The 72,089-nt window shown below is 34.2% G+C and overlaps 4 protein-coding genes and 2 non-coding genes across 7 annotated transcripts; 2 read left to right on the forward strand and 4 right to left on the reverse strand.

The window, feature by feature from the left end:
* Window positions 1–26,309: 26,309 nt before the first annotated feature.
* Window positions 26,310–30,949, forward strand: LOC114402904 (isoflavone reductase-like). 2 transcript variants are annotated; one of them, XM_028365591.1, is made up of 5 exons: window positions 26,310–26,567; window positions 28,370–28,430; window positions 28,549–28,752; window positions 29,955–30,038; window positions 30,529–30,949. In XM_028365591.1, exons 1-4 carry the CDS (start codon window positions 26,403–26,405, stop codon window positions 29,975–29,977), a joined length of 453 nt encoding a protein of 150 aa, XP_028221392.1. In that variant the 5' UTR covers window positions 26,310–26,402; the 3' UTR covers window positions 29,978–30,038; window positions 30,529–30,949. The 2 variants fall into 2 exon arrangements, with proteins under 2 accessions (XP_028221392.1, XP_028221393.1); XM_028365592.1 differs by having other exon boundaries at window positions 30,532–30,949.
* A 1,962-nt stretch (window positions 30,950–32,911) lies between these two features.
* On the reverse strand, window positions 32,912–37,716 carry LOC114402795. The gene is made up of 5 exons (XM_028365471.1): window positions 37,300–37,716; window positions 36,425–36,502; window positions 36,224–36,323; window positions 35,536–35,672; window positions 32,912–33,325 (listed from the first exon to the last, which is right to left on the reverse strand). Exons 1-5 carry the CDS (start codon window positions 37,660–37,662, stop codon window positions 33,122–33,124), a joined length of 882 nt encoding a protein of 293 aa, XP_028221272.1. The 5' UTR covers window positions 37,663–37,716; the 3' UTR covers window positions 32,912–33,121.
* A 9,461-nt stretch (window positions 37,717–47,177) lies between these two features.
* Window positions 47,178–47,249, reverse strand: TRNAW-CCA. Its single transcript has one exon. It is a non-coding gene; the product is annotated as a tRNA-Trp (tRNA).
* A 2,740-nt stretch (window positions 47,250–49,989) lies between these two features.
* On the reverse strand, window positions 49,990–50,061 carry TRNAW-CCA. The gene has a single exon. It is a non-coding gene; the product is annotated as a tRNA-Trp (tRNA).
* A 4,287-nt stretch (window positions 50,062–54,348) lies between these two features.
* Window positions 54,349–59,024, forward strand: LOC114401215 (probable WRKY transcription factor 3). Its single transcript, XM_028363677.1, has 4 exons — window positions 54,349–54,826; window positions 56,094–56,680; window positions 56,868–57,026; window positions 58,551–59,024. Exons 1-4 carry the CDS (start codon window positions 54,539–54,541, stop codon window positions 58,834–58,836), a joined length of 1,320 nt encoding a protein of 439 aa, XP_028219478.1. The 5' UTR covers window positions 54,349–54,538; the 3' UTR covers window positions 58,837–59,024.
* A 1,767-nt stretch (window positions 59,025–60,791) lies between these two features.
* Window positions 60,792–66,430, reverse strand: LOC114403198 (transcriptional repressor ILP1-like). Its single transcript, XM_028365995.1, has 6 exons — window positions 65,159–66,430; window positions 64,340–64,507; window positions 62,744–63,411; window positions 62,285–62,573; window positions 61,829–62,118; window positions 60,792–61,425 (listed from the first exon to the last, which is right to left on the reverse strand). The coding sequence occupies exons 1-6, from the start codon at window positions 66,308–66,310 to the stop codon at window positions 61,242–61,244; spliced, it is 2,751 nt and encodes a 916-aa protein (XP_028221796.1). The 5' UTR covers window positions 66,311–66,430; the 3' UTR covers window positions 60,792–61,241.
* Between the last annotated feature and the right edge of the window lie 5,659 nt (window positions 66,431–72,089).

The raw sequence follows: 72,089 nt of genomic DNA on the forward strand, positions 1-72,089 counted from the left end.
AACAATTTCAATTGTAAATCAAATATGCACTAAGATAAAAGCTTAATTGTAAATTTTATCATTAAATTTTCATTATTTTATGAATTTTATCATTTAAATTTTATTTTTGTAAATTTTATCACTCAATTTTTTTCATGAATTTCATCATCTAACTTTCAATATTTTGCAAAAATTGTCATCCAAAATTTTCATTTTATACATTTCATTATGTAAAAGTCATTTTTTTAGATTTTTCTACATCGATTATGACTAATATAGAAAAATTTTCTACGTGATTATAATTGATTTAAAAGTTATTTTAAATTTTTTTTTACATCAATTATAATTACAATTAATGTAAAAAGTTAAAATCATTTATATTTAATAAATAATCTTCTAAATCACTTAATTTAATAAAAAAAAGTTCATCAATGGTGATAAAATGTAAAAAAAATGAAAATTTGAGTTGTAAAATTCTAAAAATAAAATTTGGAAGTGATAAAATTTATAATTAGACCTACCCCAAATAAGTAAAACTACTTAGGGGAAAGCATGAAATAGGTAGAAAGCATGTGAAACGATGCGAAATGCATATGAAATCATGCAAATGGCAGAATACATGTGATTTTCACATTTAAATAACATTAGGTAGGTGAAAGCATTTAAGTGAAAGCGAGTGATTGAAAACAAGTAATATATATATATATATATATATATATATATATATATATATATATATATATATATATATATATATATATACTGCAAATTTTTAAGGCAAGAGAATCACCGATTTGAATTAGTTAAAGAAATCAACATCGCATTTAAGTGAAAGCAAGTAAGGAAGGTGATTTAAGTGAATATAGGTAAGTGAAAACAAATAAAATTAATTTTAGAATTAACGTCAAATATTCTCAAATTTACTGGGATAAGATAAAGAACAAGATAATGTTATTATATTTTATTTGCATAATAGACAAAATATTAAAATGAATAATTATCATATATCCTTTTTTATCATATCCTTCAACCAACAAATCTTACGTAAGTCAAACTTAAATTTAAATGAAAGGAAGTAAGAGTATCTTTGACGTTAATTGTTTAATGAGTTATTTACTTTTTTATATCATTTATTATCATTGGAGGTGATCCACATATTGAGTAGTTTAAAATTAATTTTTGATTGCTAATATAAGCAACAAATGATTATTAGAAAAAAAATATTTATCATTTAAAATTATTTAAGAGAGTAATTTAAGAGTTGTTTAAAATTATATCATTAAAATAAAATATATATGAGTTATTTAATTATAATATGATATTATAAAAATCAATTAACATAAATTAAACAACTTAAAATGGATTACTTGAATTCATAAAAGATGCTCTATATAAGTAAAATAATTTTAAGCGGAAGCCAGTAATGATTTTGAGTCTTGAGTGTCACATACTCAACTTGACCCAATATTTTCAAGCTCAAGTTTAGGTGAATGCAGTAAATGAATATGACTTGGTAAGTAAAAAACAAATAAGATCATTTTGAGACATAAGTAAAAAAAATGAAACAAATTCATCTATCGGTTAATTTACCTTTAATAAAAAATATTACATGACAGATTCAAAGATGAATTTTTATCATGACTCTACACATGCATCTAATTTTTTATTTGAAAGATTCACGGCTAAAAAAAGGGGTTTTTATGACCGTAAAAAAAGACAAACAACGATGATTTTTAACTGTCTTTGAAACTAAAGTTGTTGAAAGTTAACACTTTCAACAACGGTTCTAGGAACACCGTCTTAGAAAAGCTCAACCTTCAAAGACGGTGGTAACACCATGACCGTCTTAGAAAACTTGCTTTCAAAGACGGTGGTGATGTCAGCACCATCTTCGAAAGCAAACTTTCTAAGACAGTTGTGACGTTAACACCGTCTTTGAAAGTAAGTTTTCTAAGACGATCATGGCGTCAGCACCGTCTTAGAATGTTATTTAATTATCCATCTATCATCATTGATTATATTTAAATTACAGTCGGCCATTAGAATATATTTAAATTAACTAACTATTAATCCAACACTAATGCATGAAATTAATGAACGACTAACAATTAAAGTAAGTAGATTACTATATATATATTGCCTTGTCCAACCAATCTACAATAGCTAAATATATGTGTTGGTAAGCAATTAAATTTTAGCACCAATCACATACAAACTAACACAAACCGCAAATCAATTACAATCTTTAATTAAAGAAAAAACGGGCAACAAGAAAAGAATATATATATCTTTAATTAGCACAAGTATATTTGTTGGTGATAGTGGCAAAAATTGTTTGTAGAACAATTAAAGTTTTCAAATTACAATGCATTCAAATGGACAATGACAAGTGACAAGTGTAGAACAAATTCATTACCTTTGAATTTGTTTTCAGAAAAGATAAAGCATGATGTCATATTACCATGTCTTCTATACCCAACCCATAAAAGGTGTCCCCACCACAAGATACTCAAAGAAGTTTGGCATTTGACAATCACCTGTCAAATTCTATCCATAATATACACACCATTTTAATATTAGAGTAAGTAGTAGTTTATGTATTGAGGGAAGGGGGGGGGGGGGGGGGGGAAGAGAGATTGGAAGTGGAGAATTCAAGTCCCTTGAATGACTGACTTTTGTTCTTTCACTCATTCGTTCAATCAATAAATAATTCCTTTTTGTTTCTTCTTTCTAAATTATAAATACAATTATTATTATAAATACAATTCCAACTTCTTTGACAGACAAACTCCAATTATGTTACAACAAATGCTGATGCTGATTAGACCCTTACATTAAACAATTATCAGTATCACTTAACACTAACCATCGAGAAGCATGTAAGTATTTAAAAAAGAAATAGAAATAGGCACCAATTTTACTCGGGTACAAAAACAAAAGGGACACATGCATCAGGACGGTAAAAGGTAGAAGGGAAGAAAATGAGAGAGGAATATGTCATAACTATAGGTGACAAGGGCAAATATAAACAGAAGCCCAACATCAAATGTAAAGTTGCATATGAACCAACTGAAAAACATAAAACAATCATCTTCAGCTTGCTATGTAAATGCAAAATCCTATGTTTGACAAAGAATGGTATGAAAAACAGGCAAAGTTGCAATTCAAACATGAACAAAGCATTTCTATGTCTACACTAATGCCATCTCTAAGTAAATTATTAATCTTGTATCTATATCTCCAGAAGTTATTAGTCTTATACTATAAAAAACAGGTTAAGTTGCAATTCAAACATGAACAAAGCATTTATATTTCTATATCTGTAGAAACATGTAAGCATTAATAAAAGAAAAAAAAACGTTAGTTTTAATTTGGAAAAACAAATATCACATATAATATGCTTGTGGGGATCCCAAACAAACATTTTACACTACATGTTCCAAATACATCCCACTCTTATCAGAATGGATCAATTGGAAATCTTCAGTTCATTTTATGAAACCAAGCTAGAAAGATACATGAGAAAAGTATCATTGAAAGGCAGTCCCATGTAAGGGCATCAAATCAACACCATAATAGTTTTGCTGCCACCAAAATAGGGCCTGAACAAAGAATAGAAACAATACTAATCAAAGAATTTAAGAAAAATAGAAAAAAGAATATTATATCAAGAATGGAGACTAAACAATAGTAAAAAAAACAAGGATAATTTTACCTTATTAGTAATATCAACAAACAAATATTCATCACTCAAAGGAGCCATGTGAATCCTACCGCAGTAATAAATTCAATTCTTAGATAATTATAAGCAGTTTTGGGAGGGGGGAAGATGCAAATAAAAAATGTAGTATTTTTAACACGAAAAGGCACAAAAATGTTGCATAAGAACAAGAATCTGCATCCTGAAAAATATATTGGGCTAAGAATAACTGTTTTAAATGGAAGATAATTATCCTAGTAACTTGCCTATATAGAATCATATAGTCATAACTATGCTTAATAGTATCACACAAAAAAAGAAAAAAGGGGAAAAGTAGAGAAAGTGTTTGATGTACCTTCCCAATGTAGGAAACATTTTCCCATTAGGGGTGAGAAACCTATCTCTTGCAATGAAATAAGACTCTAGCATTCTTTCGTTAACTAACAAGGTGCCTGCACAACAACAGAGAAATGTCATTGAATTATAAATTGCCAACAAAATCGCTAAAAAACTAATTCCCATAAAACACTTGCATTCCCATTTTTTTTGACACAACTTATCTCAACACCACAAAGAAGTAGCAGAAAAATCCATTGACAAAAATATAACTTGTCTATGGACTATCAACATTCTCTAATCTCTAGATTGACTAAAGCAAATATAACAGAAGCTTACCCATGGGCTTGGAGATTAGAATATCAGCTTTCTCTGGAAATTCAACATCCTCAACTTTGCCTTTAATAACCTATATATGTGTGTGAGTGTGTGTGTGTGTAAATATTACATGGCATGGTCACCTGAAAGATCAAATAATGAACAATGACCACTGAAGAAAACTAAGAAAAAATCCTTACTGTAATTCGTTGACCCAGTATTGGGTTCCCAGCTACAAATTTTCGTGCATATTTTGCCATTTCAGATGCTTCCACAACATAAACATGTTTTGCACCAACCTGGAAAATGAATGACAAAATGATAATGAAACAAACACTTCTTACCAAAAAGTAAAAGAAAAAAAAAGAGACCAAGCAAAGATCCCCAGTCACACCCTCGCAGATCATCAGTAAACTGAATTTCAGGCTACTGAGTTACTGTCCTTCGCAGTAAATTATCCCTACCAAGACCTCCATTGTTTTTCAGCAGCCCTTTTGCTTTATAGTGTATTTTGGACATTTTGCTGCTTTTGAAGGTTACTATTGTTATTTTTAGGTCATTAAATATCTTAATATCAAGATCTCAATTTCTATGCATTGTCACTGTAAAACAAAATACATTGCTAAATAATAAAAAATCATCATTAGTATGACTTTTAAGATAATTATGGTAAAAACTAAAAGTCAACCAACTTATCATACATTGTACATTGTGATCGGATGATAATGTATAAATCCTTTACATTCTCAATACATAGAATACTTACTCTAATATTAAAATGGTGTGTATATTGTGGATAGAATTTGACAGGTGATTGTTATTTCAGAAATTTGACACCTTACATGTAGAGTCAAAAGGTCCTACATCCAGACAACAGGCAATGAGTGAAAAAAATATTTTACTACAGAAAAGTTATTCATTTCACCATATTACATGTGGCACCCATGTACCTAACCTATTGGTTAATGTGTAATAATGTAAGTTTTCATAGCATTAAAGTCATTGACATATATTTAGGTATATTGCCAGTACTCTTTGTTCATGTTCCACAGCTTTTCTACCCCTCTATATTTTGACACGACCTGTCAATGGTTTAAACTTTGAAGCACTAAATTGGAAATAGATGCAATAAATCTTGATAGATATAAAATCATTCATATGTTGTTTCATGTAACAGGTTGGGATAATTCATTCATGACATAGGATGACCATAACGCGCAGAGTTTGATCACTACCAGTCTGCCACCCTCATTCTTCTAAATAGAAGTTAAACTTGAGGACAAGGTTGGATGAACCTGAGCAATGTTTGAAATACCAGTTTGAAACTCCAAAAGAAAATTCAGTAACACAAGATATGAAAAGGCAAACCTCTGGAGGAATGTTGCTCATTTCAAAATATCCACCTCGCTGTCCACATTCACCATAATAACCTTTTGACACAGAGTGAAAAGAAATAAGTTGGACTTCCTTGCTTATAGGTGGCCCTAAGTCCATCAAAACCTTCTGGTGTAGAAAAAGTATATATTATTAGTTCACATTAATGACTGAAGCAAAATATGAGTTTCACACCAGCTACAGCACAACAAGCATATGAATTATCATTATGTTCCATCTTTGTTATATGAATTAAGTTATGTTTTTTTTTCTCTTTATCTGTATATATATATTTAATAACATCCTTCTGGTGAACTAATGAGAAAAAATATCATTATTTCTCCCCACTTTCTAGTTGGTATCACAACTTTGGACCATACCTAAGTCGTGGGGAAAATCAGTGTGTCAAGAGCCAATCCTGGCTTAAGTTCTTCTAGATAGATAGGGTACATCATTTCCAAGTCGCCCCCAAGCGGAAAACCCCTGTATAACCCGTAATCATCCCCACATATATGAAGCATAAAACATGGCTAGATCATTACATTTCAAACAAAACAAAACCACACAAAAGTGAAACATGCTTCATTCATTGGTAGTAAAAAATAAAGAAATTTTGTATTGTAATCACCTGTCCACCAATTTTGTTCCTTTACAAAATATGAACAATGAATAAAGCAATGGCCATTGGGTCAACATTACTTGTATAAGCCAGTGACTATGAGATTTGTAGTTATGAAAGAAGTTCTCCACATCAGCTGATGTAACCAGTGCCTGTGTACACAATGCAGACTTGTGTACCAATGAACAAACACATTTAGGCACCAATAATGGCAAAGTCGAAACACAAGCAATAATTATTATGAGGTACCTTTTTAGTATTATTTTCACTTTAGAAGAATAGAGTTGGCCATGATGAATCCACTCCTCATATTAGACACAATATGTATCGGTATCATTAGTAGTTTTGAAATCCACACCTTTCAAAACACCTGCAAAAATGGGCAGCTTGGTTGCACAAAATACACATATCCTATCGACATAAATACCAATTTTGCACATACAATGCATTGTGTGAATGTTTTCGTGCATACCAAAATGAAATATTCGCAAATAATAGTCATTACAGCTATAAAATTGTTTATAACACTTAAACAAATACAAGATAAACACCAAATTGGTTGTTCAAATCTCATCTAAAGCTTTCTACATTGGATCTTTTTAACTCTTAAAAAATATGCTGCCTATTTTTTGCGTAATGTTGTCCTGGTCTCCATGTCTAGTGGCGTGCCATCACCAAACCATTACACATTATAAAAAATACAAGTCATTAATGATTTTCATTTAAAAAAGGAATCAAAAACCAGGATTTCTAGTCAATCTTTTGGGGATAGAAAATATACCATAGTCCAATCATTCTTCAACTCCCTGCTGATTATGTTCCACATCCAATGCAATACATAATATCCACACTCATAGCCTCCGATTTGAACGTGACTTACATTCAATGCGAAAATTAATTCAATCTTACAATTCAAATGTTAAATAAGATTATCAATCACAAACATTGTTTAATTGTATGGCTAACCTTGACTTCAATCCACTGGGGTATAGTTTGATCAATTTTCCCGTCAGAAGTCGTCTTTAATGTCTTAAATGCACTGCATTGACAAATTAATATCGTATAAATGTCGATGACACTATTCAACTATGCATGTTTGAAATACATTGAACGACTTAAAATATATTACTTAACTTGTTAATTGCAGCTTTTATATGAACATCAGGCTTTTTACGCAACGAACAAAACCACACCACAACATTGTTTGTAGGACACAAAACAACCAACTGCCAATGGGCCCTACAATTCACACAACAATTATGTATGGCTAACACAAAAATTCTTTACAGGGATACCATAAATATATTTTACTTACTAATTCAAATAGGCTCCTGGTACACCTCTCGATGCGATTCCTTAAGCCATTTTTCGATGTAGTCTTGACATTGCCCACGTCTATCCTTAACATTATGTATTAAATGAGGCTCAAAGAATCCATACATCGAGCCATGACCTAAGCTATTACTCCATTCATCCATATACCTATTTTTCACATTTGGAAAAATAAGTTAACATCATGTATATAGCGCACCAATATGGATTTAATAGTCAATGGCATGAATTTTACTTACATGATCCACAACTGTAGGGTGCTTATGTTCAAACATTTGTCGTCTGATGTTATTTCATTGACATCACCATTTGTTATGAACAACGATGCATCTACATTTGGAATCCCAAATTTACTAACATCCCACACCAACTGAACAACCTTCTCATAAATGTCAACCAGACTTTTAATCAACTCACGCAACGGGTCATCTACAACAACATCATTCACCCGTTGAACAACTTGCAGCACTTTCTTTGGAGTAATGGTTGAATCCTATATGATGTAAAAAAAAGAATAATTAAAATAATGTTAATAAGTAATTTATATATATGTACGAATGTATTAATTTAGAATACAACAAAACTAAAATACCTCATCTGATACAAGTTTTAGAAGAGGTGTTGGCCATGCAATGAATGAGTCAAGGGCCTTCCTGACATGCTGAGTTTCGGATGTCGGCAACGGGACTTCAGCTTCACCGTCAATAAATTTTTCAACCGATACCCTTATGACATCATCTGCATACGCCACGCTGTGTATGGTAGAGCCTCCCTTATATATATTTTCCCAAGGCCACCAACTGTGTAGAATGTTCACGTTGGACATACAACCCCATAGTTGGTGTCACATGAGAAACATGTTCTTCCCCAGATGGGTTCGCAACAGTTTCAACATTGCTTCCCTTTGTGCTCACGCGTGCACCTAACACATGTATATCTACCTCAATAGGTGTTGAGAACTGCAATCCCCTTTGCGACATCTCAATAATGATGGCCTCCTTCACCTCCTGTTTCAATAACTCTAGAATTCGTTTGTCTTCTTCCTTAATCTCATTGCTCCACTCTTCCTTAAGGCTTCCTATGATTTAGCCAACTGTTGTTGTGTGATGGATGTGGATGAGCTACTGGAGGTACGTGATGTCCTTCCAAAGTATTGACTTATTGTGACCCCAAACCCCACTACACGAACACAACCTCCATGATCCAGTCGCTCAATAGTAGTGTTAAGTATGTCGTCACGACCATGGGGGACAAACGTACCATGTGTCGTCTGTTCTTCCAACGAGTCCTTCATGAACCACAAAATTGATAACCATAGTAATTATATGTAAAATACAAACAAACAATTAATCCAAAATTAAGATAATTGTAATAAAAATTGAACTACCAACTTACAATTTTATCAGAAATTTCTTGTGCCGCTTGAGATATCATTTGTCCATATCGCTTTGTGCGTGCCAACTTCCACTTAACATGTCTTTCAATGGGAGATGGGGGGTCCTCAGTTTGTGGTGTATTCTCAGTAATCACTGTGTCATGTTGTCTTTTCTTCATTTTCTCATCTAATAGCTTCTTTTCCAGCAAATCATATCCCCCCACGAGAAAGTAAATGGAGGCAACCATTGTATTTTTGGATTTCCTGCATCTTCTTCCTGATTCCGCGTCATGTACCATATTTTATTCGAATGAAACAAATTAAATTGCCTTTATAATGAGAAATACACACTAAAATTCAAACACATGAACATCTAACCTGCCAGTTAGGGGTTTTGCGGCTTGCGGCAAATTCCTCCCAAGTTTGTGGATCTAGGCCATATTTTACCGAAGGATCATCTTTATGTTGGTCCTCAGAGTTAGAATAGAAAAGTTTAGTGGTGAGGGATGATTTAAATTGCCTCCATCTAGTGGCCACAGTGGACATCACCTTTTTCTTTGTATTCGCCGCTTCTAGGATATCAAATTTCGCCTACATGACAAATTGGTTTGTAACACTTGCATAATTTGAAAGATTTCAACTTTTTTTACCATATAAAGAAAATACTACTCAATGGTAACGTCACTAAGCAAAATGTCATCCCATACTAGATCCTTTAGCGAGTCTGGTACATCTTTCCAAGTGTTATGTATAATTGGAATTTTTTTCTCTAGCTATGACCCCTAGATAGTTGTGGAATTTCTCTTTATGTGGGCCCGATCCTTGACTAGTTGTAGCATCGATGTTTACAGTTGGTTTGGGCTGATCCAAGGTTCTTAAAGTCAACCTCCTCAACCGTATGGATTGTCTAGTATTTCTAGACATAGCCTTTGACTGAACATCTAACTGCGAAAGGGACGATGGTGGTGTTCCCATGACCCTGTGAAAGTAAAACAAATATGTTAACAACAATGACTTAGAAATACCATATACTTAGGTAAATGGAAATATGAACATTAATAAATTACAAAACACAAAAGGAAAAAGCTTGTTACATTACTTTCATAGGTATCAGTTACGTGACAATGTTCTCCCATAGTCTTTCATCATGATCATTACGATTTGCGTGTACATCATCAACGTAGTGTGAGTCATTGATAGAAGACATTTTTGTCGAAAAAGGTGGCGTCTCACAAATGTCAAGCGTGGAACCATCATGTTCGTCATTTAAACCACTTGGTCTTCCTTGTAGAACCACTGAATATCTTGAATCGTAAGGATCTTGGACGTAAAACACCTGTCTTGCTTGTTGGGCCATAATTAAAGGTTTGTCCATGTAAGCCACCTTATTTAGGTCCATTAAGGTAAATCCCAATTCATCTTGATGGACACTGGTATTGTCATTGACCCACTTACACTTAAACACGGGCACTCTAAATTCACTATAGTCAAGCTCCCAGATTTCTTGAATCACTCCAAAGTAAGGCATCGATGCTCGAATCAGATTATTGTCTGATGGATTGCAAAAGTGATCAGAATTGGCATCAACAATCACACCACTATTTTGCATTGAGCTTTTGTCATCTTGGGACTTGGTGTAGAAGGAATAATTGTTGATATCATACCCTTTCCAAGTCGGTACATTCAGATTTGGCCCAATAGCTAACAATCGTAATGTTTTGGAACCACCGTCATCAGCAAATATTGTTTCTCTAAACCAGTTAATGAAAGTTCTATTGTGCTATTACAAAACACTCATCATGGACATTTTTGGGTTCATTGTTGTCAGTTATTTTTTGTGAGCATCTATGTATGGAATGAGCTCTGTTGTATTGTTTAATATATATAGATGCGCTTGTGAGAGCTCCTGCCAAGTCATTGTGACAACATTGTATCCTCGTGTACCCTTCCGTCCCAGTGTCCGGCCATGATGAGTTTTAGGAAGCCCGACAGATTTACCACCTTCAATGTACTGTGAGCAAAACTCTATACATTCTTCAGCAACATACCTTTCGACAATCGAAGCTTTTGGTCGGTATTGATTCTTGGTATACCCCTTTAACACCTTCATGCACCGCTCAACTGGATACATCCACCGTAAAAAAATAGGACCACACAATTGGATCTCCCGCACTAGATGAACAATTAAGTGAACCATTATGTTGAAAAAGGATGGAGGAAAATACATCTCCATTTGACAAAGGACAATGGCAGCCTCATTCTCCAATTCATCCAATCTTCTAGGGTCAATGACTTTGCTATAGATAGCATTAAAAACAAAGCATAGACGAGTTATGGCAACCCAAACTTTGTCAGGCAATATTCCCCGAATCACTACAGGCAATAGTTGTTGCATTAATACATGACAATCATGAGATTTCAAGCCAACCAATTTCAGATCATTGATCGATACAAGGCTCTTGATATTTGAAGAGTATCCTTGTGAGACTTTGACATTACGTAAACAATGACAAAAACTCCTCTTCTCGTTTGTTGACATTGTGTGACATGTCGGGGGTAGTTACGTTCGCAGACCTTGTGATATTGGATGCAACTGCTCTCGTATACACATCTCAACCAAGTCTTGACGAGACTTCAAACCATCCTTTGTCTTGCCTTTAATGTTAAGAAGGGTGTCAATTAAACTATCACAAACATTTTTCTCAAGGTGCATCACGTCTATACAATGTCTAACATCAAGATCAGATCAGTATGGAAGATCAAAGAATATGGGCCTTTTCTTCCATATGTTTGTCTCTGTTGCTGATTTTTTTGTGTCTTCTGAAAGATAGTTATGATGTCCTTGACACGATCATAAAATTCTTTGCCATGTAATGGTTTGGGCGCAATTTCATTTTCCTGAGATCCATTAAAAGCTTTCTTCAATCATCGATATGGATGATAATGTTTGAGAAATCTTCGGTGCCTTGTGTACACTGTCTTCTTTCCATGTTTTAGATGGAAGAAGCTCATATTTTTCTCACATATAGGACATGCGTGATGGCCTTTAACACTATAACAACTTAAATTTACATATGCTGGATAGTCATTAATGGTACAAAAAACCATTACATGCAACCTAAAGGTTTGCTGCAGATTCCCATCCCACACGGCTACCCTGTCTTCCCACAATTTTGTTAGGTCTTCGATCAATGAAGTCAAATAGACGTCAATATCATTCTCTGGCTGTCTTGGACCCGTTATCATCATGCAAAGCATTATGTACTTTCGTTTCATGCACAACCAAGGAGGGAGGTTGTAAATCATTAGCAAAACAGGCCATGAACTGTGATTGGTGCTTAAGTTACCAAATGGATTCATTCCATCCGAAGCAAGACCAAGCCTTAGATTTCTTGGCTCATTCCCAAAATCAGGATACAAAGAATCGAGAATGCCTTCCATTGCGGACTATCAGTTAGATGTCGGAGCAATCCATAAGTTTTTCTGCCTTTTACATGCCACATCAACTATTTTGCATCACGTCCATTAGCAAACAATCGCTTAAACCTTGGTATTATTGGAAGATACCTACAAACCTTTGCTGGATGACTGTTGTTTGCGGTTGCATCACCACTGCATTCGTCATTGTTGCCCTTGTAGCGTGATACACCACATGTTGGGCAATTGCGTAATTCTGCAAACTGATTTCTATACAATATGCAATCATTTGGACATGCATGGATTTTCTGGCACTCCATTCCAACTGGACACAATATCTTCTTCGCCTCATATTGATTCTTCGACAACGTGTTATCTTGGGGAAACAATTTTTTCAATAACACAAGCAATTCAGTAAAGCTTTTGTCACTCTAGCCAAATCGTGCCTTCAAGTTGACCAAAGCTAACACCGCTGACAACCTTGTGAAATCTGTGCACCCATAATACAAAGGCTTCTTTGAATCATTCTCTATTTTCTCATACAAAGATGCATGTGCATGCTAAAATATGTCCTGCCCTAGGTCGCAAATCATGTCTTCTATATGGTACCCCATGTCTACATCAAGTGACTCGGAGTTGATGGCTTGCTTGGCAATTCCCCATGCCATATCCATTTTGTGTAATTTGGAAAGATCCCGTAACATATTAGATGTGATCTTATGTCATTTATCAACTGGTGTCTCCTATTCCCCTATTTCACACATGGACAAAAAAATTTCCCGCGGAAACATGGTGCATGCAGTTCAGTAAATTGGAGGAATTATTCAACCTCATTCCAATACTCGTCACTAATGCATGATGCTTTCATCCAACTTTGATCCATGTTTTCTCTATGCTGTAATACTTTATGAAGTTATCTAACATGCATGTAAATCCCACTTTTTTCATTAAAGGTGTGGCCCTATCCCATTCAGGAAGACTTTTTTTTTATAGTAGATTCAATACTACAAGTTTATTTTCTTTTCTAAATTTGTTGAAATTTTGGCAGCATTTCGCCTAAGTCCCCAAGTACACGAGATGAAAGCGGTGGCATGTCATCATCCACCACATTCAACTATGCACTCGGAGAACAAAGTGAAATGAACTATACCGAAATGTTAACAAATTTAAGAAAAGGTAATTAACTTATACTTATTAATCTACTATAAAAAATGAGTCTTCCCAAACTGTCCAAATTGACAATTCAAGATTCCATACATCGATTAATGCAAACTTTTCGTATTAATCGTTGTATAGAATCTCAAACGGGAAACTAAGGTTCACTCACAATGTACATAATTGCTTATATAATACAAAATTCATAAATAAAGAACCATGTAATTATCATTGGTGTGAGTAAAAGAAATACGTACCTAAAAAATACAATCAATAACAACAGCTACAAGTGGGATTAGAGTAGTGGCAAAGCAAACACAATAGACTATATTGAAGTCCGATGTTTGTGAAACAAGAATTTAATTCCTAAGTTTTTGTGTCAAGCTAGTACCTACAACCAAACAACACATTCTCAGATATTCAAACACATTCTTAGTAGTTCAAGTTGGATTGTAGTTGTTTGAAAAAAAAAACATAAACGTGGAAGCAACACAATTAATAAGGGGCCTTGCATGGGTTTGAAGAAATGTTGTAACATAAGTATCAATGATGAATAATGAAGAGGAAATGGACATTTGGGTGTACAGCACAAGTTGCCAAAAGTGTAGTTGTAGTGAAAGATGAGGGAATGAGATAAAGTAAGCTAGTTGGCGCCCGTGACTTTCCTCTTCCATTAACTTGATACACTCACATATATTTAGTTTGTCACACGAATTACCTTTGCCATCAACCTGCACTCACCAACCAAACCTCTTCCCAAACCCCAAACAAAACAAAAATACAACACCTTTAATTACCTTCTACCTAAAATTTATTTTCACCTTACCCCCTCTTATGTGGTGTATTTGTCACAACCAACATATGAATGTTGTTTGTCAAATTATTTTAACATAAACAAACATATTTATCTTCAAAATTTAAGTATACAGTTGTGTTACTATTATCTATGATTGGTTTCAATTTTATTATAGTTGGGCCTTGGCCACTCGTGGGCTCAAGTTGGATGGTCCCTAATCCGAAGTTGCCTCTTGATGACAAACTTAGAAATGCAGGAATTCAGCATTACCTAAAATGCTGGTCTTTGCAATTTTCGGGGGGATAGCAGAATGCACATGACTACCTTTATTTCTTAAACAAAGGTTTTCTAGACAACATAAATCATTATTTAGTGAGGAGTTAATAAGATAATTAAGGTGGAGAAATAAATTAATATAATAATAACTTTTTAAATAAGGGTTATTTTAGAAAGTTTACATCATTTTTACTAATTTATCACAATTAATTTTAACAAACTTTGTTAATTTGTGTTAATGTTATAAGTGACTTATGATAAGGAATTTTTTTGGGGGGGAGGGGGGGAGGGGTTATTTGCCTGGATACTAATTTTGAAGTAATGTTTGCTTAATTATTAGGGATGCCAGTTTCCATTTTGTGTTTTTTTTATTCTTTTCCGAAATAAATTGTCTGATACCAATATTATGGTGTATATTGTGTCCCAATCTTTGTTCCTGAACTAGAGTAAAATCCTTTTAACATTGTTTATAGGAAACATTATTTCAATTTCAATTGGCCTTCAGATATATATGTTAGTTCTCTATAATTTACCCAAGCAGTAAACTCTTGCTTTAGCATGCATGCAGGTTTCAAGTGCTAATAGACTCTACAGATAGGTTTATAGAAGTATTAGTGCAGAGAATAATGCAGGATCAGTTCAAAAAAAATGGTTCATGCAGATAGACATTTGGAATATAATAAACCAAACATTCAGCATTGACAAATGTTCAACATGGTAAATACTCCTCATGCAATGACTGTTTCGAAATGTTTGAAGTTGAAATGGAGGAAATTTGGTCACTTGGCTACTCAAGTTGCTAGAACATAAAGTATATTTTGTGGGTTGTTTGGACATGAAGCTGAAAAAATGTCTTGGTTGGATAGTTCCTCCACACATAAAGTATTCTATGCTTTTTAGGCATTGATATTTAGAGGGCCATTTATGCAATACTAGTATAATATGTACTTCTTAGGCTTTGATAGAGGGGGTTTTTTATATAACAATGAGAGGTGTTAATCTAGACATACATTCATACTTGGATTATAATTTATAAAGATTTAATGTCATGTGGTTACTTTAAAAAAGTTAACTGATTTTTTTGAAAATCTCATGCCTTGTATGTTTTAATCGTAGCTATTTACAATAAGATCTTATGGACAATGTTTATTTTTTTACACTCATCAAAAAGGCCATCTCACTAGATATGTCTCCTTATTTCCTATCCTATTGGTTGTTCTGAGTTTAGACCATTGGTGTTATTGGATCCTTTGTTTAAAGTTTCAATCTTGTGTTTTTTTGTTGTCTCATATTGCAGTTCATGGCCCAGTTTTCTCCACTTCGGGTGTTGCTTGATGACAAAGGGGGCATGAAAGAAATATTTTTTACCTTATAAATGTGACTGATGATCTTCCTATAATCTCTTTTCAAGCTTATTTCAATCAGTTTTACATGAAAGCTTATGAAAACAAGCTTTTTTTAGTTTATTCCATTGAGCTTCTCGACAAACCGTATGGATAATCTCTCATGTCATTTATTGGATGAGAGTTTAATTAAATCTTTTGTCTAGGCACTGTCAAAATTCATCATCAATGTTCTTCAAATTATGTTCAATTACTTATGTATACATTAGTCTGATTTATCCTAGCCTTTTATTTGTGTGAATTGCATCAAATAAATGCTGATTATACACCAAATTTGGCAGAGGACTTTTGTTTTATGTTGCTTCATCAAGAAACCTGGGAAAGCAACTGAAGGTGGAACTGATGCACTGATCTATGATGAAGGGGAGCCCAGTAAAAGCATGGTTTCTGACTATGAAAGTTAGGCAACAGCAGAAGGAATTCCATTTGTAAGTTGAAGCATCTTTCATGGACATATTTACACTCTGCCATGTGAAACATGCTGAGAACTGATACTTGTTATATATATATATATATATATATATATATATATATATATATATATCCCATATACATTTTTTTCCAGGAAGGTACTTTTACTGGAATGGAAACAATCTTTCAGGTAACCCCTTGGGTAGTTTATGCATGTATGATAACTATGGCCAGTTCATGTATGAAGATTTAGGAGTATATAATGTAATAGTAAATCTATTATAAAGTATTAAAAATTGCATGATAGAACTTATTCTTAGAAAACAATTATATATTTAGTTTTTGGAGTGTGAGCAAGAAGCCTAGTTTTAAGCTGAAAAATAGAGTTATCTCCCCCTATTAACTGAATAAAGCATTGATCAAACAGCTTATTTCATCTTACTAATGCTCAGTTGACCATTTTTTTTTTGCAGCAAGGATGTCTTATTATTATGGACCATAAGGCCTTATGAGAAATATTGACACTTAGTTCACATCTGTTTCAGGTGTATTCTTTGCCAGAACTGAATCTAGAATCAATCTTTCGAACACCTCCTCAGACAAAGGAATATAACTTGCCCTCACTGCAACAAAATTTTGGATTTCGTTGAATAGGAACCATGTCCCATGGTTCCTTGATTTCCAATGATTATTTTGGGGAGGAAAACAGCATTGTGCATACTACATTGGAAACCATTGAAGAGGAAGACCATCGTCCTATTATATATAGTGATAAGTTCTTCAATGAAATTTAAGTTGGCCAGGATGCATTTAATGGGAATGAAACAATACCTGCTTTGAATAAGGAATTTGATGAAAGTAGATAAACAGAGTGTTAACCACTGTCTGCACTCATAAAGATTACTCCTCCAAAGTGAGGGGTGATTTTTTAGAGGATAAAGTACATTGTTGGAGAACAACTCCCACATTGATAGTTAGAAACCATATTGATAGGTTTAAAACAAGTTAAAGGGGATATAAGTATGAGAATTTTGAGTCAAAACTATCGAGGCAATTTTGGACAAATTGGCAACTCAAACTAACCTCACTATTCACTTACACATACTTTCCCTCATGTACAAGGTTTGAACAAATTCTAATATGCTTTTATAATGGTTGCTTCACTTGCTTGGTTGGTTTGAACTGTTCATTTTCTAATCAATGGTTATAAATGTTCTTTGTCCTCCAAAGTGTACTCCCTCACTTTAGAGGGGTGAAACTAAGAAAAATAGGTGTACAAATGTTAGTCGCTATTCAGGAGTTAGTTTTATGTTGAATATTTGAATGGAAATAGCGCTTTACCTCTAAATTATGGTTTTTTTGTAGGAATTGTACATATTTTTCTGTTTAGTGTGATTTTTTAGAGTAAATACTCACATTCTATGAATTAATGTTGAATCCAACTCAGTTTCAGGCCAAAGAAGAGAAGGTTCAAGTAGCTGATAACTCGCTCAACGAGTGTCATCCGCTAAGTGAGACATACAGCTCGCTTAGCGGGTTGGGAAACCCTAGAAGAGGATTAGTCAGAGATGTGCTTGCCCAACGTGCAGCTAGACCGCCCAGCGAGGTCGAGGTCTCTTCTCGTGCTTAGCGCACCCAGTCTCGTTAAGCCAAAATTCACTTACTCTCGCTTAGCAAGCCAGTCTCGCTAAGCGAGCCTTCGGAAGCTGAAAGGACCAAGAGCCTTTAAAACATTGAAGTTGGCGGAAATAAAAGAGAGAGAGAGTTGGAAAGAGCGCATAAGAGGAAGCTGAGAAGACATAAGGAAGACAGCTGAGAGAGCTTAGGTTAGAATGAGTGAAGTCTAGGGTTTAGAGGTTGTAGGAGATATCCTCAACCATCCTTTGCCATTTTCTTTCACTCAAAACTATTCCTTCCTTGTATTAAGAGATTGCATTACTTGTAATGGAAGACTAAGCCTCTTGGTTGGGGAGTTCTACTGAAACCTTGATGTAACACTCTTTCACTATCTATTTAATGTTATTTTTATGTGTTCATTGCTTCTATCTATGCTTATTTTACATGCTTGTGGTTTGATCACTCATTTGTATGTATAGTTAGGATTTTTAGCATTGGGAAATGCTTTAAAGCCTTAGAACTTGGTAGAGCAAGCTAGAAATCTATATGTCTAGGAATGGAGTGCAGTGATCTAGTTCATATTATGTTGTAGACTTAATGTAACTTTTTTAGACTAAGTTTGTTGAGGGATCAAGGATGAAGTTTAAAGAGAGTTAGGCTTATTCACTAGAGAGATCTTGGTTTGAGTAGTTTCTCAACATAAGAACACTAGGATAACGTTAAATAGAGAAAAATACACATTAACATCGAGAGAAATTCAGTAGAACGACCCAACACTTTTTACTTGATAGTTTTCAATTCCAAAAATTCTAGATATTTAGTTTATATTGTGAATGTTGTGGTTGTGGATGTGGGTACAATACCCATGGAAGAAAGCTCATGAATCTACCATCCAATTATCCTGGTTTTGTCATTACTTATAAAATTGTTTACAGTGTTTTCTCAAGTGAGATATTCATAAAACGTAAAGCTCAATATTGGTTATTGTTCTACACAAACTTGGAATGTCTAACAATTCTCCTTCAGGTTGATGATGGTGGATGTGGTTGGAACCAGATGCGTGGCAATGGCCACTTGCAAGCACTCCAACACCAAAGTGAGTGTTGGGAGCAATAGAGTAACATTATCTACTAAAAGTTACATACCTTGGGGTGCCTACTTCCTGTGTATATAACAGAAGTAGAAATGATTACGTAGGAGAGGTGATGGGATGGTTGTCAGGACATCAACTACCCCATGCCTGATCCTTATCATGGACATGAGACATACATTGTCATGGAGCAGTCCCTGAAGCATGAAGTAAATTACATTCCTAAGGAGAGAGAAGATCATATCTTGGGTTAATCCCACTTAGGCCTCCCAAGAGGTGCATGTTGGCTCATTGAGGTAAAAGAGCTAGAATATATGATGCCGAGTGGGAATGTGTGGCGCTCCTATTTGGTCGGATTAAGTATTGGGCCTTTATTGGGCAAGGCAATCTTGTGGAACAATTTTAGGCCGAATGAAGGTTGAATACTATAAATATGTTTGTAGTCAGTTGATAATTTCTGGCTATAAATTATCAAAAAGAGACAAAAAGAAAGTAATTGAGAATTAGGGTGCCTACTAACCAAATGCCTCTACATAGCTATATCTACTAATTTTTTGTTGAAATTGTTACAGCATGTGGCAATTTTCTAGGCACTAGTTCATCAGTGTGTAATGAACATAATGGTTCAAGGGAAAAATAGGTAATGTCAATGGTGAAATCATCACATGATGTTGTTTATGCTGACCCTCCTTTAGTGTTGGAAAGGTCAAACTTTTGACAGACTTAATCCTTAATACTTGTTATATCTAATCTGTATAGCTTAGAGGATATCTTAGCTTTCTGAAGCTATGCTGCGCCCATTTTTCTCATGATTTTTTTTAATCCAATTTGTAGTTATCCTAAACAGGACATATGCTAGTAGAACAAATATTTTGATACATTCAAAAAGATCCTTATTGCACATTCTGTTGTGATTTACACCAATACAATGCCATCTATGACTTTGAATGTTGTATGGTTTCATTAGAGATGAAGTTAACAAATGAGAGAGGGTGGGGTAGGATTCAGCATAATGTAAATAGGATTAAGAATTTGATTTTTTGTGTGTATTGAATGTCCATCATTTATATATTTTTGTTGGTGCATGTATGAATTATTTCCTAATATACTTGGATTTTCCCAATCATGATAAACCTTGTATTCATTACTCATTACAACCATACTTGAATATATTTTTTTTCTCCTTTTATTGCCTTGTCCTATTTAAAAATGTTCTCATTATCATAATGTTGTAGGAGCTTCAATCATATCATTATGACAAAAATGAATGTGAAGGCTTGGCATTTGACATTCACGCTGGATATGTCGGTTACATTGGGTAGGTAGGAAAGTGAAGCCATTATATGTCTACATTGAATCAACCTAAATGCTTAAGCCAACATCAAATAAATACAATATTTTCTAATTGTACCTTTATTTATGATGGTTTGAATTGTACTTTGTGGGTATTATAACTACTTTTTCTTGTCTTCCCTTGTTTTTCTAATTTAGAGTATCTTAGATTATCTCTTAGAATTTGTTTTAATATTTCTTTATTATTTTTTAATTTCTTTCCTTGTTTAATAAGGACTATACTTTAGTATTAATATAAATGAGGGCAACTGCTTTATGTTTTGTATCTCATTTAACATCATATGCTAATATTAGCATCCACTAGGTTTGGCTTAGTGGTGAGGAGTTTATTGCGTAGATGCATGAGGTCTTAGGTTCAATCCTCATTGCCGCTATTGTACACTAAAAAAATTCTTAATATTACTGTACGTATTCTCTCATCTATCATGTACCTATTCTGATTAAACAACTCATCCACACATACTACTTAAGCAAAAAGTCAAACTTAGTTCTTTGAAGAAATAAATGGTCAACACGTTATTCCATGTGCCTAAGAAGCCTACTCTAGTGTGTATTGTGTATGATCCCCTACGGCAAACACTCATGAATCACATGAATGAATGACTGTTGTTAAACTACATTGAGCAAGCATGTAATGAAATTTAAAATATGTGGCCTTCATTTTCCTTTTTAGGTACCTGTTTAGAAGTTATAGTTTAGCATACACTATACAATTATCACAACATAAAAGCATTTCTTTTACCAAAAAACAGTGCTGCTTATGTTACAGAGCGTATTAAGGTCTTGCACAAAAGATAATCAACTTCTACTTACCTGATATGACAAACTACATGTAGTAGTTCACTTTCAATCTACGGTGGGAGGCAGATCACACAGTCGTTACCACACCAGCAGTTTGAAGTGCACCTGAAATTAACATAGCTTACTTAATTACACTCAACTAAACAACATAACTTGAATGACAAGGACAACATAATCACAAAACACTACCATATGTTACATAATTCAAGACTACACCAGACAACTGATCATTTCAAACAATTTTTTGCATCATAGAGTGACTTCACCATACCTAGTTTAGTTCTTTTTTTTTTGTGCAACAGAGGTCTAAAAGCCATAAAACTACAGATAGATAGTACGAGATGTAGGAAGCTCCATTACATCTTTAACCTACTTTAGTTTCTTGCATATAAATATTTAGATGGGTAACTATGCAACTTCAAACTTTGAATTATTTTCTGGAATGAAGTTGACTATCCCTTTATGGGCCACTTATTCACAAAAAGAGCAGACATTAATGTTATATTAAAGGAACAGTGGAAGAATTAGTTACAATTTATGACAACAACATAATACATTAGTAACACAATCATGAACACAAAATTTGATCATCAAATACCAAGCACAGTAGGTGTTAGATTCATCACAAAAACTACGTGATAATAACATATTATTTCCAACTAGTCCCACTTGCTAATAATGCACCCTAATTAAGCTTCTTAATTCTGCAAGAAACCTTACCACTCGATCAGTAATCTCTTTCTTCACATATATTGTGTTTTCTCTTCTTTAACAGATATTGGATCCATGAGCACTAAAGGGTTCAAGTAGTACTACTGATCTCTTGCAACAATAGATATGCTTGAATCATTCTCTTCTGCTATTGATCAGTTGCAAAACTGATTTAAGGGTCTTCAAAGAAATTGGTTTTGTTGGATCTTCGAAACAAGCTTTGGCCTTCTGTTGAATCATCTTTGGTGGTTTTGTTTAGTTGCAGTTATCTTGGAAGGGATACTCAAGGCTGTTATTAAACTTCATCGATCGTCACCAATGGTTTGCTCAAAACTAATTACATGTGTCTCTATCTCTATCTCTATACTTCTTAATTTCTCTTTTGCACCATATGAACAATTCAAATTGCTTACTCTTCCCATCTTCATGTTTTTTAATCTTTTAATTAGAATGATATAACATTTACTTAATTTTTTTTAGGATTAACCACTTCTATTTGGCTTCAAGTCTTGACTTTTTCTGGTTTTGGATCTCATCCTTTATAGCACTTGAAATTAGAAAGGATATATATAGTTTGCTTTCAAAATTCTTTTTAATCATGGAAGTTCAAATGTGAGCCTTATAGACATCTGTCACATCCCCTTAATTTCCAAACGAAAGAAGGGAAAAAGGAGCTCCTATTAATTAATTACAAAAATAAAAAATGAAAAGAAAGCTTAAGCATGAACAAACTAATATTCACAATATACTCGGTAACAAAAAATCTTGATTAGTTTATGTTTTATATTAATTAAAAAATAATTAAATTAATTTTTCCTAAAGCATTCTTCTCCAAAAAATGTCAACTTAACCTGTTTTCCATTTATGGCTTTCTGTTAACCTGTCGTGCATTCCATTCAAAGCAAATCATCCTCATCTGATCCATAAATGCACAACCAATTAAAATGCTAAGAATAAAAGTCCTAACCCTAATCATTTGAACTTATTTTTCTTACAATCATTTTGGCAAAAATTTTGAAACATGACTTTGTAAGGGCCATTCAAGAATTCCACAAAAAATTATAACATTTGAAGGGGAGTTAACTCTTTTTTTATTGCTCTCATCCTAAAGTTAAGTCAAGCATTAACCAACTAACTTCTTCAACACCAAATAAGCAAAGAAAAAGAGAAGCTTACCTTGGTGAACACTTGCAGGGCGCGACCACTAAAGGGCACGAGGTCGAGGTCACGGTGGTGAGAAAGTCAGGCACACGCGACGCGGAGCTTAGGGGGGTGCGACAACCTAGGGTTCCTTTGCGGAGGTCACGGTGGTGCGAAAACCTAGGGTTCCTTTGCGGAGGTCACAGTGGTGTGAGAGTCGTCAAGCCAACTGAATGAAGAAGAATTTTGAGAGAGAGGGATTTCGAGGAATGAGCACGCAACAAGAAAATGATGTTCTGCAATTATTTTATTATGTAACGTTAACGACGGTGTATAGGTAAACCCGTCTTTGTATGTCACGATTTCTACGACGGTGTTTACATATACACTGTCTTAGATAAGTTCCACTTAATTGCAAAAATGCCCTTGCCCAACCTACTAAGATGGTGTTACAAGTAAACGTCGTTGTAAAAGTACCATATTTACATAAATGCCACCGCCCAGCCTACTACGACGATTTTATTGCGACTGACCTCGAAGGTGCATCGTAAAAATGTCTTTTTTTAGTAGTGATTGGGGTAATTAAAACCCTGACAGAGTACCATGGTAACGCGATATGACGAAGTCACCTATTGACCTTCCCTCCGACAATGGCAAGATGAAGAGAGTTGATAGAGTGGTAAGGTGCGCATCTCTATCATTGGTGGAGGTGAACCTGTCACCCGTTGTATGCTGAAGGATGTGAGCGCAATGGTAGAAGTTTGTTGCGATGATGACACAAAAGTCATTTTATTGTGTATGTTCAATACTTTGGTGTTTAGGTTCGTATGCAGTAATTTGGGTGCTCTAGAGGTCTAGGTAGACATTGATTTTTTCAGACTCTGAAGGAAGGAGGAACAGAGGAGAATCAAGAAATATTGGAGAAATTTCAAATTCTGACGTGGGAATGGGTCATGGTTGCCGATAAGTTCTCACATTCTTTATCAGATTGGATTTTAAATCCAATGCAGTTTATTGACAACTTCTGGGATTTATAAAAAAGATAAATTTAATGAGCATGTTTTTATATTAACAATCCATAGGAGTATATGCTCGAACCGATGGTGGACACATGATAATCCAGCTACCACATGCTTAATTTTTTTGAAGATGATTCGTATCTTAATCGTCACAAGTAGAATATATAATAAAAGGAATATTTATTTGCGTTACATTTTGTTTTGGTTAATAATGGCTATGATTATATACATTTCCCTGGTATGGAAATTCTTAGAAAATTGAATGGTTTGAAGTGCAGAAATATGCTAAAATAGAAAGCTTCAAGAGAAGTCTCCACTTCACGTATACATTTTCTTACGTATTGACCGTTTTCTTTTTGTTTACTCACATTTTAAGCTGCTATTTTTATATATACTATGATATTTTTACTCTAGCTTGGTTTATGCACTTCTTGTGCTAAAATTAGGTTTTCTTTAATAAATACATTCTTTTTGCCTTCAAAAAAACACGTTGATTTATGGAAATTTTATTGTCGAATGGAATTGTTTATTTAATGTTCGAAGACATCACCTATAATTTCGAAACAACTTTCCAGAATCACCATTCATGTTGAACTTGTAGCTCTTCCAAAACAACAAAGAGGTGGGTATGGAGGGGCTTGAGATCTAATGTGCCTTTCATCCTTTGATGGAGGAGATGTTGGAGTTCCCACCGAGAGAGCAACCTTACTTGTTATTCTGAGTACCATTGGTCACTACAAGAAAAATAACCTATGCCTACAGACGTTTTTTTTGCTACAGACATAAATTAGTGTAGGTAAATCTCAAAAATACTTTTACCTACAACTGACTAATGTAGGTAAAACTCAACCACTTGTACCAACCATTATTTGGTGTAGGCAAATTCATTAAAACTAAAAAAAATACTTTTACCTACAACTATGTTGTGTAGGTAAAACTCCAAAAAACTTGTGCCTATGGTTGATTAGTGTAGGTAAAACTCAAAAGAATTACTACCTATAGAAGCACAGTGTAGGCAAAATTTTAAAAAAAACTTATACCTACAACTACATGATGTAGATAAAACTTCACAAATTTTGTGCCTATAATTGGTTGGTGTAGGTATAACCTCAAAAGTCTTATACCTACAATTGTTGGTGTAGGTAAAACTCTTTAAGACTATTTGAATTTGAATACTAGTCTCTTGTTTTTTTTTATAGTAAATACTCAATCTCAAAAAATAATCATTCAATTTAAATTAATTTTTAGTTAATAATTATTCAAAATTTTCATTGACATTCGTCGGGACACATGATACATGTGTGACCAAATTTTCCATTTAAACTTCGAACCTGAGTGTTATTTTCTCAAATCCACTTTAATCTAACCCAACACAAATTTCTCTTTATTTTGTGATTGAAGAAGATTAACAAAAATCGTGAATTGTTGGCCAAAGAGAAAAGTGTAAAAAAAGAAGTAAAACATTAACCTTTCTCAATTTTTTGATTAGTTTATATATATATATATATATATATATATATATATATATATACATGCTTTCAAGGGTAACCAATATTACCAATTGTGTCTACCTATATTTATTTACTATTATTTTCCCATTTGTAGGCTTCAATTGTTTGTTTTCTTTACACGTCACTGAATATGGGGACTCTAAATCGAGCCTGCCATCAGGCAAATGTTATAAGAGAAGCTTTTTCTGTTATTTCTTGCATATTCTTCCAAGTTCAAAGTCATATTTAATCATCAAATGATGGTTTACTATACGTAAGATATATTTAATCTACCATCTTGATCTTAATCTATACTAACAAGACAGTATGACAAGGATAAGAGGCGTCATAACACTTATTCTATTCGTGCAACAAATAATATATAATATATTTTATCCTCTCCATCAAATGTGCCATTAAAATTTTTAAATTTTATATACCATACTACTTTTAGCTTAAAAGGAAATTGAAAACCTAAAAAGTACAAATTATCAAATCGAGAGAGGGACTATTTTTTATGTTGAAAACTTAAGGAGTACAAATTGAAAACTTAAAATATTTCTGAAGTGACGCCTACCTATAAAGCATAAAACCCAAGCGCGTTGCTTCCTCTGATCCGAAACGAACCTCAACAACGTTGAATGCAGAAAGGGGGAAAAGAGGATTAGGGTTTAGGAAGCAGCGACAACAATGGATTTCACAGCGGAGAAGAAGGAATCAGAGAGCAACACCGAAAATGCTCATCCAACAACGTTAGATTCTTCTTCTCAATTGGCATCGGCACTTGATTCCAACAACAAAGAAATTGAAGAACGACAAGCTCGTGAACTCAAAGCCGGTATTCACCCCCTCAAGGTTCCTCTCTCTCTCTCTCTCACACACACTTCTATTTTCATTTCATCACCACTCAATCGCTCAAACACTACCAACAATTATTAGTATTGTTGTTAGAATAAAATTTAGATACGTTTTTGGTGCTTTTCTCCTATTAGAACTAGAGTTTCAACTTGATAATCTATAGTGGGATATGTAAACTTTTCATTACGTGGATTACTGAGATGAAACTTCAATTTTGATTAGAGAATGGGATCAAAAGTATATGAAGAACTGTATCTAAGTTTTGTCTGAGGAAGATGATAAAGAAATTAAAATTTTGGATTGGTTCTTTGTTAAGGTATTGTGTAACGGTATCCTGCTTTGTTGTATCACTATGATTCTGGGATCTTTCAATTTGACGTAAGGAATGGTTTTAATTCTGGAAGAGTTGATTGAATGTTGTGTTGGCTGCTTCTGCTTTGAAGTAGTTATATAAGAGATGGTTGTGCACAAGATTAGATTGTGGATCTTGATGATTTGACATGCTTGTTGATTATGTATGGTAGTTATGTTTGTTTCACTCTATCTTTTATACTGCTTTGAGGCTGTAAGTGAATCAAAATATATAGTTTTTATGCTTTTTATGCCTTTTATGCTTTTAAAGTGAATCAAAATATATAGTTTTTATGAAACAATACGCGTTTTTAAATTTGAGGCGTAGTTATTATTATTTTATTTTTTTACTGATTTGAGGTATAAAAGTTATTTCATTAGATATACTTATATGAAAACTATAAAATTCATTGAATCCTGCAAGGCAGCTGCATTTATGCTTTATTTTATATATTTTGCTAGCCATGGGTCATTTAACCCAAGCATTACAATTTGGCCTTCCTGTTCATTCTACTCTATGAACTGAATATTGTAATGTTACCGAGTTTATTGTTGAAACTTAAACACATTGATTTTAAACATGCAGACTTTTAGATAGTATTGTTCAAATTTATTTCTCATCAATCTTTGTCAATGTTTTTTCAGTGATCATACTCTTAAGGTGTGGAGTATGGATGGCCTCTCAGACAATATGACAATGCCAATTAATTTAAAAGCAAAAGTTGTTGTTGCAGCTCATGATAAAGATATAAATTATGTAGTTGTTGCTCCAAATGATAGTTTAGCATGTAGTGGTTCTCAGGTTGGTAACTATATCTGACTTGCAGCTTTCTTTGGGCTTTTGAATCAAGTAATCTAATTATTTGTAGAAAAAAGGACTACCACCTTTGTTGTATGTTTCTTGTTTTCATCTGACTTCCGAGTGAAGAAAGAAAAGTCACTAGATACTTCACTAGCCTTCCTTCCTTTACTTTTCGTTTTATTTTTGGAAAATTAGTGCTTTCACTGTACTTTATCATTATTATTATGTTTTACTTGTATCCCATCATGATCGTACAACTTGTGTTTGGAGACTTCCAAATCTAGTATCAGTAGTTGTATTTAAAGGGCATAAAAGAGGAATTTGGTCAGTAGAATTTTCTCCTGTTGATCAATGTGTAGTAACAGCATCTGGTGATAAGACAATAAAGATATAGGCTATATCTGATGGCTCCTGTTTGAAGACATTTGAAGGACACACTTCAAGTGTGTTAAGAGCATTGTTTGTTACTTGTGGAACACAAATTGTTTCTTGTGGTATGAGGCTATCTGTAGCTGATTTTGTTCTTTATAACATTTTGGTCATGGAAAAAGCAAGAATTCGAAGAATAATTGAAGCCGAAGGAATTCCATACACTTACCTATGTTGTCATGCCTTTATTGATTACTTCTTACGTAACCTGGCACAGATTGACATCACTGTTCCTCCGAGGGACAAGGTATTCATTCTAGGAGATGGAAATGTGAAAGGTAATAAACTATAGCTGAATTAGTTACAAATTATTTTAATTGTTTCAGCACAAGTGATAAATCTCAGAGACACAACTCAGTTGCTTCAAAGTGTACATGTTATTTTTACTTGTTTCAGAAGCGTTTGTGACTGAGGCTGATGTGGGAACTTTGACCATCGAAGCAGCGAATGAACCTAATGCCTTGAACAAAACCGTGCGCATAAGACTCCCTAAGAATTATTTGACCATAAATGAGATCATCTCTTTGTGGGAGAACAAAATTGGGAAGACTCTTGAAAAAACTTATGTTTTAGAGGAAAAGGTTCTTAAAGACATTAAGGGTCGGTAACAAATTCATTTTTAAAAATATATGTGAAACTAATTCTTGATTTATAGCTGGTCATCATATATAAGTACATTATTAACCATTAATGTAAACATTTTAGCTGGTTTGGATCTTAAAAGTTAGTTTGAGACTGAGTAAGTAGCCAAATAGACTCTGTTCTGTTATACACCAAGATGCTTTGTTTTATTCATGACTTTTCCCAAATGCATTTGCAACTATAAGGTTTGTACGAGGTACTTGTTTCCACTTTCCCCACAAAAATAGATCATTTGTTTAATCTTAGAAAAAAGTCATCCTATGATACAACTGTTTTTGGTATTTTTCCCCCAATAGATACTATTTTCAGCTACTGAGAAAAACACTAAAACAGTTTTTTCTTTTAAAAAATTACATAATCTCCCTAGTCTTTCCAATCATCTAATGACACGTTTTCTACTATGGGTTTGCCTTTTCTTAATATAGTGGTGTTAAGTTAGTGGTTATTAATTTTCACAATAGTCTCTTGCTGAGTTAGGTTGTTTTATAGAGTCTATTATATAGTTTCACAGGTGATATAATCTTGGCATTAAGTGTATGTTTGGTATAATAGTTATTTTTTGGGACTTTTTTTTTCAAAAGCTCTCAAAAAGCTGGAAAAAAACAATTGTTTCTTCAAAATAAGCCAAACCAAATGCATAATGGACAATTCATTCAGGAATTTTTTTTATAACATTTACCTTTATCTTAGTGACATTGGAGTATTTCAAGCAAAAGCATTACCTGTTCCATATGTGTAATTTTAGGATTTTCTTATATACTCTTATCTTCCAAATCACAAGTGCCCTTTGTGTTAAAAATGTTGTAATGTCTACAGATATAGGTAGGGTAATAATGTAATGTTTCTTCAAAATAAGCCAAACCAAATGTTGTAATTTTAGCATTACCTGCTTTTTTTACCCTTTTAAGTTGAGAGGTTTGGTGCTTCTAATCATGCATTTCTTGCATATTATGATGGTTTTTAACTTCTTATGTTTACTGGTTTTGGCATTCTGCTATCTGTTTTATGGCTGCATATGCTGCCTCAGGTATTTAGTTAGACTTTGATATTGATTCTGTTATTTGGCCAGATGGTAACTGTGAAAACGCAAGGTTTTGGTAACTCCCATCCCCTTGGTATGACATGATTTTTTACTAATCATGATTTTACTACTTGATCAGGTAAAGCAAGGTTTAGGGGGTAGAGTACATCTTATTTTGTCTGGAGTCGCACCTTTATCTGCACATGTGGAAGGTTACTTACAGGTAGTTACTTGTGCTCTTGTCCTACAAGGATATGGTATACTCTTTTTAAATATGAAAATCAGACTTACACCATGTTATCATTTTTTAAAAATCATGTCATTAAACAAATTGTAAATACTCCCATTTTAGTTATGCCTATTAAACTAAACTATTTTGTTTAACAACTGTTTATTATTATTTTCAAAACTCAAAGAAAGACAGATTTGAACTGTAATTATGTTTATGTATGAACATGCGCACACAGTAGAATCTCCTTTTATGTTTATGTAGTCTAATTTTGGATTTTGAATGCTAATTATATGGGTCTAAAATTGTTCTTGATTAATTTGATTAGGGAAATGGCGATTAGCTAATACTTCTAGATTTAAATTTATTTCTTATAAATATAAATCAATAAAATTAAGAGCACAACTATAAAATTATGTCTAACTGAAATATATGTGGAAGTTATTCTGATGTCTTGTCACTCTAACTCTGTGTATATATGCAGAAGATATTGTAGACATCTTTATGGTCCTTGTACTAGATTATGGCCTTGATGTCTTGTCACTCTAATAGTGGAGGGCCAGCTCTAGCCAAGGCCTAGGTAATTATGAACTTGGCAAAGCTAGTTGGAGTTGGAGCTGGAAGGATGGTTGGATTGATGCACTGCCCACATTCAATTATGTATGTTCTAAGCTCTCTCTAAGATCTAAACATTTACCTACAGTTGAAGATGATAGGTACATGTTAAAGACTTTTACCTACAGTTAGGAGATGTAAGTGGAAGTTAATAACTTTTACCTACACACTATACATAGTAGGTAAAACCTATAATGATAGACAATTAGCTGTCATTATACGCCCCCTCAAAGTTGACGGAAAAAACGTCTGTAGAACAAAGTTTATTATACATTTATTTTTTACTTATAGTGACAGTTTTTGTCTGTAGGTATAGGTCATTTTTCTTGTAGTGGGTACCCCTAATAAATTCCTTTTTTTGCTTAAAACAAAGTGAAAACAAGTAAAATGACATTAATATGATGAGAATGTAAACCACAAATTGCAATACTACCTTTTTGAACTTTCGATCAATCAACTTTTGCTTAGACTTTATTGAATTATTAGCCTAGCATTACTAAAAATTAGTATTTAATGACGATTATTTTTTATCTTTGATGATGATTTTAAACTGTTTTCGTAGTTAATATTGTGAAAATTCCAATAATTTCCACGACTATTGGATAACTGTCTTAAAATTAGAATATTTAAGTTTTTTTGTTTGTGTTGCCTTACTCTTACTCTTAGATTCTACTTTTGGTTTGTTTGGCTTAAATGCAATTTTTGTGTCAAAGTTTGTATTTGTTACAAATTTCATCCTCACTTAATTTTTTTTTTAAAATTTTGCTCTCAAAGTTTAAAAAAAAAGTGACAAGTTTTAATCTTTCGTCAATTGTCTATTAAATTCGTTAGTTGACCATGAAGATATTTAAGCAAAATTTATAATATTATGAAAATATGAAGACTAAATGTGTAACATTATAAAAAATATGAAGAAAAAATGTGTAACATTGTGAAATTTTGAGACAAAGAGTGGGGAAAACAATAAACGAATTTAGCGGACAATTGGAGGAATATCAAAATTTGTAATTTTTTGACACTTCAGGACAAAATCGGCCAAAAAATAAATAAATGGGAAAAAAAATGCACAACAAAGTCAAACTGCAATTGCAATTAAGCCGTTTCAGCTATGTATTGTTATGCCTTCTTCACCACATTTGAATTTGGGAGACTTGGGATGTTCTCGACCATTTATATCCATGAGCATCAGTGTTTTTCTAAAGAAGACATCTTTCACAGTATAGCCTTTGGACGATTTTTGGTCCAGGATAGACAGAATAGGTTAAACGAAAAAAAAAATTGCCTTTTGTAGATGAGGAAGTGTCTCAAGAGAATATCAAGAAGTGGTGTGGGGCAAGTTAATTTTGGACCAAGGGAACAAGAGAAATGTCCTTTGGATAGAACATTCGGACAAGCCATTATATACGATCTTATGTTAAATCAAGTTGGCCTCTAATTGTCTTGTATCTACTTACTAATACCTTACTTAATTGCACCCTCTTAAGTCTTCAAAGTTCACAAATAACCAACTCAAAAGATTTTTTACTTGATGCTATTGAAAATCATGCTATTCTTGTGCAGTTTTGATGATGGATCACCAAGTCTAGGATACCTTGAAGAATCATCTAGTTTAACAGTAAATGTACATCAGTATATTTTTTTTGGTGAAAGCATCAGGATATGATACTGATCAATCTAATTGATGCTTTCCCCCACAATTTTAATTAAGGATGATTTTCATCACTTTTTTTTCTTTATTTCTTCTAATCCCTTACTATTATATTAAAAAAATAAACTATTTTTTTCAAAAATTTGTTAAAAAATGCTTCTTCGGTTGAAATTTTTTTAAAAAAGGTTTAATATAATGTATTAATTATTTTTAACAAATATTCTTAAAGCTGGGTTCTCGTTAATTATAAATAAGATCGTGAAATGGGTGCATAGAAAAAGGTAGGGTATCTAAAAAATAGGTAGGGTGTTATTTTATGTTTTTAACAAAATTTTATGTACTGTAAAATAAAATCTACGTATTTTTACGTTATCTACATACATTATTTAGCTTCTTTTTGTCTTTATTATTAAATTATTAAACAAATAATATAAATTAATAGTTAATAAAAAAATATTTAAAATATTTACGCTCACTGCGACCCTGCGTTGTAATTGTAAATGAAAAACTCAGTAACCTGCTCTAATTTATATTTTATATATGTATATGCATTCTTTTCGATTAGTCATTACAATTACAAACAAACAACAAAAGAAAAGGGAAGTAAGAAACCAGAAAATGGAATTATTTCATATCATTCTCAATAAACTAATTAAGAGAAATACATGTATAATCAATTAATTGAGCTCCATATCGTAAAGGGGCAGAAGCATTTTATTTTTCTTTTGGCCTACGAAAGAATTGCTTAATTATTTTTAAAAAAAATTATGGCAAAGATACGAAGTTGAAACACTAATTCCACTTTACATTAGTACTAGTGATGGAGTTTAGAGAGGACAAAAATGCATGCTGAGGATGTGAGTACAGCAGCAGCGAAGCAAGCAAGATCAAGGCCTGTGACTAAGGGAATGTCTTTGAACTTGTCTAACAGTCCCACCTGAAGAATCATCATCACTGCATGCCCAATCTTGGACTTTGCCTGTGCAATTGATTGCATCCCTACCCATCGAGGGGGTGACTGAAAAATTTGATCACACAAACAATCATTAACGAATAGATTTATGTTTTGTATACTTATATCTAACAAAATTATTGTAAAAATAAATAAATTTATCACATATGATAACTTTTAATTGAATGATAATATAAAATGATTTTATAGTGCATAATTTATTTTTTCTTTTGATTAGAATTTGGCAGGTACACACTGTTATGAATGGGAAGCAAAACACAAAACATTATGCAGCAACAAAACAATATGCATAATCTGTTAAGAAAGCAATACCGCTATACTTGGAAGACTACGTGCACAGCCTATAAGGAAAGCATGCAACCTGCTGCATGAAGTGTTCATCAGCGAGGAAGTTAGTTAGGAGGCGCCAATACTGTTAGGATTCTATTAGAAGTTTCTGTTAGAAGGTTCTAGATTCTGTTAAGAACTTTGCCTTATAAATAGCTTGTAATAAGGTGTTCAAAGCAATGAGAATATACGCTACTTTCATCTTCTTCTTCTCTGCATTTCTGGAGGCGCTTGGTCCTTGAAATCCAAGTTATAACATTGGTGCTTTCATTGCACAACAATGGCAAACGCGACTCGTTCCAGGGTGCCCGCAGAACGCTTCGAAGACGCAATTGCAAAGCTTACAGCGTCTCAACTTGCCATGAATACAAAAATTGACGATCTTCTTCAGCGTATGACGCAACTAGAAGCAAACCAGCAACCACCACAAACGCCACCATCTTCTTCGGCAGGACAGACGCCGCCAGCGTCTAGTTCAGTGAATTGTCTGAAACTCGACATTCCGAGGTTCGACGGCTCCGATCCAACTGGTTGGATCTTCAAGATCACATAATTTTTCGAGTACCACTCCACGCCGGATTAGGAATGGTTGACGATAGCATCATTCTACATGGAAGGGCCAGCCCTTGCATGGTTCCAATGGATGCACCATAATGCGTAGCTTTCTTCATGGTCAGTGTTCCTCCATGCGTTGCATTCCTGTTTTGCGTCATCGACATATGAAGATCCCACGGGTTTGTTGTGTAAGCTTCAGCAACATTCATCGGTAAGCGCCTATTTGTCTGAATTTGAGTCTCTAGCAAATCGTATCGTAGGTTTGCCGACGACGTTTTTTTTTAGCTGCTTTATCTCGGGGTTGAGCCTTGCTATTCGTCGAGAGGTGCAAGTTCTTCAACCTATTTCATTGGCTCAAGCAGTATCGTATGCACACTTACAGGAAGAAAAGCTCATGGATGCTTGCCGGCCACCACCATATCACCCTCCAACAACCATCGCGACAACCGTAACCACTCAATCGCCTTCACCCAACCCTACTCCGCCTCTGTTACCTACACCTCAACGCACTACAACCACTTTCATTCCTTTTAAACGCCTTACACCGGAAGAGCTCGCAGTCCGCCGAAAAAAGGGACTGTGTTTCCATTGCAACGAGAAATTCTCTCAAGATCACAAGTGCTCATCTTGGTAACAGAAGATGAAGAGCTTACACCGCAGTTAGCACCACCATGTTCACCATCACCTGATTTACTTCCGGAACCCACTCCGGCACACCTCAGATTACACGCCCTGTCTGACCATTGATATCCATCCAGTCAGGACCAAAACATATGATACTGGTGCAATGGAGAGGCCTTCATCACCTTGAGGACAAGGTGTTTTTCATGGGCCAGGGAATGTTATGAATGGGAAGCAAAACACAAAACATTATGCAGCAACAAAACAATATGCATAATCTGTTAAGAAAGCAATACCGCTATACTTGGAAGACTACGTGCACAGCCTATAAGGAAAGCATGTAACCTGCTGCATGAAGTGTTCATCAGGGAGGAATTTAGTTAGGAGGCGCCAATGCTGTTAGGATTCTATTAGAAGTTTCTGTTAGAAGGTTCTAGTTTCTATTAAGAACCTTGCCTTATAAATAGCTTGTAATAAGGTGTTCAAAGCAATGAGAATATACGCTACTTTAATCCAAGTTATAACACACATCGAGTCTATAAAATAATTTTAAGTATATTATCAATTAATCATAAATTATTGTTATTTGTATTTTAAGAAAATTATTCTAAAAATTAATAAATTTATTATACATATTCATTTATAATGAGATGATGAAATAAAACTATTTTAAATTCTTAACATTATATAACCTAATTGCTCTCTTGGTTCAGACAAGAGACAATTCAAAAATGCATGGGTGTATGCTATACCTTCATATAAAAGAGACCGAGCAAATTTGATCCACAAAGCTGTGGTTGTGTTTCTTTACTAGTAGTGCTTGACCCCACAAACATAACGTAAATACCGACCCCAAAAATGAGCAAGGCAGTACCCATCAGAAACGAGTCTGCACGAAAAAATGATAGAACATTTTCAATTAACTTTATCATAGCAGAACATGCAATAACAAGAAGGTAGAAGAAATTACTTATTACAGAGAAATTGTATTCATACAATAAATTTGCATATTTTCTTGTACAACAAATAAAGATTTAGGCTTAGCAAAAAAGAAAAAAAAACAGAAAGATTTAGATTAGCTGCAAAAGTCAATAAATTTACACATTCAGACAGCTAAAGTAAACTAATCAGAACCATTAAATAGTGGATGATTAGTTTTTAATCTTGACAAATCGAATTTAAAACACAATACTTGAAATTAAATTGAGTTATCTGATATTTATCTTACAGTTCTAAATTCTAGTTTTTTATTTGCGTAAATGCATGAAATTCTTGCTACTCACATCAAATCTATTATTTCTCATGTCATGGAAAGTGTTTTATATATATATATATATATATATATATATATATATATATATATAAAATTAAGAGTTGTATATATAATCAGTATAATAAATTTTTATTTATTTATGGACAAGTTCACTATAGTAGACAAACCTATGGCTTCGATGAGTAGATGCACAAGATGTCCTTGATCCAACCTTTGAGATAACATATGGAAATAATGCGCGTATGATTCGATAACTAGAAGGCAACCCTGCATTTACGAAGCAACACATTCTGTTAGCTTTCTTTCTTGTCTTTATAATAACAAAAACATAAGGGAAAGGAAAACAGTGGACAAAGCTTCATAAATACCTCAACAAAACACAACACCGAACCAATTAAAGATCCTGCAACTGCGAACAGCGTAAAAAATCTGCAATCGATTATTGCCTGCACAAAATAATGGTTATTTAGCTCACCATTTACGCATATATATGCTACATGAGTATGCCTAACAGAAATTAATTCTAATTGGACTGTAACTACATTACGTACACATAGAAAATGTGTCATGCATGACCATAGATCATAAGTCATAACTAATTAACAATGTTGTTGCCTTTATATTAAAACCACAATATACAACGTTTGGTTTTGTATTGTGGTCTATGATAACACTAGGGACTAAAGTTCACAGAATTTTCTCTTATAAAATTCGATTAGACATCTCAAGCGTGAAATTTAGAATAAGTAGAGTCCAATAATAATCCAATAGTAGATGATCTGATAAGTCTAATAATAATCGTTAAAATAAATTTTAATATTATCTTAAAATATAAATTATTAGTCTAACTCAATCTTATAAATTTATAGTATATTGAGAATTGTCCCCCTACTTTTTTCTGTTTTTTCATGAGTCTCTTCATTCAAAAATAATCTTGTCCGAGACATAAACAGATACTAAATGCAGACACATCTTTTAACGGAGATTTGAATATTAATTTATCAATGTTGTGAGAAACTAGCCACTTCCACTAAATTTAATCTTGTTGATAGTTGTCCTCCTATTTATATACACTAATTTAGTTATATCATCACTTGATTAGAGATTTTCAAAAAGAAATTTTGATATATCAATTTTTTGTGAAAATTTTTAATCAATAAATTTAGTAGTGGTGAAAATGAGTACAACTACTGTAAAAAAGAAAAAAAAATAGATAAAATTATACAAGTATATATAGACGTACCTTTTCAATGAGCATCTGTGGTCTTAAATTGCGTGGCTTCCTTTTGACAAAAGTAGTCCTCAAAAAAACCAAAACAGCGTTGCGAATACTTGCTATCAAAGTAGCTAAATCTGACAAACCTTGTTGAATCACTGGTTTTGACGTGGTTATGTGGTTGGTGGTAGCGATAGTTGCCTTCACAGCCCCCACTGGTTTTCTTTCTCCCTTCACAGAACCTATGTTATGATGATTTTCATTCAAACTAGCCATATTTTGGTACCGTACACATTTCATGTACAACGAATTAGAAGAAGAAGAAGGAGGAGAAGGAGCAAGTTGAATTGGCTTAGAGGAACGCAACAATAATCTAGTGGTTGTTGCCATTCACAATTGAATTAAATTGAGTTTGGTAAAATGCTTCTATTAGAATTTTATGGCATGGGAGGGTGTGTTAATATATACCACGAATTTTGCATGCATCATGGGAACGAATTAGAGCGAAGATTCGAGGCATATTTTTTTGGTGAGTTTGGACACATGCTGAATTTTTGAATGGACTGTAAAAATTTAAAGAGCTGGCACATGCAAATTTGGGTTTCCGCTTTCCAGAACGTGTGGGCCCTCTTTCGTTTTGCATCGAACATGTGCCCCATTTGTATTTTTAAAGATCTTTTAAGTGTACTTGGAAATGGCAAGCATATTTTTAGATTTTTTTTTTGTACAAATTGCATAATTTTGAATTTGGATCTAGTTTTTGACTTTTTGAGGAGTATCAGCGACATTTCTTTTCGCATGATTTTTTTTTATAATTTTTAATAAATTTTAAGTAAAATGTGTTTGAAAGTATTTTGTAAAGATTCTCCGCATGTTATCAATTTTGAATGTATGATATATACTTAACTGAATTGTAATTTTGACAGTTTGACCCATTATTTCTTTAGGGTTGTTCATGAATTGTATTAAGTTGGATTTGTGTAGTTTTATTTTTAAAAAAATAACCCAAACAAATCTGATCACAAATAAGTTGTTTGAATTGGTTAAAAGGAATGAAAATTTAAATATGTTTTCAATTTAAAAATAATTTACAAAATAAAAGTAAAATAAAAATAAATAATAATGATAAATAATGCACAGTTTTACTTATTTATTTAAAATTAATTATTTATATTTTTTCTTATACTTTTGAATTTATAATTTAATTAGAATAAAATATGTTTTAGCCTTTAAAATATTAATATTAATCCTTATAAAATATAATTTATTTTAGTCCTTACATTTTAATAGAAACACGTTCTTAGTCTATATATGGTTAAAAACTAATTACAAACTTTTTCATAAAGTCTAAAATTAAGTTTTAAAATATTTTATGGGATACTAATTATACTTTACTCTGTAGAATAAAGTTGTGCCGTGTAACAAGATACTTGATTGTTTTTCTTAACTTTTGTTTTCACAAATATTTTTTTGACCCATGTTTTTCTAATTCTTTTTTCCGGCATTTGTACTGTAGCGCTCTATGCTCCTTCGTGGTAAGTAGCATGAAACATAGCCGCCAAGCTGTACCTGAGACTTCGGTGATTGTTTACAGGTTTTCCAAGCTGTGGTCAGAGAAAGAAAGAAACTTGATTCTCAACCTTTAATTATATTTTTCAATTTACATAAAGAAAAAAATTTCAGCCGCTAAAAATCATGACTGCAGGGACAAAATGTGTGAAACCTAACTATTCATTTGCAACCCAGATACGTTATCTAAAACTACTGTTTTTGGAATTGTGTTACATTTCTTTGCATGCGCTTCACCAATGACCAAACAATGTTGAGTGTTAGGGCATGCATTTTATACAAATACAAACCACTTTGCGTATTTGGCGTGGAATGCGTAGTTAGCCAACGTAGTCCCATAGGTTACCGTCCATCTGCCGGTGTTCTTTTTTACTGTCTTTGTTGATAGTATGCATACATCTTGTTTTTCTTCCTCTTCATTTTTAATTGATATATTTTCATCAATTATTTTCATCTCCCCTGGTTCTTTTCTATAAGACTATTTTTAGAAAATTTTATATTCCTTTTCATAAAATCATTTTTAATTATTTGTTGTATTAATTTTTTTCCTAGAGTACACCCTTAATTAATTAATAATATTTTTAGCCAAAAACTAATAAATGTTGGAAATTAATGAGATAAAACCTTTCTCTCATTATTAGGATTGAAGAAAGTAAGTGAGTGAAAAGTGTTAGAATTAATGTCTCATTTGAGAGATATATGACTTATATAGAGAATAATAAATAAATAAATAATAATTAGGAATTAAATTGTAATTGGGTTAAATGGAAGTTTCTAAAGGTAACTGTTGTTTGATGGGAGTAGTTATTATAAAAGGGGATTAATACTCACTAACATGAAACAAGGTTCCATTTTTGACTGAAAAGTGTTCTCTCTAATCTCTGGTCATCACAAACGTAGAGAGACAAAAAGAATAGTTCAATGAGTAAAATGTTATTTCTCTCATCTTCCAAGAAATCAAAGTGCACCGGAGATAAACTTCATTATGGGAAAAGGTACACATAGTTTATCTATTATCTATTACTTGTGAGAATCATAGGTTTCAAGATCCTCTTGGTTTTCTATAATTGTTAATCTAGGAAACTCTTAAAAATTTTACATATGTAATATCAGAGCATAGGTTATGAAATTTATGATTTCCAAGAATGATTTATTTTTTTCCAATTATGAATGAACCCTAATTATGAAATTTAAGAATTTTATTTTTCCGCTGCTATGTACGATATTTTATTATTGTTGAATTTTTTAAACGAGCTTACGAAATGGTGTTACATTGCATGAATGAAAGCTTAATTTCTATTTTTTAGTTGAAAATCTCTGTTAAAGTGGTATCTTCCAATCATGGAGAAAGATAGCAAAAGTCCTTGTACGTTGTTCTTTTTCCTTCTTGGAATGAAAACTAGTGCCTACTTGTACGTTTCTGAAATTACTCATAGAATAATAGATGCTAAATTATATGATTATTGGTTTATGGGTACATTGAAATTCATTGTTATTAAGCATTTATGGATCGCCCAAAGGTTGATTAGTTGTTCTTATAATTAATGAATATAATTGTAGACAATTTGTGTGTATCATTGGTTTTATTTATATACCCAAAGGTAATAAGTACTACTAATTGGTGCATATTTAATTGTCAAACAATGTTAAGAATTTTATTAGCATCATCATGTTTGTATGTTGTGTGTTGATGTATCACCCAAAGGAGAGCATTGATATATACTGACCGTTATCTGAATGAATCATATGTATGGCATGTGTTTTATGTCTCAAAACACTTATGTGAATTTTATTATGCAATACATGTTCCCAATTCACTGAATTCTCATGTATGATCTGTGCCAATTTTAATGGGTTTAACTTCTCTGACTGGAATGAGCAAGTCCAATTTTATCTCGTTGTTTTAGATCTTGATCATGCTATGTTGGAAGAGAAGTCTGTTACCATTATTGATGCTAATAGCAATGAAGTGAAAGCTCATTATAAAGCTTGGGAAAGATCTAATAGTCTCAATCTAATGTTGATGAGAATGACTATTGTAGATAGTATTAAGACAACTCTCCCTAAAATCGAAAATGCTAAAAAGTTTATGGGGTTAGTGGGAGAGCACTCTCAAACAGCTGATAAATCTGTTGTTGGAACATTAATGAGTACATTGATCACCATGAAGTTTGAAGGTTCACGTACTATGTATAAACATGTCATTGAGATGACAAACATTGCAACAAGACTAAAGACCTTGAGAATGACTATGAATGAAAACTTCCTTGTTCAGTTTATTTTGAACTCATTACCGTCTGAGTATGGCCCGTTCCAAATGAGCTATAATACCATGAAAGATAAATGAAATGTGCATGAATTACATAATATATTAGTTCAGGAAGAAATGAGGCTTAAGGATCAAGGAAGTCACTTAGTTCATAATGTAAGCCACCAAGGGAATCAAGGAGCTGGAAAGAAATTTATGAAGAAGCATGATAAAGGCAAAGGGTCATTAAAGATCAATGATGACTCTTTGCAAATCCAGAAGAAGGTATCAAATGACAATAATTGTCAATTTTTTAGGAAATCTGAACATTTCCAGAAGGATTGCCTAAAGTGTAAGCCTTGGTTCGAAAAGAAAGGTGAGCTTAATGCTCATGTATATTTTGAATCAAATTTAACTGAAGTTTTCCATAATACATGGTGGATTGATTTTGGATGTACAACTCATGTTTCTAATACTATGTAGGGATTCCTTACAATCCAAACCATAAGCCCAAATGAGAAGTTCGTCTTCATGGGGAATAGAGTGAAAGCTACATTGGAAGCATTCGGGATTTATCGTTTAAAACTCGATACTAGACATCATTTAGATTTACTAGAAACTTTTATGTACCTAGTTTATCTAGGAATTTAGTTTCATTATCTAAACTTGATGTAATTGAATACTCTTTTAATTTTGGTAATAAATGTTTCAGTTTATTTAAGCATAATCATCTCAATGGTACCGGTGTTCTTTGTGATGGTTTATATAAATTGAAATTAGAAGGTTTGTATGCTAAAATCGTTTTAACTCTGCATCATAATGTTGACACTAAACGTAGTTTAGTAAATGAACGATTTGTTTTCTTGTGGTATAAATGTTTAGGTCACATTTCTAGAGAAGGGATGGAAAGATTAATAAAGAATGAAATTCTTCCTGATCTAGATTTTACGGATCTAAATACCTGTGTTGATTGTATTAAGAGAAAACAAACAAAACATACAAAGAAAGAAGCTACAAGAAGCACTAAGCTTCTTGAAATTGTGCATACTGATATTTGTGGACCTTTTGATATTAATTCTTTCGGAAAGAAAAGATACTTTATGACCTTTATTGATGACTATTCACATTACGGTTATGTCTACTTATTGCATGAGAAATCTCAGGTAATGGATGCCTTAGAAATTTACTTAAATGAAGTAGAAAGACAATTAGAAAGAAAGTTAAAAGTTATTAGATCTGATAAAAGTGATGAGTATTATGGAAAATACGATGAAACTGGGTAACACCCAGGTCCATTTGCTAAACTTTAGAAACATGGCATCTGTGTGCAATACACAATGTCTGGTACACCACAATAAAATAGTGTATCAGAAAGGCGTAATAGAACTTTAATGGATATGGTTAGGAGTATGTTAATCAATTCAACTTTACCCATATCTTTGTGGATGTATGCCTTGAAAACTGTCATGTACTTGTTGAATAGGGTTCCTAGTAACGCAATTCCAAAGACACCTTTTGAATCGTAGACGAATAGGACACCTAGTATAAGGCACCTACATGTTTGGGGTTGCTAAACAGAAATAAGGATTCATAATCTGCAAGAAAGAAAATTGGATGCAAGAACAATCAATGAATATTTCATTGGTTATCCAGAAAAGTCAAAAGGATATATGTTTTATTGTCCTAATCATAGTATGAGAATTGTTGAAACTGGAAATGCAAGGTTCATTGAAAATGGTGAAATTAGTGGGAGTATAGTTCCAAAAGATGTGGAAATTAAAGAAGTTAGAGTGCAAGTCCCTTTAGCTTGTGCCTCTAGTAGTAAGGTGATTGTTCATTTAGTTGTTGTTCAAAAAAATAATGAAGATGAGCAGCACAATAATGAGCCAATAATACATAATGAACCTATTGTGGAAGAACCACAAGAAGTAGCATTAAGGAGGTCTCAAAGAGAAAGGAGAGCAACTATTTCAAATGACTATGTGGTATACCTACATGAAACAGAAATAGACTTAAGCATTAATGGTAATGATCCAGTTTCATTTTCACAAGCTATAAGCTATGATAATTCTGAGAAGTAGTTAAATGTCATGAAAGAAGAGATAAATTCCATGAAACATAATGGTATTTGGGACCTTGTAGAATTGCCAAAGGGTTGTAAGAGAGTTGGTTGTAAGTGGGCCTTCAAGACTAAGCGTGACTCTCATGGCAATCTTGAATGTTACAAGGCTATACTTGTTGCTAAGGGATTTACTCAAAAAGATGTCATTGATTATAAAGAGACGTTTTCATCGATTTCACGAAATGATTCTTTTAGGATTATCAGGGCATTAGTAGTCCATTATGACTTGGAGCTACATCAGATGAATGTGAAAAAATACCTTTCTTAATGGAGATTTAGAGGAGAATATTTATATGGACCAACCAATGGGGTTTTCAGTTGAAGGAAAGGAACACATGGTATGCAAATTAAAGAAATCAATATAGTCTTAAAGCAAGCTTCCCACCAATGGTATTTGAGGTTTAATGACACAATTGCTTCCTTTAGATTTAAGAAAAATATTGTTGATCAGTGTATATATCTGAAGGTCGGTGGAAGTAAGGTTATTTTTCCAATTATGTATGTTGATGATATCTTGCTTGCAATTAATGATCTTGGTCTTCTTCATGAAACAAAGAAGTTTCTCTCTAGCAAATTTGAAGTGAAAGATATGGGTGAGGTAAGTTATGTGATAGGGATAGAAATATTCCGTAATAGATCACAAGAATTGTTAGGCTTATCTCAAAAAGCATATATCAATAAAGTACTGGAGAGATTCATGATGGAAAGGTGTTCACCATCACCTATTCTAATTTAGAAAGGAGACAAATTTAGTCTCGCATAATGTCCCAGAAATGATATGGAACGAAAACAAATGGAAGCAATTCTATATGCATCAATTGTTGTTGCATCTACCATGGAAGCTGAATTTGTAGCATGTTTTGAGGTTACAATTCAGGCTAATTGGCTATGGAACTTTATTTCAGGGCTTGGAATTGTTGACAATATTGCTACGCCGCTGAAAATGTATTGTGTTAACTCTACAATAGTATTTTTGTAAGAACGACAAGCACTCTAAGGGTGCTAAGCATATGGAATTGAAGTACTTTGTCGTGAAGGAAAAAGTTCAGAAACAAAGAATATCAATAGAGCATATTAGCACAACCTTTATGATAGTTGACCCTTTGACAAAGGGATTACCACCCAAGACATTTATAGAACATATTGAAAGTATGGACATTATTGTTATTGATGATCATTAAGTGTAATTTACCTTATGCATTTAAGTGACACTCTGAGCTCATTTATGATATGTTTCTGATTACATGTTCTCTACGTTTGCATGCATATTTGTATTAGAGTAATGTTAACAAGTTTTGTCTTGAATAAAGATATTATGTTGGACCAATTATGTACTCCTAACTAATGATCATATTAAGGAGAAGATTAATTTGTAGTACATGGAAGGGACTATGTCGATTTAGTGATGTACAACCACCATGACTCGAATTGGTTCTTATTCTTAATCATGAAATTATGATGTACCCAATGTATAGAACAATTTAGTCATTTTAATGTGCATTATGTTAGTTTAATGTATTTATTTATTTAGTCCATAATGTTTATTAATATCACATAAGCCAAGTAGAAGAATGTTAGAATTAATGTCTCATGTGAGAGACATGTGACTTATGTATGTACTGATAAATAAATAATTAATAATTGGGGACTAAATTATAATTGAATTAAATAGGAGAAATTTCTAAAGGTAACTGCTACTTGATGAGAGTAATGGTTATAAAAGAGGATTAATACCCACTAACGTGAAACAAGGTCCTCTTCCTAAATGAAAAGTGCTCTCTCTAATCTTTGGTCATCACAAACGTAGAGAGACAGAAAGAATAATCTAGGAAGTGAAATGTTGTTTCTTTCATCTTTCAAGAAATCAAAGTGCACCAGAGAGAAACTTCATTATGGAGAAAGCTACACATTGTTTATCTATTATCTATTACTTGTGAGAATCATAGGTTTCAAGATCCTGCTAGTTTCTTATAATTGTTAATTTAGGAAACTCTTAAAATTTTTACAAAAAGCAATTAAGTGAAAGAGATATATGATTAATTTTAAAAAAAAAACTGAGGATAATTTTAGAAAAACATTACAAATTATTGATAAATTTAATGTCATTATTAAATTAACTAATTTTTTTAAAGACTATGAATTAGTTGAAAAAGGTCTTTTTTTAAGGGAATTAGAAATGTTGAATACTTTTGAATGTGCCTTAAGTATTCATAGGGTAGGCAACATTGATCAACTTGATGATTTATTTGATATATAGTCAGATTGATTCTATGGGTTATTCTTATTCTTTTTCACCCTTAAACTTGTATAAAGGTTGGGCCAGACCTTAGAAAAACATATAATAGGTAAAGGACAAGTAATATATATTGTTAATTACATTGTTGATTCATATACAAATTTGAGGGTCAATGTTTATTTGTAGGCACTTGCTACTTTGCTTGTTCACTAGTTAGAACTTTAACACTATCTATTACCAAAAGTAGTCTATGGTAGTAGGCATGAGTGTAAAGACTCAACTAAATAAATGAAAACACTTTTTCCAACATGTTTTTGCATTATTGACTATTATTTAGGGTTTTTATTTAAGATATTCAAAAGAGCAGTGTATTTGAAGATTATATAAATAAGTAGTTTATACTCTCTTCAATATTTTTTATAAGAAACAAATGAGTATACTAGTATTGTTTTGGTCCTAATTATAAGAAACGTGAACAAACTTTAAGATGTATTACTTATTTATTTATTGTGAAAGATTCCCATTCATTCTCCATGTAAGTGGATGCATTTATTGACCTATTAACAATATAAGCGCGTTCATTGGTTGAAAAAATATCAGACCACAAATTATGTGTATTGTCATTAAATATTAGTACCACTCTTTGCTATGGGTATTTTTGGAACAAGATTTAAATTTATGATATTAGTACCACTCTTGATGAATTAGTTTGTTTCTTATGTTTTTTATGAGCTATTTGTTTCTTATACAAAGAACTAGAGAGAATATTTTACAATTTTTAACTAAAATAAAAAATTATTATTATAATTTAATTTTTTCACCAGCTACTCAAAATGGTTTTTCTAGATAATAAGAATTTTTTTTTAGATTTTAATCTTTTTAGAAACTTAAACAAGTCCACTAAAAACTTTTTAAAATATTACTTTTTTTCAAACCAGAAGTACTTTAATTTCGTGTGAGAAAATGTAAAACAGTAAAATGAATACAATTAGGAAATTATAAACGAGATTGAATAAGTTATATGTACTATTTATATTATTTTTGTGAATTTTAATAAATTTTAGAAAACCATAAAAGTATGTTTCAATGAGTGGAATCTCAAGATTTGTTAGAAGTACTTGAAAGTTATTGTAGTTAATTGTTCACAAAACACATTCACCCACTATTGAATTACTTCAATTTTAATTGGTAGATTTACAAAACTAAAAGTTGTGAAACTTAAATAATATTCTTAAATCAATGTAAGCTTTGCATATTAGAAGTGAAGGATAATACTGTAATAAATGACTAATAATAGACCAAAAAATAAATTCATCTATAAATAATTCAACTATCATTGAGAAATGATTAAATTTTACATTGTATTCGTTTATAAATGATAAATAATCTTGCACACGCAATAAATAGTGGGACCCTAGGTGAGGTGGGTTAACTTAATGGGTAACAAGATTAGACAGGTTGTCCCGAGGGTATTCATAGCAAGAGACCAACTCCTTAAAATACTAAGATTTATTTAAAAATTTGACAAAAATATATTTCGAAAGTTCGTTTTGTGCTATTTGTTATTTTTCAATTAACAAATTTATAGTAGTGACAATTTAATTTTCTGCAGCGCCAGCTTTGTAGTGTTTCCGAGATTGTAACTGTTGCTGCTTTGTTTTTTTGTTTATTATTATTATCGCCGTTAAAAAAAAATCTGCAGTAAATAAATAGTAAAAATAATAAGAAAATGAACCTGACGTGAATCGAACACGCAACCTTCTGATCTGGAGTCAGACGCGCTACCATTGCGCCACAGATCCAATTTATTTAATTTAGTTTGTTTTATTTATAGATAATATATTAAGGAAAAACCATAGAAATCACACCAAATAGTTTATACATAATTTTCATAAAATTTGTTTCCTACTATGTGTTTGCGAAACTGTTTACCGTTTTCTCAAAAATAATAAGGGAGTTACTGAATGTGCGTTTTTTCATTTTAATGGGTCCAAAAGAGAGAATTTGCTAAGGGATTTTTTTTAAAAAAAAATTCAGGAATTCTTGGTTAGGTAGTTTCTCACTATTGTACTCATTTTAAAAATAATATTTCTGGAAAAAGATGATTTCTGAGAATATTTTTTAACTAGTTTTTCATAAAAAAAATTGACGTGTGAAATGTGTAAATCTTATTTGTCTTGAGTTTATTATTACAATAAAAATATTATGCTACTCATTTAATATGATAAATAATTAAAATACTAATAAAAATACCAAGAAAAATGATCCAAATATTTCTAATATCAATCAAACTGATTTTATTTATTCCAAAAAAAAATTATTCTTAAGAATCGTGATTTTTGAATATTAAAAAAAAAGAAATTTCTTTGCCAAACATCTTTTAGTGTTTCTTGTAATCTTATCTACATGCGTTTACTTTCTCATAAAGCTGTGAAAAGGATTGGTCCCACTTATTTGGGCCCAGCCCACATCGACTCGCCTTATAAACAGGCCAATCCAACTTGTCCTTTTAGAGTTTAGTCTTGGAAAAATGATTTGTCCTGGGACATCACGAGTTATGAGTTAAACAGGTTGGCCTACCAATCTACTTAAAATTAAAAAAATGATATTTTTTTTAAATTCATGAAAAAAAACAAATTTTGTCGGTGAGGGAAGATCGGGGGTGATTGCGGACTACTTGACTAGTGAGCATTTGTGACAGCACAGGGTCACGACGACATGAGGTCACAACAAAACATTGACACAAGGTTGTAGGTCACAATAATGAGCTTGAGGCGTCACATCAGAGAGTGGCGGAGAGTGTATCTTGAGTGGGTCGCATGCTTGCGACAGAGAGTAGGTTGCAATCGCGACAGAGAATGGGTCTTAAGTCTCGACTCTCAATGAGAATGGGTCGAGGTTTGATCTCGTGAAGTGTTGAGCTTGAGTTGTGTGACAGAGAGGGAGTGAGTAAGTGGGTCGAGTCGAGGATGACATGTGTGAGGACTAAGCAGTGAGAGCATTGAGGCATCGAGCCGTCGATGGAGAACGAGAGGCTTGAGGTGCCTGAGGTAGAGAGTGGCCGAATGGGTCGATGTCTCGATGAGATGTTGTGTTTGTTTGTAACTTGTGTTGTGTTGTTTAGTTAGTAAATTAGAATTAGGGTTACTTAGGTGGGTTGGTGGGTCTACCTGGCCCACCATAGGTTCAGCTAGAGTGGACAGAGTTGGTGGGTTGAGTTCATTTTTTTGAACCAATTGTGAAATTCATTAACTTTTTTGACTCGACCCAGTCTGAATTTGTAGTAGATCGAGTTAGCCTACGGGTTTAGACCTGTTTTGACAGCTCGACCAATTCCTCGGTTCCTTTAAAAAAAATAGTTAAAAATAAGACAATGACATGATGATTCTTACATAATTTATTCTCTTAAAAAAAGATTTTATGACCCAGTTACATTTTAAAAATAACTTAAATTAGCGACAAATTAATTATCTTATTGATTTTTTTTCCCACACTTTTTCGCTATGTCTATTTTTTAAGCGCAAACAAAATATATTGTTGTGATTTTACAATGCATATTCTTAATAAATATTACTTAATTGTTTATGCCCAATAAATAAACACAATAATATTTGAGATAAATTTATAGTGTTAGTTATATATAAAAAATAAAATTCAAATAAAATTTATTACATTCTTCTAAATTTGTTTATTTTTATTTTTCATTTGGGATAATAACATTAAATGAGTAACACAAATTAAACAGGTCGATTTTATTATTGTGTTTATGTTAGACGATAGTGGTTGAAAGAATTATTATTGAGTGAGACGTTGAAATTTCTTAATTAATAATTTTTAATGAATTTTTTTCCAAATAACAAGTTAGAAGAATAAAATAAAAAATGATAAAATTATACTACTATTAAAATATGATTTATATATAAATTCGTCAATTGCGCTACTATTAACATAATAGATGAGAATGAGAGGACGAGCAGAGTAAATATTAGTTGTATAAAATTTAAAATTTAAATGAATAATTAAAATGAATTAGACGATAGTGGTTGAAAGAATTATTATTGAGTGAGACGTTGAAATTTTTTAATTAATAATTTTTAATGAATTTTTTTTCCAAATAACAAGTTAGAAGAATAAAATAAAAAATGATAAAATTATACTACTATTAAAATATGATTTATATATAAATTCGTCAATTGCGCTACTATTAACATAATAGATGAGAATGAGAGGACGAGCAGAGTAAATATTAGTTGTATAAAACTTAAAATTTAAATGAATAATTAAAATGAAAATTAATTTAAATAATCTGATGATTATTAAATCGTTTTGTGCTATTTAGTATTTTTCTATTAATTATTAACAATGGAAAATGTTAGATGATAATAGTAAAAAATAATTTTTTTGTATTATTTCAAAAAAAAAATTTCTGCGTCGTAATCCTTGCTGCTTTGTTGTATTTTTTTTAATTATTATTATTATTATCGCTGTTTATAAAAAAAAAAAAACAAAAAATCTGCAGTAAAATTAAAAAGGGTAAAAAAATGAACCTGACGTGAATCGAACACGCAACCTTCTGATCTGGAGTCAGACGCGCTACCATTGCGCCACAGATCCACTTGTTACTGTATGTCTCTAAATTTTTTTATTATTAATAGTTTATTCTACAAATTTTTTCATTGTTGCAAGATGATGTTCTACCCCAGAAATTTTTTTATAGCATAAATGTTGTTTATAATGATAAAAATAAATTTAAAAATTATTTTTTTTATTTCATAAAATTTACATATAAGTATTCAACTATGTATATTAACTTAAATATAAAATGTGGACAAATATTAATTACGATAAAAATGAAATAAAATCAATTTATATAATTATCAATTTTTAATGAATTTATCATGATATTCTTCATTATATTTTATATGAATTATGATTATATTTTTAATTCATTTATTTTTCATTTAAAAAACTTAGTATTACTATTACTTTATGGAGGAAGAGGGTTGATTTCCAATGTTATATAATTCATTTTGTAATTTATAAGTTTTCTTTCTCTCAGCCTTTAGTAATTCAAGAATTATTTAACCCCTCTCTAGATATTTCATCGAAGGCTTGTGACAATTTATAAAAACTAGAGGGAACACTGTAGTTAGAGTCCTAAACACTTGTATTTTATGTTTTGGCTTTTCATGGTTGGCTTTTTATTGAGTTGACTTCAGTATCTTCCAATATCCTTAGCCATTATACATTCTAAATTTTTGAAAACTTCTTTATATGACAGGGAAGCAGTTAAAATGTTTACACCATAGCAACCTCTAAGGGACACCTTCTCTGAATCATAAACCCCTTCTTATGAATTTCACAAAGAAGCAGATAGTGATTATATCTACACAACGACAATCATTGAGCCACATACCCCTTTTTCTCAAACAACAACCTCACAAGATCTAAAACCCTTGAGTAACAACTTGCTCACAACTCACTTAAGAAAGAATTCTATCACTCTATCTTTCTCACTTTGGATCAATGTTCCAAGCTATATGCACCCAGTTTCCCTATTATTCTACTTGGATACTAAAACTTTTGCTGAGTTTTTTTATTTTGTGTTTGATGCACTTTATTTTTAGGCAAAAGACATATGTATAAATTGGATTAAAATTGAGTTTGGATCGATTTTTAAAATTAAATCTAAAATTTGATCCAATCTAATAAAAAAAATTCTGATTTTTTAATTATCATTTTATATAATTTTTTATTCTTTAAATTATTTTAATTTTTAATGCATTAAATTGATTTATGAATACTCATATTTCTAAGCAAAAAAAATTCCATAAAAAAGTCAACACCTTGCACAGTGAGAGAGCCGTAGTGAAAACAAATTCACGAGTCATCACACTTTTTTTTTTTTTTGCAAAATTATATTTTTTTTTCTTTTCTCTCTTTTTTTTTAAGATTTATATTTCATCTTAAAAAAATCATATTTGTTCTTTATTTTTTAAATTTGGATCAAATTGATCATTCTAAAATAGTGATAATTTTTTATTTTGAGATATAATTTTAAATTCTTTTTTTGACATATTTGAAGTGTTAAACATGTTTTGTTAGATTAGATTTATTTACATGAAAATTACAAAATTTAAGGAACCATATACATGGTGAAAACATTACCATACTCATTTTCAACAAAACAATCAGTATTAGATTTTTTTAAAATTGTTCTTAAAAGACTTCATTTTTATTATGTTAATGATTATTTTTTTAAACATTAATTGAGTTTCATAATTTTATAAAAGTGAATCAAATGAGATAATTGCATATCTTGAGTCAATTTAAAATCTTGTCCTAAAATTGAAAATTTTAGAAGTACCAATTTGACTCAAATTTAGAAATTAAAGGATAATTTTTTTAAAATTAAAGGAAAAAATAAATCTATAAAATAAAATAAAATAAATTTAGCGCGCGCACACACATATATATATCGACACATTTCTGTCTATAACCATTTAAAAAAAAAATTAAACTATGACACTTGCTATTTACAGTCCCATTATTGCTCAGGACACCCAATTTGCCTTCTTTATATTTGAAATATCCATTATATCCCTTTTTTCTTAAAGAGATACATCCCTTGGAATCCCACATTAGGTATATTATCACCAAAAGACATTTTTAGTATTAAAAAAATAAATGTTTATCTTCCTTTTCATATTTATTAGTCTTATTTTCATCCTATAATTAATATCCTATAATTAATGATCTTTAACCCTTATCTAAAATCTTATTTTAGTTTACGTAGGATTTAGAATATTTAGTTTTAGTTCTTGCTTTTAAGTGATAATAGTAACTAATAATATAATAAAAATATTAACAATCTAATCATCACGAATCTAATAGGACAAACAATCATATCTAATTTTTTAAAAAATTATTTTTAAAAATATGGTTTACAAAAACAAGTTTTACACACGATTATTTTATCGATTTTTTTTTATAACGTGACAAGTAAATCAGGTGCGAATATTATTGTTGCGTCATGCTTGATAACGAAAACTAACATAAAAGTACATAAATTAAGATTAAATAAAGAATCTTTACTGATTATTTTTTCTTTAAAAGATTAAAATAAAATATCTATTTTATAGATTCTTTGAACCTAAAAAAAGTTTCTCGAACCGATCTCAACTTTACAATCATGTGGCAGCAGAGCTTCTCTGTCTCTGAGTATTATAGGGAAAAAAAGTGTTTGGCAGTTTTTGGGATTGACTTGAGTTTTGTCTTTATTATCTTTACAAAGACAAACGCAACACAACGTCACAGACTTCTCTATCATCCACTTCTCGCCGCTGCCCCTCACGTCACCACACACCATTGGTGCACCTCCACCAAACCCAAGCAATTTCAACACTCTTCCGGGGCCAATTTCGACAATGCACTAATACTCATGACCCTACCACACGCTAAGGCTAAACCCGTTCTTCATTTTTTTTCTCTCTCTCATAAATCTTAATCAGAAACACCCCTAATTTACAATTTTTGACTTAAAATAAACGAGAGAAAGAGCCTTCAATAGAATACTTTTTAATATCTAATTGTTGTAAGTACTATTATTTCTTAGTCCTCAAATTCATAAAAATTTTTACTTATAAAATATTATAAAATTTCATTCACTTTTATTCTTACTCTATTTTTCGTCAATATTAACTAATAAGGTTTAATATGCTTTTACAATATCGATTTTTTTAACCTGTGTAACTTTTATACAGGATAAGTCTTATTAATTATCCACTTTTCAACTAACTTTCAGTAAATGATTATTATGATTTCTTAAAAAAGTGATTTTTTCTCTCGTATTTATTTACGTAATCTCTTTCTACCTATTAATATAATAATAATAATTAATTAATATATATTTATTATTTCTGAAAACTGTACAGTCGTTTCATTTTATCAAAATAGTATTTATCAATCTCAAGAGTTAGACTCTCTTGTTGCAACTAAAGTATAAGATTATTAATAAGTTATTTTGGAATCTCCAAAAAGATTTTGACAAAAAAGTCCTGATGTTATAGAAGAAATTATCTTTTCGTTAAGAATGAATCATGATTATATGAGTATATAAAATCTGCACTAAGTGACTGTGACCTTTCCAAACTATTTGGCTATTTGGCCATTTGGCATATGTCTATTGAATGTGTAAAGCTTTGAAGAAGAACTTTCATTTTGATAAGCTTTGTTGCAGCGGAGAATATCACAGTGATGCGCCCAAAAAAAAAAAAATAATGATTCAAATAGAATATTTAAGTTGAAAAGTTTCAAGCGGTGAATATGTATTAATTAATTATTATTTTATTGATAGAAAGAGAGAGATTAAATTAAGGTGGATCTAAAAAATAAATAGGAGAGAGAAAATAATTTCTTTCAAGAAATCATAATAATTAGTTAGTGATAATTAGTTAACGAATAAATAATTAATAAGACTTATCCTATTTAAAGTTCCACATGTTAAAAAATTCCTAACAATATCAGGAATTAAAGTGCAAATTTACTCACACAAGAGTGATGAACTGATGATTAAGAAAACTTTCTCCCGTATGTTTTGCGGACATAATTAATTTGAATGAAATTAATTAATGTAAGTTTCCTAAAATTTCTTTAATTTAAAATCAAATTTAGATTTATAACTAATTTTTCAACATAAAACTAAATATACAAATTTAGACTTATAGTTAAAATCACATTAACAAATAGTACTGTTTTAACGTGATTCTCAACCATTTTAACATGAATCCAAAATAAATATTTTAATCAAGTTGTATGTCACTTTAACTTAAATCACCAATTAATGTTCCTCTGGTTGAGTTTTTATACAGATAAGAATAAGAAAGAAAATGATACTACCATTATGCAATTAAAAAAATCTAAGTATACTCGTAGTATACTTTTGTACAGAATCATCGTATGACAACAAAAAAGGTTTGGTACTTTTCATTAGAGTCTCAGTTTAGTTTCCAGAAAACAAAGACACACCGAAAAAGAGAGAAAAGAAAAACAAAAAACAAAAAAGTTAAAGTCTTCGCTTCATTCGAAGTGAATGGTTGACGGCGGAAAAGGAGAGGGAGGAGGAGAGCAAGCATCGCCACCCTCGACGGCGGCGCGTCACGGAACCACTCTCCGGCCACGCGCCTCCGTGGAGAGTGTTTTCAGCGGCGGGTATAGCCCCGGTCCCATGGCTCTGCTTTCCAATTTCTACGGCGACGGCGATGAGTGCAAGTCGTTCTCGGAGCTCCTCGCCGGCGCCATGGTGGACCCCACGGCACCCTCGCCCATGCCCACCACAACGTTCACGCTTCCACCTGGATTCATCGATTCACCTTCTCAAGTAATAACACATAATCTCATATGCTATATTTTGTACCAACAACACATTACCAAAAGGTTTTTTTAGTTATGTATGTTTTAGATTTTTATATAATTAATTTTGGTAAAATTGTTTTTAAATCATGAAATATGATTAAAATGGGTGTTACCAAAAGGACACAGACTTGAATTCTACGCGAAACAATTGACATTAGTGGCAGTGATATGTGAGGGTTCAAATATAAAATAAATTGTGTTAATTTATAAAATACTATAATCCCGATCAATTTTAATCATAGTTTTCAGCAGAAATTACTTGTTATCAAAATCTAGATTTAAAAAAATAGACTTAAATTCTAGTTAGATTATATGTTTTCATTAATATGACTTTCATTATGAAAGTTGTGTCTCTCTACAACTCTTGAATCTTTAAACTTCATTCATTAGGGATCATGGGATTCCTCTTGGGAAAATCTTTATTATGTTGGAGATTAGTACTATAAGGAAGACACGGCTGAACTCTGTATTTGCTATTGAAGAGGTATTCAGGGTTTTTTTTCCAGTTTTTTTTAATAAACTTCTTCGTAAGTACCTGAGAAAAAAAGAAAAAGAAAAAATAAAATAATTTTTTATAAATTAAAATTGGTTTATGCATAAGTTAAAAATAATTTTTTGAGGAAACTAATATAAAACAACTTCTATAAATTAGCTTATGTATAATCTAATTTTAGCCTACGAAGAAATTATTTTTGTCTTTTTTAAAAGTATTTATGGAAAGTTAATCCAAAATGTTATTAATGTTCATTTGGCTGACACCTACCTAGAAATAGGAGAAATTATTACATGTTTTAGGATTATTATGAGTCTATGCTTTCAATCAATTTTCACGTTGTACATATTCAAGTTTTTTAATTTATAAAAAAATTGTTAAAACTTGATTACATTCTACATGAATACTGACTAGGATTCATCATGAATTATGTAATAATTTCTCATAAAGCAGAACCGAATTACTTCTTCCCACCTAATCTTTAGGCTTATTTTTTTTAAAGAGAATCTTTAGGCTAAAATATGGTCCATGAGAGATAACTAACAAGAAAGGATAATAATAAATAGCTGTACATACACTTATTGTAAATGAAATTAAGGATGACTGAAAAACAGAATATGAAAGGATAAGTGATGCAGCAAATCACAGCCAAGGTTTTTTGTCAAGATAACACTATAACTTTGAAGTGTTTTCTTTTCTTATTCTCTTCACAATATGACTTATAAAGCATGTAATGTAGGGCCAATTTGGAATAACACACCAGCAGATGCTAGCACAGATCTCATCTCAAGCTGTGCAAACCCACTCTGAACATCCATTCTCTATATCAGCCGTATCTGCTACCTCATCATGTGCTGCACAACAGCTGATTCCACCCTCAATGCCAGATTCTAAGGTGAAAGAATCCCTTGATTATTCTCACTCTGAACAAAAATTGCAGTCTTCTGTGAATGTTGATAATAAGCCTAATAATGATGGTTACAACTGGAGGAAGTATGGGCAAAAACATGTGAAAGGTAGTGACTTCTCAAGAAGTTATTATAAGTGCACACGTCCAAATTGTCCTGTGAAGAAAAAACTTGAGCGTTCTCTTGAGGGTCATGTGACTGCAATTATTTATAAAGGAGAACACAATCATCAACGTCCTCATCGCAGTAAGATTGTGAAAGAAACACAAACTTCAAATGAAAATTCAGTGTCTAAGATGGATCTAGGGTCTAGTCAGGCCACAGGTGAACATGGATCAGGAACAAGTGATAGTGAGGAAGTAGATGACCATGAAACTGAAGCAGATGAGAAAAATGATGAACCTGATGCCAAGAGAAGGTAAGGGTTAATTAGTCCATGTAAACCTGTTCATGCTACCAAGGAGTTCTAGCTTAGTTTGTTGAGCAGAGTGTGAGTGTTGTAAACTCCCTGGTACCATGTTCAATTCCTACGGATAAATTTTTTTTTCATGCGTGGGTAATTATTTGGCTTTTATGTGACGTTGGAAAGTTTTATGATTCTGCAGAAACACAGAAGCCAGGATCCAGGATCCAGCCACTTTGCATAGATCTGTTGCAGAGCCTAGAATCATTGTGCAAACAACAAGTGAAGTGAATCTCTTAGATGATGGATATCGATGGCGCAAATATGGGCAGAAAGTTGTCAAAGGCAACCCATATCCAAGGTGATATTGGTTTCCCCCCTACACTTTGATTGCTTATATTTAATGAATAATTATGGATGAGCATTATCATTGTCTGCTAAGTGACAAGTTTAAGTGAAAAAAAGGCTCACCGTAAATAAAGTATGAATGGACAAGTTCAACAACGTAAGTTTAACATGAGTTTAAAATGAGTGAAAAAGGCTCACCATTACAAATTGCTCCCATAGTTTAAAATGCAGTATAAAAAGGTTAATCTATAATATAAGTTTTGTCCCGCACATACTTATGTATATGAATATTTCCCCACAGCATAAAATTTCTGGATCCGCCACTACATCTAATGTTTTAAGGCATTTGAGTTAGATATGATGTGAAGTTAATTTATGTTGTTTGCTTGTGAATTGTTAATGAAGATATCTCCCATCTTTTGATCTGTTTGTATTTCCTAACATTCTCCATATCAACTTTCAAGAAACTTGGTTCCCATAATGCTTAATTATTCATCACAGTCAGATTATGCTATTCATTGTATCATGATCTATCTTTCCACTTAGGCATGGCACCCGGGCGGGGCGGGGGCGGGGAGTATTCCCCTGCTCCCCGTCCCGAACCTTACCCTGCTTCCCGTTTCCGTCCCCGCTTCCCGTGGTGGGGGTATTTTTTGCCCTGTTCCCATCGGCTTCCCGTCGGAACCTACGCAGACCCCGTTTTACATTAAAAAATGTCAAAAATTATAAAAAATATATTTTTTTTGTTTTATCTCAATTTTTCAACAATAATAAATTTAAGGTTTAATTCTAAGTTTAAAACATGACTAAAAATACTAAAATAAATCAATAATAATAGTAATAAAATCACACAAGCATAAAAGCATCCACCAATAAATATCCAAATACACATTAATGTTACAGTATTACACAATAAAAACAATAAAACTAGCATAACATTACAAGTCTTTATACAATAAAGGAACGATCAAGAAGCGAAGAAGTGAAGAGAGTAAAGACAGTGTGAAACGGTAAAACGAACGGTGAAGAAGGAACGAAGGTGAAGCAGTGAAGATTGAAGAAGGAACAAAGGTGAAGAAAGAAGTCAAGGAACGAAGTAATGTTTGATGCGACGTTTTAGGGTTTGAATAGTGTTTGTATCTTTGTGACTTGTGAGATATTACTTATATATATGATAATTTTATTTTGTATTTTTTTTACTAGTAAAATACTATATTAACCTTTATATTTATGTTAGACATATTATAAGTTACGAGGATATATAAGTAAAATTTTATATACGTGGGGGATACGAGGATCCTATGGGACGGGGAGCATAATTCTCGTCTTCCTCCCTAAATTAACTGCACAGGGGGGTTTTTCATCCTCATCCCTGTTCCCCGGGAAATTTTTTCCCGAATAGGACAATCCCTATGAGGATCCCCGAGTTGCGGGGAGAATTGCCATGCCTATTTTCACTTATTTCTCCACTATTCTGTTTTGTTACCTTTGGCTTGTCTTTGGAAAAGAAAGTGATTCATGTTTTTATTATATGTAGGAGCTATTACAAATGCACGACCCAAGGTTGCAAAGTTCGGAAGCATGTTGAGAGGGCTTCAATGGATCCTAAAGCTGTCATAACAACATACGAAGGAAAACACAATCATGATGTGCCTGCAGCTAAGACTAATAGCCACACACTTGCCAACAATAGTGCATCCCAGCTAAAAGCACAAAAGTTTGCCATACCCGACGTGAAACATAGTTCCAGCAGCAGGGGTGTTACGGGCAATGAGCAGCGACCTGTGGCAAGTCTAAGATTGAAGGAAGAGCAGATCACATAGCTTTCTTAGTTCATAACTTTAGGCGTAAATAGCCAAATTCGTCTTTGAAAGTGTGATGGGTTGACAAATTAGTCCTTAAAAGATAAAAATTTTAAATTTAATTCTTGAATGTACAAAAAAAAGTGTGATAAATTAATACGACAATTTAATGATAAATTGGTCTCTAAACTTTGCAACTTAATGTTAAATTGGTCCTTGAAAAATATAACCTATTATCAAATTGATCCTTGAATATTACAATATAATGACAAATTGATTTTACAAATTTAACGGTAAGACTAATTTGTCGTACATTTTGCACATCCTAAAACTAAAATTGTATTTTTAATAATACCAATTTATGATTACATCACACATTCGGATACAGACTTTACCATTTACCCTAACTTTAATGTATCTTTTTCTCATAATTTCACATATACACAACAATATTATGCTCAACTCACCACACTAGTCTACAACACAACAAGCATGCTCTATACAGTTCCAAGATTATTAGCTAGAAATTTGATGCCAAAGTAACAAAATGAAAAGAAGCAAAAAACAAATTGAATATTTCAACATAAGGAGCCATTCTTGTGTAGCATATGCAGCCACCTTCGCGTGGTTATAACGAGAGAAGGGTCAAGAGAAAAAGAAAAAAGATGCCAGAGGCTCTTTACTGTGATGGAACAGGTTTAGTGTACTTTTTTGCCTATTGAAAAAATTAGAATGAAAATTTTTATTGAGGGAATTGATGTAGCAATATGGAATGCTGTTGAAATGGACCATACATTCCTAAGCATGATGTTAAGGGAGAGTTAAAAGACTAAATAGACTGAGGATGAGAAAAGAAAGGCTCAATATGGTTATAAGGCTAAAACATAATAATATCCACATTGACACATGATGAATTCTTTAATGTTTCTCAATACAAATCTGCAAAAAGAAACGGGGGACATGATACAAGTCACTCATGAGGAAACTACTGATGTATAAAGGACTAGGAAACACACACTAGTCTAAGAATATGAAACGTTTCACATGAAAAATGGTGTAACTATCTTTGATGTTTAGAAACGTTTCACTCATATTGTCAATAACTTGATTTGCTTAGGTAAACAATTTGGCAAGGGGGAGCTTAATGTAAAGGTGCTCAAATTCGAGAATAGGATGAGAAAGTGGGGCTTAATTTGAATGCTTATTTTCTGTTTTTATTTTTAATTTTCATTTTTTGAAAAATAAATTTTATTTTCAATTTTTCAAGATTTAAAAAGTATATATTGAGAATAAATTATTCTAAGGTGTTATCACATTTTCACTTCTTAAAAAAAGTTAAAAATATTGATTTGTTATTTTTTGTTTTGGGTATGTTTTTGAAAATATTTTCAAACAAATATATTTTTACTTTTATTTAATTATTTTCTTTGAAAATAAAAAAAAACACTCAAATCAAGTGCCAACTTAAAGTGATAACCATTGCCGAATCAAAGGACTTAACCACTATGAATTTAGACATCTTTTTAGAAAGCTAAGAGAACATGAATTGGAGCTCAAATGGGTTACCGAGGATGAGGAATCTGACAAAAAGATAAGAGGCGCTGCATTGTAGGCCTCCTCTACAAATGGAAATAGTGAGGCAAGTGATCAGATTTAGAGGAAATTGAAAGCAAAAAGTTCATCGTTTTGGTGAAGAAATTCAACCACCTAAAAAAAAAGAATAAAAGTGTATCTTATAAAAGAAGTAGAGGTGTTTGGTTTGCAAAAACATTTTCTATTTTCAATTTGCTAAGATTTAGAAAACTTGTTTGGTTTTACTTGTTTATTTAGCTCAACACAAACTTTTGCGCATGTTTGTCCATCACTCCCTCTGCTGCCGATTCCCACCTCTGTTGCGTTCTGCGCCGCCACCACGACGTACCATCACACAGGTTCCTCTAGATACCTCGCTACGAAATCCACTCAATTACCAAAAATAATGTTAGAATGAACCTTATACAAGTTATTTCATATCAATATCAAATGCAATTTATAATCAGATGAGTATGCAAAATTTTACAATGTCCTCCAGAGACTCTAGCATAAGCATTAGTAATGAAAAAAGTGGCCGGTAGGATAAAATGAGACTCCCTCTGAACCCCCAAAGTGATATGGGGAACACTCATTATTTGGTTCTTGGTAAAACTTCCCCATTGTGGTGCACAAGGAGCAATGGAGGTCCTCAATTAGGTCCAAATGTTCCATTAAGTCTTCATCCCTCTGTTGTGAGAGAGAATGACGCCTTCTCAGGATTTGAAATCATAAGCATACTCCGGATGAAGACTTGTGTAAAGGTCAAAAAGCTATCTAAAATTGCACTGTGGGTTAACCTAGGGCCAGACTCCACGACAAACCAAGAGACAACGAAACATGAATTCCAAGCAAGCTCACAATGCCTCCTTGAGATGGAAGGTTCTAGCCATGCTCCTAGCATGATCATATTCATTGAGGTCAACAAGTATTTTCTTTAATCGACGAGCTAGATGGCTTGTGTCACTCTCTGGCACATTTCTTCTCTCTAGAATCCTTCCAAGTGACAGCACATAAGTCACCAGAGGCTGCAATTTGCGGCTAAAACATGAGAAGGACAGAAGAAATATTAGATTTCTGGCCAAAAATCATAACAAAATAATAAAGGTAATACTCTCATTGTGCATATAAAAAAGATATAACAAATGACATTAGACTAGAGTAAAATGACTTTATAACCAGTAAGAAACAACTTCATTGTGATTATCACATCTTAACACTACATCCTCTACTCAAATTTCAAACAATCCCATTAGCCTCACTGTAAGTATGAACTTAATAGTACCCCAATTGCATGTACAATACCCAATTTACCTCGAGATAGAATGCAAACTGACAGTAATGTGATTCAAATGAGTCTCAAGTATGTGCATAATGTTTTATTCAAAAGAAACAAATGTAGTCATCAATGTCACAAAAATTCAACAAAGTACCATCAACATACTTTTTGTCTCCAATGACACTTGGACCAGACCAGACCCCAGATAGGGAAGCAATAATCCGTTCTGTTCTTGTTATTGCATCTTGAACATTTTCTGATATGACTCTTAAGTGAGGTAGAACTTTTCCGCACAAAAGTTCATCTAGAGCAACCTTCTCTAATACCGCCATTGAAAATACATCCTTCCACGAGCCAATATTTCTCAACAATCGAACAGACACACCAAACCGATACGCCGCAACTCGTGCAGCATCTGGAACAGCAGCTAGTACAGGCAGACTCCATGTTGGGACCTAAAAGGTAGACAAGATTAGAAAATGATCAGCAAATGCCTCATAATTCCGAGTATCTACAATACAAGCCCAATATAAATAAAAGAATCACCATACAGATCAACAGAAAATGAACAAAGAATATACTTCTAACTTGTAAACGTAAATGTTGGTTTTCAGAACATACTGTAAGATTAGCAACAGCATCAGCTAAGCGTGTTCGAATGGAAACTAGCAAATCAGCAAGAGCTTCACTTTCATGAGACACATGCTGCACAATCAATTTTGTAGCAGCAATAGCATTCACTGTTTCTTGTTGACTAAGCATGTCCCAGCAATGGGAAATTTCATAGTGCAGAATAGGAAGTGCAACCTTTTCCACCAAGTTTGGGACAAGTTCAAGGTCAGCATCTCCATCATCATGAACAAAATCTTTTCCATCTTCAGGCAAACCATAAGTGAACAACAATTTATACCTGATTAAGACAAAGAAAAACCCAATACAAAATATAAATTGATGGAAGGTAAAAGATACTTATATAACATACATCTATATATAATCAAGCTATGGAGTGCAATTAAGCGGCTAATACGAACAAGCTTGTGCCAATAAAGATGGTGAAAAAATTCAAGAATAGTTCAATACCATTTCATCTCTTGAAAATCTACACCCTTGTGGAGTGGATCCCACCTCAAGAGTTCCAATCTTACATACGGAGAGAAGATCAGTGGAAGACTCAATGACATATAAGCATCTTTATAGGTTGATGAGTACTCTCTTTTCCATTCTTCCATTCTACTTTTGACCAAGGATAGTTGACCATATTCCTCAGAAGCATCACTGAAAATCTCATCAGCAGCCTGCAGCACCAAATCACTTTGTGACTGATATGCTTGGCTCTCACTATCACTCTCATCAGTGCTTGATTCACCTTCTATTTTATGATCATCCCATTCCATGGATGTGACCTTATTATAACCAAATGCTAGTGACCTCTTGCGTTGACAAGCCTCGGCCCTCACTTTCATATTCATTCGTTTCTCAAGATTTAAATCTCTACCAAATTCATCTAACTTCACTGGCAGATCTCTTTGTTTTCTTACAGCAGCAAATGCTTCCTGAGCAGCAATTTTGGCGGCTTCCATATTGTTACCTTTCTTGATTAAAACTGACATTGCAGCTTTTACAGCTTCTTCTACCTCAACCATTTCATCATCATTGTTAGTGGCTCTTCTTTCAAAAATGGCTGATGCACGATCTTGATGAAGTTTCTTCATCTGCTCTTCAAGTTCCTCAATGTAACATGCTTTATGCTGAAGTAAAAGTCATAGCATAACAGATAACTTTAGTTACAGCCACAAAAAATGATACCATGCATAAAAGCATTCATAAATGACAAATAGATAATGATGGTTAAGTTTTAAATATCAAGCAATAAGAAAATATATATTCTTCAACATTATTAGAAGTATCACAGTCATGTTTTCCAAGTGGTTTTATAGCATAATAGTCAATCCTATGCGATGGAGCTGCTATAGGTGTGTTGCATTGTACCCCCTTCCTGCTTGTGTGGCCTGCTGTGGAACAGTTTTATGTTGCAGTTGTTGCAGCTCAAGTCATGGTCACTTTCGTGTGAAATCACAGCCATCTGAGTCATTTTCCACAATTGATAACAATGGTTAAATTGCAGATGTCTGACTCACTCTCTTTTACACTTTTGCTCTCCGTACTTGATTTATTAGTGACAAGAAAGAAGTAAATACAAAGACAAGGATATGTCAATATATCCTCAAACAAAAAAAAAAAGAGAGAAAAATAAGCTCATCATTGCATTAAAACTCTCTTGTCTCCTACATATAATATGTATTAGGTACTAGGTAGACTCCCTTAAGAAACCATGCACCAGACAGAGAGAGGACCAATTCTGTCCCAAAACAGATCAAAGGACTAAGAAAATTTCACTCTAGCTAAATACACCATAAAACTTTATATGTAGCCTATCTCCATAAAGCATTTCCACCACCATAAAGCAGCAACAGCATAGGTACCTCATTATCAAAGTAGTTAACATAAAGATGTAGGAAAGAAAAAAAAAAGAAGCAAAACTAATGAAATGAGATTGAAAAGAGAACTTAAAAAAATAATCTGGTGAACCCTGTTGGAACCTAATCTCTCTTAAAATTTAATTATGAAGGAAGACAAGGAACAAGGAGGACAGAAGAATACAAGAAATACAGTTACCTGTAAAAAGTCACATATATTTGTGACATAATTTCGGAGCTTTTGCATAAACCGGTACTTCTCATCAGCTACTACTAAAGAGTTTTCAAGAGCAGTGATGTTCAAAAGGGAGGCAGATAAATTTTCATCAGTTTTACTCAATGATGACATAGTTCTTCCATGAGATTCCTGCCACAGAAAATTTAAAAAGAAAGAAAAAAGCAATGAGATAATAAGAAATCATTGATAAGAAATCATATCAATGAACTAAAAGATAATTTTTTATACATTTCATGCCAGAGCAACTCTACAGTAATTATCTATCTGTGTACAGTAACATGTTTGGATGGTAAAATTTTAAATGCATATCATTGTTCTCGCCAAAACAGTGCAAATCCTTTTTGTTTTCATCTCCTATATGTTACAATCCTCTGGAACATGTTGGAAGCCTGTCGACATTCTTCTTTTAAATGTAATTAAAACAGAATTCATCTAATCAACTGTCAGGAGTCCCTCAACCAACTTGGCTAATTCTGACCACAATAACACTACACTATAATGACTCCTGACAAGTAAAACCAAAGACACATACCTAGATGGTGCAAATATCACAGAGAAGAAAAGATTCAACTTAGGCTCTGTTTGATTCAAAGGAGAGGAGCGAAGAGATTTTATTTTATTTTAATCAATAACAGTGTAAACATGATCTCCAAAAAGCAATGATAATAAAAGTGCAAGCATCATGTACCGTACAAAAGATAGGCAAGATCACAAATTTGACAGGTAACGATACAGCCTGACACACAGCCAATATGGGGACATGATAAACATACTCCATACCTTAAGCCTCCTCACATTCTCAAGCAAAGCTTTCCTAGCAGCCTCGGCTTGTTGCGATATAGGCACGACATCCAAAACCGGCAACGATTCAATTGCTCCTCCGATGCTGGGACTCACCGATGCTGCTGCACTTGGAACTGCACCATACACCTTTGCTGCAGAGGGAACAACAAAATTGTGCTGCAATTGAGCACCTTGCACAGCAGCAGCAGCAACATCAACCCTAGCAGACCCTTCATCCATTCTCTTCCCTAACCCCTTCCTAAACTGCTCCTCTTCCCACATCTTCTCCTCCTCATCGTCGTCATCATCCAGCACCTCTTCCTCTCCACCCTTGAACCTCAAATCCACTCTCCTCTCCTCCACCTCCTCAAAAACACCCTTCTTCCCACCATCCACCTTCTCCCCAAACATCGCAATCCGGCCCCTAAACTCTGGCTCCTCGTCGCTCAGCCCCTCAGCAGCGCCATGATTGCTCCCACCATCCAAGGAGATGTAATCCGGCGCGGCGGGGCGCGCCAGCCGGAGCCGCTCCCGCTTCGCCCGGATAGCTCTGATGGTTTCCTCATCAGGATAAAACGAGTCCTCCTTGTTCTGAATGCCCACGGTGGCCAATTTGGCTTCAACTTCTCTATGCTCGCCTTCGGAATCGGAATCGGAGTCCCGACCCTGGGTCTCCGGACCTAAGGGTTTCACGTGTCCCTTCAATACGATGACAGGCTCGGAGGAGGGTTTGGGATCGGAGCGAGAGGAGCTGCTAGAGACCAACGTTCGCGTGTTCTTCTGGAGCTCACGTAGGGCTTCTTTGGTGTAAGTTCCGGCTTGCGGTTGGACGTTGGTAGGGACCGAAGGGGAAGAGGTATGCGCGATTCGGTCCTTGAGAGTGGTGATTTTGTGAGAGGACGAGGGTTTTTTGGCGGTGGCGGCGGTACGGTGGGGTTTGGAGGCGCGTGGACGCGGGTTTTCGTCGGTTTCGTCTTCGTCATCGGCGAAGCTGAGGAGCTTGGGGGCTTGGGGCTTCTTCTTGGGCTTGGCGGAGGAAGGGGGCTTGGAAGGGAGGGTGGTTGAGGTGGTGTCGCCGTCGTTGTCGTCGTTGGATTCGGTGTCGTCGCCGCCGCGGCGGCGGAAGTTGCGGGATTTGGCGGTGGACATGAGCGAGGGTTCCGGTGACCGGATGTGATGGTTGGAGTGAAGTGTTTTGGTGATTATCGGATTCTAGGTTGAAGTATAGAACATATTGTGAGGGAGGGAAAATCACCTGATACTGAACGTAAATTTGGTGCCAAATCGTAATTTATAGTTTTTGCAAGGACGTTGTTGTGAAATTCGATAATTTGCGGGAGGGTTTCTTTTAATCGGAGAGTACTAATCCCTCGATTTTAATTGATTATTTAAAAATTTATAATTAAAGGCCACATTCAATATGGTGAATATGTGATTAGAAAACAAAAAATATAAAAGAGTGGAAACTTAACAAAGATTAAGAGTTAACACGATTGTTAAGGTAAGAGAGCAAAACATATCTTTTACTTTTGCGAAAGGATTATGGACTGTTAGATTATCGAATTTTAAATGGATGGATGAACCATCATGAGATTATTTTTCTTTTCTTTTTTTCTTATTCAACACCTGTACATCCCACTTTATGCTACTACTAAAGGCGATTTTTAGCAATGTTGTTGCCCCCACCATTTCTCCCCTTTTCTTTTTCTTCCCAATTTTGGGACGATAAAGAGTTTGAAGGCCTATCTATAATTGAACATTGATCTCTCAAACGTGAACCCCAACACTCCTTCACTGTAGAGTTCATTTTTGAAATCTCTATGATGATGTTCACTTCATGATACGAACCACGTTGCAGACCATGCAGATCACCACGTTGCAGACCATACAGATCACCCGCTTCGGCCCAAGAGGAATATCCATAAACCAAGCTTCTGGAAGGATTACGTGATATCTTAACTAGCATGAATGAATATTACAATAGGAATATTAATATTGCTTGCTGCCAGTAACCGTATTTGTCACGTAGCACATACCATGCATATGCTGGAATATTCTAGACAGCACTAATGATTAGCTTTAAATATTCCCTTTGATATGAAATAAAGCAAGCAGAATATATTCAGTTCACTTTCTCTCTCTCTCTCTCTCTCGCTTTATTGCTTTCTTCACGGAGACTCCCTTTCGGTCTCGAATACGAAGGATATTACCCATCATTGGTCCGACCTGCCGACCGGCGACGCCATGGCCGAACACCATACACGTTCCAAGACTACCGACCGCCTGGAAGAGGCCATCAGCCGCCTTACCCAGAACCAGTCCACCCTTACAGACGCTCACCATGACCTCACCCTTCGTCTCGATTCCATCCAGGACCAACTACTTTAACTTCAACTTCACTTCCCACCCCACACTTCCCCTCAGCCACCACCTACTCCACCTCATCACCCCCCATACCGCCATACCCTTAAGCTTGATTTGCCACGCTTCGACGGCCAAGACGCCATGGGATGGATCTTTAAGATCTCCCAATTTTTCGACTATCATCAGACCCTTGAGGAGGAACACATCTTTGTTGCTTCTTTTTATATGGATGGTCCAGCTTTGAGCTGGTTTCAATGGATGCACCGCAACCATTTGATTACTTCCTGGTCTTCCTTGCTCCACGCGCTCGAGACCCGCTTTGCCCCGACATTTTACGATGACCCCCAAGGCACACTGGCCAAGCTTACCCAACGCGGCTCGGTGAACGATTACCTCCACGAGTTTGAACGACTCGCAAACCGGGTCACAGGTCTTCCCCCCTCCTTCTTGCTTAGTTGTTTTATTTCAGGTCTCACGCCGGAGCTCCGCCGGGAGGTTCAGGCCTTGCAGCTGGTCTCTCTTCCCCAAGCCATCTCTCTAGCCAAACTCCAGGAGGAAAAATTGGAGGATCGCCGTCGCCCCTACCGACCACGCCCCGCGACCACCACCCCAACCCACTCCACTCCACCACCCTTTCTTCCACTACCCCCACCCACCACCACTCATCCACCATTGCCGCCATCCAAACAACCCCTTAAGCGCCTCACACCTGACGAGTTGGCCCGCAAACGTGAACTCGGACTCTGCTATAGTTGTGACGACAAATGAAGTCCCAGTCACCGATGTCGCGCTCGCTTCTACATGCTCATAGCTGAAGACGATGACCCTGATAACAACCCTCCACCCACCCACAACCCCGAATCACCCCTCCCCCCTCCATCGGACCCTGGCCCCGCCCTCATCAGTTTCAACGCTCTCTCTGGGACTTCCTCTCCGGAGGCCCTTCGCCTTTACGGGTCCATCAACCACCAACTGGTGACTGTGCTCATTGACGGCGGCAGCACCCACAATTTCGTGCAATCACGAGTGGCCAAGCATCTCCGCCTCCCCTCCCCTCCAGGTTATTGTCGGTAACGGCACCGTCATCCCTTGCACCCATGTCTGCTACCAAGCTCCCCTCCTCCTTCAGGGCACGACGTTCACCGTGGATCTTCACATCCTTCCCATCAGCGGTGCCGACATAGTCTTGGGCATTCAGTGGCTCAAACAACTAGGATCTGTTGTCACTGATTACGCCTCATTGACCATGCAATTCCACCTCGATGGCCGTCCAATCACCCTCCACGCTGATGCCCCCACCACCCCCACGGACACCTCCTCCTTACAACTCCGCCGTCTCATTCAGACCCACTCAACCTCAGCCTTCTTCCACATTTCCTTGAGCCCCACGACCCCTCCCAGCCCCGACACTCCCTTATCACACCCTCTCCTCGCAATCCACCACCTTCTTCTCCGATACTCTCACCTATTCCAAACCCCCATGTCCCTACCTCCCCCACGGACAATTTCCCACCAAATTCACCTCCTCCCCAACTCGGACCCCGTGAACATACGCCCTTATTTTCAGAAAGCCGAGATCGAACGTCAGGTGAATGAGCTTCTGTCGACCGGCCTCATCACCCTCAGCCATAGCCCTTTCTCCTCACCGGTGCTGTTGGTGAAGAAGAAAGACGGTACCTGGCGATTTTGCGTCGACTATAGAGCTCTTAACGCCGTAACCATGAAAGACCGTTTCCCTATCCCCACCATCAATGAGCTACTCGATGAGCTGGTTTTCCAAACTGGATCTCCGGCAGGGCTTCCACCAGATCTTAATGGCGCCACAGGACACACCAAAGACCGCTTTCCGCACCCCTCTAGGTCACTACGAATACAAGGTCATGCCGTTCGGCTTGTGCAACGCACCGTCGACCTTCCAAGCCACCATGAACGAGCTTCTGAAACCCTTCCTCTGCCACTTCGTCACAGTTTTCTTTGACGACATCCTCGTGTATAGCCCATCCTTCAAGGATCACCTCACTCATTTAACACAGGTGTTTGATTATCTCACTCAGGGTCAATTCTTCCTCAAAGCTACGAAGTGTTTATTTGCCCAACAACAGCTCGAGTATTTGGGCCACATTGTATCTCATGCCGGCGTCGGTCCTGATCCTGCCAACATCGAAGCCATGCTCCTTTGGCCCACACCCACCAATATCCATTCCTTGCACGGGTTTTTGGGTTTAATAGGGTTCTATCGGAAATTTATCCGAGGCTATGCTTCCCTCGCTTCTCCTTTAACCACCCTGTTACAGAAGGACAACTTTCATTGGGACGAAGGTGCTTAATCAGCCTTCGAGGGACTTAAGACAGCCATGACTCAGGCTCCTGTCTTGGCCCTCCCGAATTTTTCGTTACCATTCACACTTGAAACTGATGCTTCAGGGATCGCGATGGGGGTTGTGCTCATGCAACGGGGTCATCCCCTGGCTTATTTTAGCAAGCTCTTCTGCCCCCGGTTACAACATGCCTCCACATATATCAGGGAGCTCCACGCCATCACCACTGCAGTTCGAAAATGGCGCCAATACTTGCTAGGGCATCCATTTATCATTCTCACCGACCATAAAAGCTTGCGCGAGCTCATGAATCAGGTGATTCAAACACCCGAACAGCAGGTCTACCTCTCTAAGCTTCTTGGCTATGACTACTCCATTCAATACAAACCCGGCAAAACGAACGTAGTTGCTGATGCACTGTCGCGTCTTCCTCACTACAACCAGGGCCAATACCTCATCCTCTCCATGCCACACCCCATGTTCCTTGAGGCCATTCGCGATTACGTTCACTCCAACACTTCATTCCAGGACCACATTCAGAAGCTGACCTCTTCGCCTGACTCACATATTGACTATAGGTTCCACGATGGACTCCTTTATTTTCAGAACAGGATATGCCTTGACCAACAACACCCCTTTCGTCACTCCCTCATCTCGGAGTTCCACACCTCCCCACTTGGTGGGCATATGGGTTTTGCTAAGACCTTTCATCGTCTTCAAGTTAGCTTTCATTGGCCTAACATGTGCCATGATGTTCGAGACTTTGTGCGCAAATGTACCACGTTCCAGGTTATTAAATACGAGCCCAAACGCCCAGGGGGTTTACTCCAACCAATTCTGATACCCTCCTCTCCATGCGAAGATCTCACTCTTGACTTTATCACGAGCCTTCCTCCTTCGCATGGCTACACCACTATCCTTGTCGTGGTCGATCGTTTCACCAAAGGGGCTCACTTTGGCGCCTTGAAGCCCGCTTATTCCGCCCATAAGGTTGCCACTCTCTTCCTCAATATGGTATGCAAACTCCACGGTTTTCCCCGCAGCCTCATCTCGGACCGTGATCCCATCTTCATTGGACGATTTTGGCGTGAACTCTTCACCATTGCAGGCACCCAACTACGCATGAGCACTTCGTATCATCCTGAAACCGACGAGCAGATCGAGGTTCTCAACCGCACGTTGGAGCAGTATCTACGTTGTTTTGTCCATGACACTCCTTCTCGGTGGTTCACGTACCTCTCCCTTGCAGAATGGTGCTATAATACATCCACCCATTCCTCCACAGGCATGACACCCTTCGAAGCTACCTATGGGAAACCACCGCCTTCAATCAGTACCTATGTTCCAGGGACGTCTCAGGTCGAAGCCGTTGACCACGAGCTTTCTACACGTCAGGAACTCTGGGATCTTCTCACCACACGCCTTCGCAAGACCCAGTTACGCATGAAGACACAGGCAAATCACAAGCGCCGCGACGTCACGTACAAAGTTGGTGACTGGGTTTACCTCAAACTACACCCATATCGCCAAAATTCAGTATCCAAAACCACTTTCAACAAACTTTCAAAGCGCTACTATGGTCCCTTCCAGATCGTTGAACCCGTCGGCACAGTAGCTTACCGTTTGGCCCTTCCCCCTTCCTCCAAAATCCATGATATTTTCCACTGCTCCCTCCTCAAACCTCACCATGGCCCTGTCAACCAAGTAACAGACCCTCTACCACCTAATGCCAAAGACAATCACCCATTGATCGAACCCCTACGCATCCTCGAGTCAAAATGGGATGACATCAAAGCCCCACCTTCACTGCTGGTTTTGGTCCAGTGGCACGGGTTACCTCAGGAAGACACCACTTGGGAAACATGGGATACATTAAACGCTACTTTCCACCTTGAGGACAAGGTGCATTTTCCAGACGGGGGTATTGATACGAACCACGTTGCAAACCATGCAGATCACCACGTTGCAGACCATACAGATCACCAGCTTCGGCCCAAGAGGAATATCCATAAACCAAGCTTCTGGAAGGATTACGTGATATCTTAACTAGCATGAATGAATATTACAATAGGAATATTAATATTGCTTGCTATTAGTAACCGTATTTGTCACGTAGCACATACCATGCATATGCTGGAATATTCTAGACAACATTAATGATTAGCTTTAAATATTCCCTTTGATATGAAATAAAGCAAGCAGAATATATTCAGTTCACTTTCTCTCTCTCTCGCTTTATTGCTTTC

Source organism: Glycine soja, chromosome 20, assembly GCF_004193775.1.
Source record: "Glycine soja cultivar W05 chromosome 20, ASM419377v2, whole genome shotgun sequence".
Taxonomy (NCBI): Eukaryota; Viridiplantae; Streptophyta; class Magnoliopsida; order Fabales; family Fabaceae; genus Glycine; species Glycine soja.

Coding starts and splice junctions, on each gene's coding strand:
- LOC114402795 (XM_028365471.1), bottom strand. CDS start 37,662: ATGGCAACAACCACTAGATTATTGTTGCGTTCCTCTAAGCCAATTCAA. Junction 36,324..36,424: donor CGGTGTTGTGTTTTGTTGAG/GTATTTATGAAG, acceptor TCGTAAATGCAG/GGTTGCCTTCTAGTTATCGA. Junction 35,673..36,223: donor TCTACTCATCGAAGCCATAG/GTTTGTCTACTA, acceptor TTTTTCGTGCAG/ACTCGTTTCTGATGGGTACT.
- LOC114402904 (XM_028365591.1), top strand. CDS start 26,403: ATGGATTTCACAGCGGAGAAGAAGGAATCAGAGAGCAACACCGAAAAT. Junction 28,431..28,548: donor AGGAGATGGAAATGTGAAAG/GTAATAAACTAT, acceptor TACTTGTTTCAG/AAGCGTTTGTGACTGAGGCT. Junction 28,753..29,954: donor GGTTCTTAAAGACATTAAGG/GTCGGTAACAAA, acceptor CTACTTGATCAG/GTAAAGCAAGGTTTAGGGGG.
- LOC114403198 (XM_028365995.1), bottom strand. CDS start 66,310: ATGTCCACCGCCAAATCCCGCAACTTCCGCCGCCGCGGCGGCGACGAC. Junction 62,574..62,743: donor GATTTTCAAGAGATGAAATG/GTATTGAACTAT, acceptor TGTCTTAATCAG/GTATAAATTGTTGTTCACTT. Junction 62,119..62,284: donor ATGCTGTTGCTAATCTTACA/GTATGTTCTGAA, acceptor TCTACCTTTTAG/GTCCCAACATGGAGTCTGCC.
- LOC114401215 (XM_028363677.1), top strand. CDS start 54,539: ATGGTTGACGGCGGAAAAGGAGAGGGAGGAGGAGAGCAAGCATCGCCA. Junction 54,827..56,093: donor TCATCGATTCACCTTCTCAA/GTAATAACACAT, acceptor CATGTAATGTAG/GGCCAATTTGGAATAACACA. Junction 56,681..56,867: donor GAACCTGATGCCAAGAGAAG/GTAAGGGTTAAT, acceptor ATGATTCTGCAG/AAACACAGAAGCCAGGATCC.